Raw genomic sequence first — 72,089 nt, forward strand, 5'->3', positions numbered from 1 at the left:
TGCCTTGCTATGTGCTGTTCAGAAGTGATCCTCACCCCCTCGTACTCTTATGGATTTATGGACAGCACTGGAGGATTCATAGTGTCAGCTCGCTCCAGCGCTACTTTAGGCATTATTCGAGTCCATGCCACGTCGTGTTGCGGCACTTTTGCGTGTTCGCGGAGGCCCTACACGACATTAAAAATGGTTCAAATGGCTCTGAGCACTATGCGACCTAAGGACATCACACACATCCATGCCCGAGGTAGGATTCGAACCTGCGACCGTAGCGGTCGCTCGGCTCCAGACTGTAGCGCCTACACGACATTAGTCAGGTGTACCAGTTTCTTTGGCTGTACACTGTAGGTCTGTACGAGCGCCCCAGGGGCACATATTCGGACTTGTTTACGTCATTTCCTTTGAGTGTGACACTTGATTTTTTGCAAAGCTGCTATTTACTCATACTGAAACTTCTAAGGGTTCAAGGTTCCCATTTCTTAAGTAGTTTTTGTTATCTTGCGCAGCTCGAATGCAACTACGTTATGATTATACAGAATTATAAACTAAAATGTTCATTTTATGTGATGCTTGTACAAGCAAATGATTACCTATGCCTACGTTTGACAGCATTTGAGACATGGAGGACGCAATTATCTATACAACATTTGCCGTGGATATGACTTACTCGTGAGGAGAAAGGCAGACCTATGACGTAATGCTAGGATTACGAGTTGGGATCGACCCATAGTGCGACCGCGAAGATAAAACACGGCTTTTACAGGCCTCACTGGTCCCGGCCGGCACTGTTACTCTGACTCTTGTGGCCGTTCTCTCAACACCATCCTCCCTGGCTTTCCGAAATAATACAGAATATTCAATCAAATCAAACACATGCGCTACTCTCACCAGGTAATGTGATAGGTACACATATCTAAAGTAAAATAATATCCACATTTACGTAAAACGTATAAATTCAGAATTAAAATATGTCGACATACCTTTTCATGATACAGCGTGTCTAGGTGATCGTATAAAGGGTGTATCACTATTCGTAAAACGTATAAATTCAGAATTAAAATTTGTCGACATACTTTTTTATGATACAGCGTATCTAGATGATCGTGTAAAGGTTGTTTCACAATTCGTGTTACTTCTAGAGGTTCTAGAGGGGACTTGGCAGATCAAGTTTTATATAGGAACCCATGTCCGTAATCAGATCGTTTCCATGTTATAAGGAAAACAAGAGCTAATCAATATCGCGCTAGATAGTTCTTACGCAGTTCGTCGGTTATTGTAGGCTTCCCACAATCAAGAATGGTACGATGACGCGATGTCACGTGATTTCCTCTGAGTCCATCTGCCTTGCTTTCATTCCTCCTGCTGATGCGTCAGTTGAAATTATGGTGACTAGTACTGGAGTAGCAGGATGCCCGAGTACACGTTTTTAGAGTACACCGATATGTTGTTAATCTACTGTGTTTCCAAATCGCGTGACTCCATCTCACCCCATGTTCGCCATGGTAGAACAACGAGAAAGTGGGAAATTCACAAGCGATAGAGCAAACTGTGGTAGTCCAAGAAGGCGGCGCACTGTGGTATTGGAAGAGGAAGCGCTTCAAGCTGAAGTGAACCCATCGATGAGTACTCGAGTAACTGCACGTGACTTGCACGTGTCTCACTCGTCTGGCTGGCGTGTTCTGCACGAACAGTAACTCCACCCTGCATGAACAGCAACTCCAGCCGTATCACCCTCAGTCCTTCCGGCGGATTGTGTACCACGTGTCAATTTGTGTACTTGGTTTTTACACCGTTGTGTTGATTTTCCTCAGTTTACAAGACGAATTTCGTTCAACGACGAAGCGCATTTCAATAGGGAAGGTGTTTTGAACACTCGAAATAGCCGCATTTGGGATCAGCAAAACCCCAAAGCCACATGTACACGAAGCTCACCTTCAGCGTCAATGGGTACGAGGTACTGGATATTCCTGCAACAGGAGCTGGCGGAGTTTTTAAAAAATGTGCCATTGGACATTCATCACGAATTGTGGTCCCAGTATGATGGCGTGCAATACATTTTACATTTCGCAAACGAAAACCATCTGAACGTAGTCTACTGGGATAGGTGGATCGGTCGACGCTGTCGACATGCTTGGCCACAAAGACCCCCACATTTAATCGCTCTGGACTTTCCCTTGAAGAGCCAGATGAAGAGTCTGGTTTACGTGGCCCCTGTGTAGTCGGAAGGCGCTGGTCCCGGCGGAGGTTCGAGACCTCCCCCTCGGGCATGGGTGTCTGTTCGTCCTTAGGATAATTTAGGTTAAGTAGTGTGTAAGCTTAGGGACTGATGACCTTAGCCGTTAAGTCCCATAAGATTTCACACACACACACCCCTTTCCTTGCTGTATGCCTCCATAAGAATACTTTGTTTCTTTCCATTTCTGCAATAAGAAACTACCATTAATCACTGAAAAAATGTGTAGAATATCTCACACAGTAACCAGAGTGTCCTCGAGAGCTCCCGTATTTCTCACCTGCTGACCACACATGAAAACAATAACAAGCAGAAAGCCAGCTCGAAATGCTACGTCGTTCGCGTACACCTCTTCTATTGCGCATGCACGGTTCCACGGCAGGACAGAATGGCTCCTATTTCTCACCGGCAGCTAAGCCATTTGCTGAAATCGCAGGTTCACCCGTTCTGCCGCTAGATGGCAGGCCGTCTTCACCTGATAATTTGCATACGCTTGGTGAGTTGTATAATCAGATGGTTCAAATGGCTCTGAGCACTATGGGACTTAACATCTATGGTCATCAGTCTCCTAGAACTTAGAACTACTTAAACCTAACTAACCTAAGGACAGCACACAACACCCAGTCATCACGAGGCAGAGAAAATCCCTGACCCCGCCGGGAATCGAACCCGGGCGTGGGAAGCGAGAACGCTACCGCACAACCACGAGCTGCGGACAGTTGTATAATCCGGCTTTAGCTTAATGCCTCACTGTAGTATAGGTTCCTCGTCCTTGTCTTGGTCTGTAGTTTGTCCGCAGTCTCTATCATGTTTTGATCGCCTATAGTTAGTTTGGGGTAGTATTCTGCAGACGACTCTCCCTCCAGGCGGCTCCTTCCGTTTCTCCATTCCTTCTAGAGTTCGGTCGTGTACGCATATTTCCAGCTACGTATGTTTTGAAGACAAGCGCCCATTCCCTTAGTAAGCCAAGTCAGTGAGGCCCCAACTCCCGGCTGACAGACATCTACAGAGCGGCAAGTTCAGTGTTCATCTTTGCTTTTCTCGTAGTATAGTGCGTGTCTTTCTCTTTGAGGTGTAAGCTCGCATTTTTTAAGTGTAGTCTGTAGCGCAGTTTTCATTTTTTCTGAACAGCCTGCTACACAGCACATTGAGTCATCAGCGTCCATTGGTAACGCATCAGGACAGAAGAAGGTTGCACATGTAGGATTCTGTCTGCTTTTGTTGTTTACTTCTTCAGTTAGTCTTACTAGAATGATGGGGATACGTGCGTGTCGGCCTGTGTGGTGGAGCGGTTCTAGGGGCTTCAGTCTGGAACAGCGCGAGCTACGGTCGCAGGTTCGAATCCTGCCTCGGGCTTGGATGTGTGTGATGTCCTTAGGTTAGTTAGGTTTAAGTAGGTCTAAGTTCTAGGGGACTGATGACCTCAGAAGTTAATTCCCATAGTGCCTAGAGCCATTTGAACCATTTTTGATACGTGCATGCTGTGTGCGGACGCAGGAGGGGCTGACCGCAGTTTGCTAACAGTTGAATCGCTTTTGGCTACGGTGAGTCACTTTCAGGCTGCTGCCTCGGGGTGTAGCAGTGGCGGAGAATGTGGCACGTCACATGGCACCCCTCAGGCGTCGCTTGTTTGGCCCACAAGCTCCGCTGCCAAGACACCTCTTCGCGTACCCCACACGGTGGGTCTGCCCTCACAGCAGAGTGAGTGGCGGGTGATAACGTGTTCGCGTCGCTCGAGTCGGAGGGCCAATGTGGAGACTGTGTCTAGCCTCGCCCATTCAACCTGTCAGTGGACATGTGGCCTCTCCTTCAACAGGGTCCAAGCATGGACAAAGGGGGAGGGAGGGGTTAACTAGTTGCTGGGAGTTCCAGCATTAGGCAATTCATGGAGCCCCTTAGGCAGACAGCGTTCAGGGCTGAAAAGAAAACCAGTATGCACTCGGTATGTCTGGTGGGGGTCCTCATCCAAGATGTGGAGGTGGCCCTGCCAGTGGCTATCGAGCTTGCAGAGTGCAGTCATCTGCAAGATGAGGCTCACGTCGGCACCAATGACGCCTGTCGCATGGGTTCTGAGGCCATCCTCGGTACATAAGGGTGGATGGCGGAATTGCTGACGCATGCTGGCCTCGCGTGCTGAGTGCAAGCAGAGCTCGCAGTTTGCAGCACTGTTCCCAGAGTTGATCGGGATCCTTTGGTTTGGAGCCGAATGAATGGTCTGATCCAAGGGATTCGTCGGCTCTGTGACGGTCTTAGCTTCAGATTTCGAGGCTTGCGTTACCAGTTGGTGATTTATAGGACTCATCTTGATAGATCAGGGTTGCACTACACGAAGGAAGGAGCTACTCGGGTAGCAGAGTACTTGTGGAGCGCACATGAGGGTTTTTAGACTTGACGATAGTTTGAGGCACTCCGGTAAATACTCGCTAGTCGATGTGTAGCAAGGGAAGTCAGAAGGCGTCCAGAGTAAAGACACTTCGGCTGTTAAAATTTTATGAGGAAACTGTCGTAGTATTCGTAATAAAAGTTACCGAATGTACTGCTGTACTGCTCTTCAGGAAAGTTCTCGTACTCACATTATTCTCGGGACCGAGAGATAGCCGATACCAGAAGTGGAAAGCTCTGAGAAATTTAGCTAGTCGTGGAACGTACATCGGAAAGACAGATTAGAGGCCACGGGGGGGGGGGGGGGGGAGTGTTTATTGCAGTTGACAAAAATGTTCTCTCTTTGAGATCGAAGTTGAGTGTGACAGTGATGTTACCTGGTCGCGTGTGAACAGGTGTAGTTGAAACAAAGTGAATTATTTGATGTTTTTACTGGCCAACTGATTCTGCTGTGACAGTTCCAGAGTCATTCAAAGAAGGTCTACGGCCAGTGGCGCGTAAATATTCAGATCATGCAATACTAGTTGGAGGCAAATTTAACTTACCGAATACAGACTGGGATGTCTGTGGATTCACTGCGAGACGTTACAGACAGATTCTCATGCGAAATACTTTTGAACACATTTTCTGAAATCTGCCTTCAGCAGCTATCTCGGCAGCCCACACGCAACGGAAATATCTTGGACCTTGTAGCTACAAATAGGCAGAACCTTGTCGACAAAGTCCGTCTAGGAACGGGGATTAGCGATCATGATGTCATTGCAACAACTATGATTACGAGAGTTAATAAATCAGTTAAGAACGCTAGGGGAGTATTTCTGCTAGAAAGAGCACATAAACAGTTGGTAGCATCTCACTTTAGACAGTGAATTGACATCACTTTGTTCCAGTAGGATGGACGTAGAGGAATTATGGGCAAAATTAAAGCACATTGTAGTTAGTGGTGTGGAGAGTAATGTGCCTAGTAAGTGGATTAAGGACAGGAAAGACGCCGGCCGGTGTGGCCGAGCAGTTCTAGGCGCGTCAGTCTGGAACCGCGCGACCGCTACGATCGCAGGTTCGAATCCTGCCTCGGGCATGAATGTGTGTGATGTCCTTAGGTTAGTTAGGTTTAAGTAGTTCTGAGTTCTAGGGAGCTGATGACCTCAGATGTTGAGTCCCCCATAGTATCCAGAGCCATTTGAACCATTTGACAGGAAAGACCCTCCATGATAGACAAAAAGTCGGCAGTTGATGTTTGAAGTGATCGCTATCTCAAAGATCTACGGATACCAATCTTAGAGTGCGGGCTCCTATTTCGACTGGGCCAAAGATGGGAATCTTCTTATCGGTCAGGGGGCCGTAGAAGGCGTAATATATCGCCGAAACTGGTAGCCCAATAATATAACAATTTGGAAATTTAGACGGCTGAAAGGTGTTTGACATTGTGGGTTATTTAAGGATGGGGAAAGAAGTCGGCCATGCCCATTCACAGGAACCATCTCGGCATTTACATGAAGCGATTTAGGGAAATCACTGAAAACCTAAATCAGGATAGCCGGACGCGGGTTTGAATCGTCGCCTTCCCAAACGCGAGTGCAGTGTGCTAATCATTGCACCACCTTGCTGGATGGTGTTTGATTTGACCTTCTCAGTAACACACGTCTGCGCGACTTCGCCAGCGTTCTGATTACGGACGTGAACGTTGCGTGGATTCGTATAAACAGTTTGGCTTGCTGAGCTTGTTTGATATTTAACAGCTTTCTGAGTCGTTATAGCCTCTGATGATTTTTTCCAGCCTTGGAAGACGAAATGTTAGGCAGAGAATTATGCCATAGGCCACAGTCTAATGTCCATAAAGCGTAAATCACTATAAAAACGCAAATGTCAGCCGTGAAAGTTTGTATTCTACAATTAAAAGTATATTTCTTTTTTATTTTCGCATTGACCAACTAGTATTACTTAACTACTTCAGTTAGTCATATTTCCTTCTTGTTCCCTATTTTTAAGTACTCCTTCATCTTACCATGCTGTCTTTTCCTTTGTTCTGTAGATGATATTCTCGATTTCTTATTTCTTTTGCAGTGAAAGCCTTCTTAATTATTTTATTCTTAAAAACGTTCCTGTCATTTCCAATTGTTTCTTAATAGCTCTTTCCTTTTTTCTTTAATCCATGCCACTGTCGATTACTTCTTCCATAAATACAGGAATATTTGTTTCGTGAACCTGTGCGCATTTACTCTGTAGAGGTACCCAAAAAAGATTAATCTTCTTTTAATCATTTCCTCTAATATTTTCTCTATACTTTTGTAAATCTCGTCATTACTTCTCATTTTGTTCTGTGCAGCTGATAGTTCATCGTTAGGCATTCACATCCTTAGAAACAGTTTGGTCTTACCACTGTGGTATAGTGTTTTAGTTTTGTTTTTCTAAGTATGCATTTCTTGTTGTAAATGTTTTCTGTCAAACCATATACACTCTCAATTTTGTTAATTCTTGCATGTACTGCAAATTTTTCTAGTCGATTTTTTCTATGGTTTCTCCAAGATATTTAAATTCAGTTACTTGCTTTGTTTTACCTATTTGTGTTTCTAGAAATTTGGTGCGTTTTGTGCAGTTGTCATGAATTTTGATTTTTCAGCTGAAATTTTGAGCCCAGTTATATTTGCCATTTCTTCCAGAAGATCTATTGGAATAACTGCGTCTGTCAGATTTTCTGAAAGTATTGCAAAATCGAAATTTTTAAGGCTTTAGTGGTCACTTGTTGACAAAAACTGCATGTTAGCTACTGTCTCTGGTTCTCCGACCGACGATTGTTTGTGACTTTTCTAAAGTTTCACCAGCACGAGTGGCTGGCAAGTTAAAGCTGCACCCATCTTTGCTGGTGGTGGGCTGGAGTCAAGCTCGCAGCCACAGATTACCTGACGCGCCATGTCCAAGGGCCTTTCGTGGAGAAATTTCGGTACGGTTCTCTCCTTGATACCCGCAGCACGGGAATCCGGGAACCGTTCACCTTGGGGCTTTCTTTCTTGTTGAAGCTATTTTCATGATTGTTTGCTTCTATAGTTTGTCTGAACAAGTGGGTATGACAACTCTTGTCTACAGCAAGAACTTTCGTCTCGGCGAATTTTACGTTATGGTCGGTCTCTCATAGTGTGTGCTCCGCCACGAGCTATTTCTCCACCTGCCTCAACCTGTAATGCCGCTCACGTTCGGTGATCTGGTGTTGATTGATCGTCCAGTCATTCCAACATAGGCTTTTCGCACCTGTACTTGGTATGCGGTGTGTTCCTGTCATTGTGGGTCCCTTTTTTCGTTTTCCGATCTGAGACAATCTTTCATCTTTTTTGTCGGTTTATAAACAGTCTTTACGCTGTATTTGCGCAGTATACGGCCGTGTCTGTCCGTCACACAGGGAAGGTATGGCAGAAAGGCCGTACCCGATATTTCTTTTTCCACCAAGTCGTTTCGCCAAGTGTCTGATTCTGCAACACTTCCTATGTACGAGGTGGAGTACCCATTGCTCCTCAGAATGTTTTCCAGGTGTTGCATCTCGCCTCTCGCATATTCATCTTGTTCGCGTTACGAGCGTATTAATCATGCCTCTTTTCTGGCTCGGGTTGTGACTCGTCTGTGAAGGTATCGGTTCGTGTGAGTCGGTTTTCGACACACGCTGTGTCTCAGGTTTTCACCATCCCTTGTGACCAGCACATCTAAAAAGATAGGTGTTGGTCCTTTTCCAAAATGGTTCAAATGACTCTAAGCACTATGGGACTCAACAACTGAGGTCATCGGTTGCCTAGCCTTAGAACTACTTAAACCTAACTAACCTAAGGACATTACACACATCCTTTCCCGAGGCAGGATTTGAACCTGCGACCGTAGCAGCAGCGCGGTTCCGGACTGAAGCTCCTAGAACCGCTCGGCCACAGCAGCCGGCGGTCCTTTTCCACCTCCATGGTGAACTTTGTTGGCATGGAAGCCATTCAAGTGTGTCCTAAGTAACCGAGCTGTTCATCATAGCTGCACACAACGAAGGTATCGTTTGAAAAAGCCAGGCAGTTTACCTCAATTCCATTTATTTTTCTTCGTAGAATATCATTGGCTTTTCTTTTTGGCTTCAAATTCGAGATATTTTAATTTTTTTCTGGAACTCAGTTAAACAGTAAAGGTGATAAACGATCCGCCGCGGGTGTAATTGTAGTTTTTATTTGAAGTCGCTAGATACTTCTCCCATGAATTTAACTTTACATATCGTTCTTGTTAGAGTTTGATGAATTATGTTTTCAAATTTTGCTTTAACACCAAATTATCTCATGATTTTTATCTATTGTTTCTCTGTCTTCATGATAAATTATTATTACGATTAGTGTCTGCTTAACTAACCTGAATAAAGGCAATGAAAGGAATTGGCTGTGGCCTTCTTGAGTGTGTGGATTGTTCCAAGTTTAGTAAGTTTCAGAGAAACCTTAGGAGGCGCAATTCATAACTACCAGACGCGCTGCACTCTAATAAATCCCAGTATCTTCGTCAATTGCCTGTTACTCAAAGGAAAGGTGCCTCACGAGCGGTGTTTCTCCGTCTTCTGGAAAAAAAGATGACATCGTCAACGTCCCTGGCTGCACTGCGTCGAGAGCAACGGAAGAGCTACACAGTTGTTTACGAAGCCCCGCAGAGGAATGACAGCGGAGGCATTGTGAACAGAACCGGGCTGCGTGCTTTGGCCGAGGGGCTCAGCCGCCACGTGTTTGTCTACGGGGCTCTGGCCGGGCTCGATAACCGCTCGCTCGGGTATTCCGTAATGGCTTTATTGATTCCGAAAACATTTTCAATTTGCATACGGGCTTGATTGCGGAGCCCGGTCGGCGGCGTGCAGGCCCGCCTCAGCTGTGATTCATAATTACGGCGTCCACACTCCAGCTATTAGCCGCGGCGCAACGCCTGCCCGATCCCGCCTACCGGCTGCCTCGCTCACGCGACTGCCCCCTGCGGCCGAGTCCACAGTAGCTGCAGCGGTGAACGGCGGAGCCGAGCCATTGGAAGGCACGGTGACCATAACGTTAATTCTTCTCCTCCAGCATATCTGCCCAATTGACTCATTTCTGTGCCTCGGCCTCAGTCGTCCATTTGTTATGTTATCCAGCATTTCAAGTCGTCTTCCTCCGCCAGCACTGCCAATCTGTCCTCCTATGACGCTTGGTTGCAAGCAGTTTATTCACGATACACTCTGTGTCCGTTGTCACACTGTGGTTTGCTCGACCTAAATTTAAACATTGTAAATACTGTAATCAAATGGTGAGCTACTCTCGTTATGTTACATTGAATGAACGTAACAAGGCTAACTCCCCATCGCAACACTCTCAGATGTAGTGGTAAAGGGCCCACCGGATAGCCCATCAAAAATTGAACACAGATAAACCATGAAAACAGGAAGAAGGTGTACTGAACTGTAATAAAAAAAGCAAAATAGAAACTGTAAACGGTCCAAGCTTAACAAGAGCAAAGTCGAAGTGCAACAGCGTCGTTGTTAAGTGGTCACGATGTTGGACTGCTAAGTGGACGAGCCGTGTCCAAAACTACTACTACTATTATTATTATTATTATTATTATTATTATTATTATTATTATTATTATCATCACAGCATTATGAACTGTCCGTCCGGTCATTGAAATGCTTGTTTTCTTCCTGTAGTGTTGGAGGTAGTCATACTACATATCGGTTATAGAATGAGTCTTGTGGTTAGAATATCTCATACTCGCAAGTAAATGTCATGAATAGTGAGAGCAGGTGAGATACCACATACACGTCTCACAGAACAACAGGACTGCATCGCTTCAGTATTCTACCAATAAACCGCAGCAACAAATAAACGGGTGTGAACTATGTTACAATGAAGGAATTGACTGGGAAAATTACACGTTTATCACAGGAGGCAGAGGCAAAGAAAGATTCGTGTGAAGTTATTCTAGGAGCGCTCTTAACATACAACCTTGAGCAATTGGTTAGAAAACCAACTCGAGATGGGAACATATAAGATATCTTGGCGACAAACAGACCTGATCTTTTTGAGGAAGTTAATCTAGAAGAAGGTATTAGCGACCATAATGTCGTAGTGGCTTCTATGTCAGTGGAAGTTGCAAAGAAAACGAAAGGACCAGCGTAGAGTTTTCTTGTTTTGGAAAGCAAATAAAAGTGTCATTAATGAATATCTTCATAGTCAGCTCCAAGCATTCACAGCGGGACACAAAGGTATTGAGCATCTTTGGTCGGAATTTAAAGGTATTGTCCACCATGTGCTAGAGAAGTATGTGGCTACAAAAAGTATAGGGGAGGGGAAGGATCCACCGTGGTACAACAAACATATTAGGAAGTTGCCGAGAAAGCAGAGAATTTTGCACAGTCGTTTTAAACGTAGTCACTGCCCCGCTGACAAACAGAAATTATGTGAAATAGAAGCAGCTGTCAGAAGGACAGTGAGAGATTCTTTTAACGAATTTGAAAGTAAAATTTTATCTGCAGATTCTAAAAATAAACCCAAAAAAATTTTGGTCGTACGTAAAATCTATGAACACTAAAAGTAATTCAATACCTTCTGTTGATGACAGTACGGGTAATGTAACTGATGATAAACATAAGGCCGAAATTCTAAACCTAGCTTTCAAAAACTCGTTTACTGTAGAGGACTGCAGCACCATTCCCCCTTTCAATTATCGAACAAACGAAAGGACGGCTGGCATAGTGTTTAGTGTATCTGGGACTGTAAAACAGTTAAGATCCTTAGACGCCAGGAAGGCATCTGGCCCACACGGTATCCCCCTAAGATTTTATGTTGACTGTGCTACAAATATAGCACCGTTCTTATCCGTCATCTATCAGAGATCATTGGAACGGCGGAAAGTTCCACGGGACGGGAAGAAGGCCCAGGTCATAGCAGTCTATAAAAATGGTAGAAAATCGGATGCACATAATTACCGGCCAATTTCACTGACATCGATTTGTTGTAGAATCATGGAACATATTTGGTGTTCAGACATAATGACCTCTCTAGACTCTGAGAAGCTCATCTGCAGAAACCAATACGGTTTTAGGAAACAGCGGTCATGCGAGACACAGATGGCCCTCTTTGTGCATGACATACAACAGGCTCTAGATACCGGCTCCCAGGTTGGTGCCATATTTTTCAACTTTCGAAAGGCGGTCGATTCAGTTCCGGACTGTCGCTTGCTACAAAAAGTGCGCGCTTGCGGTCTATCCAATGACATATGCGGTTGGATAGAAAGTTTCCTAACAGACAGGGAGCAGCATGTCGTCCTGAACGGGGTGACTTCAACAGAAACAAGCGTAATAGGTCCTCTGCTTTTTACGATTTACATAAACGATCTGGTTGATGGTATTGACAGCGGCATTATACTGTTTGCCTATGATGTTGTAGACTACAGGAATGTAGTATCACACGAAAGTTGTGAACAAATCAATGAGGATTTGCAGAAAATAAATGCGTGGTGTAATGACTGGCAGTTATCTCTCAATATTAATAAGTGTAACCCACTGTGTATAACAAGGCGAAAATCCCAATAATGTACGAGAACAAAATAAATGCCCAGTCTTTGGAAGCGGTAACCTCCGTCAAATATCTGGGTGTGACATTCGAAATGATCTCAAATGGAATGATCAGATTACACAAGTAACGGGTAAGGCGAACTCTAGATTGCGGTTTATTGGTAGAATCCTGAAGCGATGGAGTCCTTCAGCATAGGAAATAGCTTGCAATACGTTAGTTCGTCCAGTCTTGGAGAATTGTTCGTATTTATGGGACCCTTACCAGTTGGGTATGATTCAATAGATTGAGTAGGTCCAAAGAAGAGCGGCAAGATTCGAGACTGGTACATTTAGCCATAGCGAGAACGTTACAAATCTCATAGAAAGTTTGAAGTGGGAGAGACTTGCAGATAGACGGCGCGCTAAACAGAAGGGGCTGCTCACTAAATTCCGAAATCCGATCTTTACCGAGGATGTAGAGCACATATTATTACCACCAACTTACAAATCGCGCAATGATCACGATTCAAAGATAAGGTAATTAAGAGCTCGTACTGAGGCGTTCAGACAGTCGTTTTACCCTCGCGCGATCCGCGAGTGGAACAGAGGGGGGAAGTATGACTTTGGCGCGGTTTGTGCACTCCGCCACACACCGCTTGGTGGCTAGCGGAGTATATATGTAGATGTAGAATTCAAGAGTCGAAACTTCCAAAATGGAATAGACTTCGAAAACGTTAAAAACATATGTTGTGGCAAGAGCACAGAGAAATTGAGTGATGGTGAAACTGTTGCGTTCATTTGTTGCAGCTTATGTGACAAACTATTATCTTTTCATCATTTCCATGGGAGTGATCACATTCACACGAACACCTAAATCGAGCAAGGAGGCATATCTCAGTCACTGAACAGACGTACAAATTAGGTGTGTCGGTAAGGGATGCGTATCATATGACACTGATGTACCAGACGTGTTTTTCTGTTTAGGATTCGGTTGACTTGTCATCAAACGTTTGCGGTTCCCATTCGAAAGCCACTTCCTTTCGGCTGTAGACGCTGTGGCAGTTTTTGTATGCTCATGTCATACCAGCTCGCCGCCATGCTGTTCAGAGTTTATCACTGGCGTGATTGTTGCTTGGTCTCAGGTGTAAAATGGTATGCCGAGGTTTCACGGCCCGTGACAATTGAGTCCAGAAAGTTGTCCTGTTCGGCTGCAAGGCGGTGAAGAAATGCGCGGGTTGCATCAACTCGTTGCCGCATGTGGTCCTCAGTCAGCATGCGTGGCACCCATCTTGCGCACACCTTCCGGTAGTTCAATGTTTCCGTTAAAATTCTGTGGGCGGTGCTTCGGGAAACCTCAGGAACCAACTTGCAGAGATCATCCAGGGTGATCCGCCGATCTTCACGCATGCCTTGCACAATCTTCAACACTGTCTCCTCAGAAATTGACGGTCCGACCAGCTGCAAACTCTCTACACCACTTACGAACATTTTTGACATCCATGCACGACTCACCATACACTTCCGTCAATTGGCGATGGATTTCAATCGGCGCAGTGCCCTTTGCGTTCAAAAACCGAATAACTGCGCGCAATTCGCACTTGGCAGTAACATTCAACGGGAGCTCAATTTTCAACGGCTGCTAAGCCAAGACAGCGCCTCAGCGCAGCGTGCGCATGTTTACACACAGCACGTGAAGCACTTTTCATAACAGTGTGACCAACTGCCAAACGAACAGAGTTCTGTGCTTATAAAAAAGTAGGAGACTTACTTTTGGAATTTCCCTCGTAGAACAAAAGCAAACTGGTGCTTTTCATTTATTATAATGTTGTTCTACCAAGAACCAACGGAAGATTCTGTTAACGGCTCGTCCGCTTGGCAGTCAATCACTATGACTATTTAACCAAGACGCCGTTGCTCCTTCAGGGTGCTCTATATTGCACTTAATCTCCTTAGACCTTTCACTGTTTCTATTTTGCTTTTTTTCACTGTTCAGTACACCACATTCCTGTTATCATGCTTTATCTGACAGTTTTTGACGGGCTGTCCACTGGGCCACTAAATCTGAGGGGAGGAGGGAGGGGGGGTGCGATGGGCAGTTTTCCTTATAAGTATGTCGTCCGCTTCAGCAGCTGCAGGGTCAGCGCAGCAGTCCGCCAACCAAAGGGGCCCGGGTTCGATTCCCAGTCGGGTCGGTGATTTTCACCTCTCGAGGACTCGATGTTGTGTTGTCCTGATGTTCGTGTCGTCATAACTGCTCGAAAACCGCCTGCGTGGCGTCACATTACAACTCTAAGCCTGTGTAACTTCCTACCAGGGAATAGCTTGACTCTATCGAGTGTTCTGAACTGTCGAAGCACACTGCTGTATCGTCTTTCCACTGTTGAGATGACTGTATAGGCACGTACCGAAAGCTAACGTATATTAGTTCACTGTTTAATTTCGTGTGTGGAATTCTGAGATGAAAAGAATGAAATTAAATTTACTGTGCAACTCGAGAGCAATAAAGCTGTACTCAAACACTCGCCCTGCACCTTTATTCAAATATGCAAAAAGCGGGCTCAGGAAAAATTGATTAAACATCATTCTCTGGAAATAAATAAAACTGCCACGAGTATATAGTACCAGATTTGTTGAGTAACAAGTATGCACGCACCTAGATATGCACTCACTTACTGAAAATAAACTGAGGCGCCCAACCCATGCAATTCGCTCAATATTGTATACAATTTACAGTGCCGCCAATGGATTACGGTTCTCTGCCTATCAGCACAAAGCACACGAATGACTGGTTCGCGCCCACACCTTATAATGACGGTTTGCAAATGTGCTCATTCTAGAAAAATATATATGTACTATGGGAGAAATCAGGATCATGGTTTATGCACTGAATGAATTAGAGCGTATGTGAGTTCCGTTCTATAAATGGTCATTATCATTGTAGGGAGGGAAGTGGAGCAAACACTTATATATATATATATATTCTCCTGATATCGGTATGGCATGAGGTACATCTTCAACCGCCAACTCATATTCTACAGGAACCTTCGGCCGCACACATGATTCCGCTGCTCTATCTTCACCTATGTATACCCTGCATTATTTTCTATCGATATTATCTGCTCACTGTTCTTAAAGTGTGTGAATTCCTAAGGGACCAAACTGCCGAGGTCATCGGTCCCTAGACTTACGCACTACTTAAAACAACTTAAACTAACTTACGCTAAGAACAACACACACACCCATGCCCGAGGGAGGACTCGAACCTCCGGCGGGAGTGGCCGCGCAATCCGTGACATAACTCCTCAAACCGCGCGGCCACTCTACGCGGCTCACTGTTCTCCGTAAGTCTTGTCACATGACAGCCATTGGTTGAACCGAGATTCTGCTATATTGCTCGTAAAACCCTGTTGGCCTATTAATTACGAGGGTAAAAAAGGACTAGTAACCACGCTGCTGATTCTCTTAGAAAACCCATTCATGATCAGGTTCAGCGGTAATGATGTTAGGAAGTTTGGGAAACCACTGCCCTACGACCTGTATGATTTTGACCCTGAGCGTTTGAAACACGAAACAAAGTAATATATTCGATACGGGAAGAGATATTTGTACATAGAGATTGTTGTCGAGCGGTTGAGTTTCCGCCGAGTTGATGGCTTGGAACCGTGGTCTCCCTACCAGTCCATAACGGCCCCGGCTCATCTGTTGTGACCGCTGCGAACGCGGGCACCCAGTGGCCTTATACGTACAGTAACAGAGGTCGCACAGGGAACCGGTTGGCCGCGCAGCTCGACTAGGCTCGGCTCGGCTTGCGTCATGGACCACTGTCACCTGTCCACTGGCGCGCTTTCCCGCCGCTAACACTTGCCATCCAGCGCGAACGAGATCCCAGCGAAGGTGAAAGGGTTACGGTCGCCCAGCACCTCGCAATGATGATAAACAAACAAACAAGCCAGACAACGTCTCTGTTAACAAACAAGAGTTGACCTTCCCCACCGGTGGGCACTCCCAGTCGTGAGCCCCATATCACACGGAACAAATTTCGCTGCAAGTTTCTTCGGTGGCGCGCATGACAGTTCTAAGGGATGTATTCTCTATGCTCCATGGAGAATCTAGCAAAACTTTTCACAATTTGAAGCATAATGTTAATAAGTATCATATTTCATCCCGATTTGATGCTCTAAGTAACTTAACAATGTCTCCATCACATCACCTTATTTAGTTAGTATAGAAGCTGTATAAGAAGCGATCAAAAAGTTTCCATTGGAAGGCTGTACAGTCCAGAGTCGCTATGCCAGTCAGTCAAAATCGCCTTGAGCGTTGAGGCAATCATCCCACCGTCGCACCAGGCTGAAGATCCCCGTTTGATAAAACACCGTGTCCGGGTGCGTGAACAAGTCCGTAACTGCCTGCTGCACATCCTCGTCCGACAGGAATCGTCAACCATTCAAGACCTTTCTTGCAGGGCCGGAGGCGCCATAATCGCGTGGGGAGAGATCGCGACTATACGGCGGGACCTCGAGTGTCTCCCGCGTCAGTTGACTGAACTTCAGCCGGCCGCGGTGGCCGAGCGGTTCTAGGTACTTCAGTCCGGAACCGCGTGACTGCTACGGTCGCAGGTTCAAATCCTGCCTCGGGCATGGATATGTGTGATGCCCTTAGGTTAGTTAGGTTTAAGTAGTTCAAGTCTAGGGACTGATAACCTCAGATGTTAAGTCCCATAGTGCTCAGAGCCATTTAAACCATTCGACGGAACATCTGAATTACGACATTTGCTATAAGCGTGCGTTACCATGAAGCAGCAACATCCCTTGTCTCAGTTTCGCCTTAATTGCACTGCGTAATTTCGTGCTCGTTAAGTGATTCAGTTACGTGGCAGCTGCAAATAGAGATTAATTATTATGCGTGTGGACGGCTGAACAAATGCTAGTGTGGGTGGCAGCAAACAACCTACGCCGTCTATGAATAGAACGCCGATTATTTGAAATGCCGAATGCACAAAAAATTCGTAGGACATGCTCTGAACTTAGGAAATCTAGGATCAGTAGAGAATTTGGTTACAGTAAGCAGGCTCAAATGCATGCAGGTTGCAATAGTTATGCAGAGATCAGGCTTGCGCAGGAATGTCTAGCATGGAGAGCTGCATATAACAAGGGAACATCCCCATCGCACCCCCCTCAGATTTAGTTATAAGTTGGCACAGTGGATAGGCCTTGAAAAACTGAACACAGGTCAATCGAGAAAACAGGAAGAAGTTGTGTGGAACTATGAAAAAATAAGCAAAATATACAAACTGGGTCGTCCATGCCTAAGATAGGCGATATTAAGGGCGATGTGAGCCGAGGAGAGCAGTGGTCCCGTGGTTAGCGTGAACAGCTGCGGAACGAGAGGTCTTTAGCTCGAATCTGCCCTCGGCTGAAAATTTTGCTTTCTTTATTTTCGCAAAGTTATGATCTGTCCGTTCGTTCATTGACGTCTCTGTTCACTGTAATAAGGTGTCTGTGTTTTGCGACAGCACCGCAAAACCGTGCGATTAGTTGACGAAAGGACGTGTCTCTCCAATGGGAACCGAAAACATTTGATCGCAAGGTCATAGGTCAACCGATTCCTCCACAGGAAAACACGCCTGATATATTCTATACGACACTGGTGACAGCATGTGCGTCACATGACAGGAATATGTTGTCGACCCACCTAACTAGTACACTTGGCGAATGGGTAAAAAGATTCTTCTACCTTGCCCGATTTAGGTTTTCTTGTGGATGTAATAATCACTCCAAAAAAAGTGATGAAAACATAAGGGTTTGTCACATAAACTGAAAATAAATAGTTAAAATTTTCGGTCGAGGGAAGATTTGAACCAAAGACCTCTAGTTCCGCAGCTGTTCACGCTGACCACGGGACCACGGCTCTCCTCGTTTCACACTGCCCTTAATATTGCCTATATTGCACATGGACGACCCAGTTTATATACTTTGCTTATTTTTTCATAGTTCCACACAACTTCTTCCTGTTTTCTCGATCGATCTGTGTTCAGTTTTTCAAGGCCTATCCACTGTGCCAACTTATAACTAAATCTGAGGGGGGTGCGATGGGGAGGTTCCCTTGTAAGCAATCTTCCGATGCAGAAATACATCAATAAGAAGGGTGGAAATGCTGTTACATTTTGGACTGAATTCTTGTTGCTAATGAGATTTTTACGTATCTAGAACTACGGTCACTCCAAAAGAAATGCACGGAATTTTTTCAGAAGTCCAGCTTTTGTTCCATACTTTTGCTATTCACGGAAGTTGTAGAAACATTCCTCCCGCTTGTTTTCAAATTTAATTCAACCCGTTTGCGCAAGTCTAGCTATCATAGCACTACGTCAAGATAGATGCTGCACTACTGTGTTCGTCTGAAGCAACGTGTTGGTATAGAGTTCCTGTGTTTTGAGAACGAGAGGAGAGTGAAGAAGGTGTATGGGTATGACTATGTTAACTGCAGCACAATTTGTCGTTGGGCAAGCAGATTATCTGTTGAAAGAGGGCACGCCAATACTCGGGACCTCTTGTGCACTGCCAGACGGAGCACTGCACAAACTCGACAACGTGCAGCGTATTCACAACCTGATCTTGGCTGAAAGACAGATAACAGTGAACGATCTGACATACCAAGAAGGTTGTAGAAGAAGCGAGTGTGTGTAGAATATTGAGACAATTGAAGTCGAAAAAGGTTTTGCTGCAGGTGTTTTCCGAGAATGTTGTCGTGTGCCCACAAAGAATCACGGAAGACGGTGTGCATCGAACTTTTGGAGCAGTACGAGAATTCTGAAGATGACTTCCTTGCAAGAATTGCGACAGGAGGTCAAACCTGGCTGCATCACTGTGACAGAATGGCGTCATGAAAACTCGCCGAAGAAGAATTAGTTCAAAACTGCGCCTTCAGCAGGAAAAGTGATGCCTACCGTGTTTTTTGATGCAGAAGGACTGTTCCTTGTGAACGTGCCACACGTAACCACTATCAGTTCTGAGGCGTGTGTCAACCTTAAAAAACTTCATGCTCTGATGTGTCGCGTTCGGCAACATCGGCAAACACACGATGTTTTGTTGTTGCATGTAACACCCGGCTACATGTCACTGAAAGAACCACCACCGAGATCACAAATTTTGGGTGGACGACACAGAAAAACGCACCCTACAGTCACGATCTGACGCCGTATTATTTTCTCGACCTCCTCGACAAACCGAAGAAATCGCTTTGTAGAACGAGATCTGAAAATGGAGACACTCTTATGAAGGCGCTAAACGACCTGGTCCTGACTTTCGCGGTAGTGTGAGGGAGTTAAAATGACGGAGGTTAAAAAAATGGAAAAATGACATTTTGTGTCCCAAGAATGTATCGACGTAATGTAAAAATGTCAGAGGTATGGCACATAGATTGGATGTTCGTTTGGAGTGACCCTCGTATTTGAGCAATATCGTGGTAAGGAAATAACAACCTTAAATACACTCTAAGACAAAGGAAAAAAAGACGCATCACGAAGGAATTATCCCGATGGGACGGAAACTTTTAGATGTGGTGTGCATGTACAAACAAACAAACAAACAATAACAATTTCAGAAAAATTGGGTGATTAAAGAGAAAGAGCTTCACAGATTGAGCAAGTAAATAATCTCTGGCCCTTACGCAAGCAGTTATTTGGCTTGGCATTGATTCATAAGAGGTTTTGGATTTCCTCCTGAGGGATATAGTATCAAATTCTGTCCAAATGGCGCGTTAGATCGTCAAAATCCCGAGAAGGTAGGAAAGGTAGGAGCCTCTCCCCCCCCCCCCCCTCTCCCCCAGCACCCTCCCCCCGTCCCATAGTACTACAAATGCTCTCAATCGTTGAGAGATCTGGCGACCTCCGTAGTCCAGATGCGATTTGGCAAGCGCGAAGACAGGCAGCAGAAACTCTCGCCGTGTGCGGGTGAGAATTATCTCGCTCAAATGTAAGCCCAGGATGGCTTGCTATGAAGGGCAACAGAATGGCTCATAGAATATCGTGGACGTACCGGCGTCCTGTAAGGGTGCCACCGATGATAACCAGAAGGGTTCTGCAATGAAATCAAATGGAATCCTTGACTATCACACCTTCTTGTGGGGCGGGCGATAGTGAGATTGATATTCCTCTGCTGCCTGAGGCGTCTCCAAACACGTCTTCGACCTGGAATCTCATTGACTGGAGTAGAATTGCCTTTACTGGTGACTGCTGTTACGAAACAGAGCCACGATGATCAATGAAGACTTGTCTTGAGACGTCCTGGACACTGCTTGTCTTCGCGCTTGCCAAACCGTATCATGGTCAGCAAGGCCGCTGGATCTCTTCCTAACTGAAGTTTTGGAGCATTACGGGCAGAACCGTCCAACCATCTCGGACTCTTGACGATCCAACGCACCATTTGGACAGAATTTGACACGATATCAGTCAGGAAGACGTCTAACAACACTATCAATCAATGCTAAGCAGAAGAACTGCTTGCATAATGGCCAGAAGTGGCCCAACGCGTTACTGACTTGCTCAGTTAGTGACGCTCTTTCTCTTGAATAAATCATCCAGTTTTTTCTGCAATACTGTTCATTTGTTTGTCAATGCATGTACATCACATCTACAAATTACACTACTGGCCATTACAATTGTTACACCAAGAAGATGACGTGCTATAGACGCGAAATTTAACCGACAAGAAGAAGATGCTGTGATATGCGAATGATTAGCTTTTCAGAGAATTCACACGAGGTTGGCGCCGGTGGCGACACCTGCAACGTGCTGACATGAGGAAAGTTTCCAACCGATTTCTCGTACACAAACAGCAGTTGGCCGGCGTTGCCTGGTGAAACGTTGTTGTGATGCCTCGTGTAAGGAGGAGAAACGCGTACCATCACGTTTCCGACTTTGATAAAGGTCGGATAGTAGCGATTGCGGTTTATCGTATCGCGACATTGCTGCTCTAGTTGGTCGAGATCCAATGACTGTTAGCAGAATATGGAATCGGTGGGTTCAGGAGGGTAATACGGAACGCCGTGCTGGATCCCAACGGCCTCGTATCATTAGCAGTCGAGATGACAGGCACCGTATCCTCATGGCTGTAACGGATCGTGCAGCCACGTCTCGATCCCTGAGTCAACAGATGGGGACGTTTGCAAGACAACAACCATCTGCACGAACATTTCGACGACGTTTGCAGCAGCATGGACTATCAGCTCGGTTACCACGGCTGCGGTTACGCTTGACGCTGCATCACAGACAGGAGTGCCTGCGATGGTGTACACAACGACGAACCTGGGTGCACGAATGGCAAAACGTCATTGTTTCGGATGAATCCAGGTTCTGTTTACAGCTTCATGATGGTCGCATCCGTGTTTGGCGACATCGCGGTGAACGCACATTGGAAGCCTGTATTCGTCATCGCCATACTGGCGTATCACCCGGCGTTATGGTATGGGGTGCCACTAGTTACACGTCTCGGTCACCTCTTGTTCGCATTGACGGCACTTTGAACAGTGGACGTTACATTTCAGATGCGTTATGACCCGTGGCTCTACCCTTCATTCGATCCCTGCGAAACCCTACGTTTCAGCAGGATAATGCATGTTGCAGGTCCTGTACGGGCCTTTCTGGATACAGAAAATGTTCGACTGCTGCCTGGGCAGCACATTCTCCAGATCTCTCACCAATTGAAAACATTTGGTCAACGGTGGCCGAGAAACTAGCTCGTCACAATACGCCAGTCACTACTCTTGATCAACTATGGTATCGTGTTGAAGCTGCATCGGCACCTGTACCTGTACACGCCATCCAAGCTCTGTTTGACTCAATGCCCAGGCGTATCAAGGCCGTTATTACGGCCGGAGGTGGTTGTTCTGAGAACTGATTTCTCAGGATCTATGCACCCAAATTTCGTAAAAATGTAATCACATGTCATTTCTAGTATAATGTGTTTGTTCAATGAATACCCGTTTATCATCTGCATTTATTCTTGGTGTAGCAATTTCAATGACCAGTAGTGTAACTTTCCCTTAAAGGCGGATTATACCTGTAACAAAAAACAAGGACCCATCCATCCGGTTGCCTCACTGTTCGAATGCCCTCACAGTGTGAGTAGTGGTCGGGTAGAGACGGCTGCGCAGGCTTCTACCGGAAAGCTGGGCGTCGCGCCATGGAGGCCACGGAGAGCGCTGTCCGGAACGCTTCTCACCGGAGCGGCTTTTGTCCACACGCGACTCGCGGAATCAAGACCCGGGGGCGGTGACCGTCTGTCCGGTATCACTTTGCATAGTCTGCGGCACGAGGCTGCACTGCGAAAACCGCAAGCATTCCGCGTTCAGTTGATAGTGCCGGCAGACGGTCCTCTCGTGGTACATATTGTCCTTTGCAACTTCGTGTGCGCACAAGGCGCATAGGGACAGGTTCACGAAGATGCGTGGGAACGCACGGAACTGCGCAAAGTCACGGATGCATCTAATTCGTGCGCACGAGTCCCTGTGCGAAGGCGCACGTTTCTCGTCGTTCCACTTGGTCACAATGCGAAGAAAACAGTTCTCAAAGATCTATTTTGCATAATATGTGAAGAATGTGACTCAATCTTCTCACTAAATTTAGCTACATGTGATGAGAACGATTCAAAGAGATTTACTCTGCGTATTTCTAACCATGAGTTTTGATTATTTAAACTCGAAAGAACCGTTTAAATTCCAACGTTAACTAAAGCACCACGTCATAATTTGTTGCCAAACTCCAAAAGAAGATAAAATACCAAGAATCCCGGAAATAATTAGGAAATGGCTGTAATTTTAGTCAGTTGTAACTGTGAAAGCCAAATAAATCTTAACTGTCATGAGTATGCGGTAATACGAATTCTACTGGACGTAAACTCAGTTGATGTAGCTGACACCTGTCACATCCAAAGTACTCTCCGATAGCGTTCCTTTCATCATTAGCGGACGAGCAATCTTGCTGTTTGATGGCGGACGACACCGTTTTAGGTGGGCTGGCACACACCAAAACAAAACAGATAATTGCGCCAGATAAAAGCACTGCACACTTCCCTCCAAGGGAATACGTTTAAACATATACAGTGACAGTTACAATCAAATAGAGAGATAGAAGTAGCAAATAGTAATGGCTATCGCTTATAGTGAAATCAACAATCTCAACAAGTATAGGAAACACACTTCACTGAAATTATATTTCTTTGCAGAGAAAGGAAATATTGAAAAAAATGGTTCAAATGGCTCTGAGCACTATGGGACTTAACGTCTGAGGTCATCAGTCCGCTAGAACTTAGAACTTCTTAAACCTAACTAACCTAAGGACATCAAACACATCCATGCCCAAGGCAGGATTCGAACCTGCGACCGTAGCGGTCGCGCGTTCGAAATATTGAAAAAAAAGTTTGCCAAAAAAGAGGAAGAAACTACACCTGATTCTTTATGAAGTACGGTAGTTGAAGTCACCACAGGGGGGAGAGCGTTTGGCATTACAGCTTACCTCTGCATATGGTCGTTGTGTTGTGACTTCATGCTCGTACATGGTGGCGGCGTAATTATTGTGCCTCTATTGCTCGTGAAATTGCCATGGGCGCATCCTTTTCCTTAGTATATGATTCACCTGGCGGAAATATTATCATCCGTGGCATTCCTTTTTTCATAAGCCGGTCGGACGGAATTGTGTAAATCGGGTTTCGCATCTGCGCGACCACAATGCCTCTTCCACGCACGGTTCCATTGTCGGTGTATCGTACCCACTTTTAAAACTGTATAAAATTCACCTTGACTCGCCGATCGCGAATCTACAGTCCATCTGATTTTAGCAATCACGATCGCGAATTCACTGTTCTGGTGAAATCAATGTGATACGTAACAAAAGGTATGAAAGCCTCCAGGACGACCGCCAATGTTTTAACGCTCGCGGCAGTTCATCTAGTTGCAAATAAAATAATAACTTTAAAGTAAATTTGTTTATGGAACTCAGTTATATGCAAACAGATCGGTTCTAGCAGTTACACTCACAGTCCATACGCATGTACATTGTCACTGCTGTTTTTATTTCTCCACGAACCTCACGGTATTCGTACGGACTAGCAGTTTGTTTCATAACGCCCACGTTGAAACGCAGTTGAAACCGTTAGTCAGAAATAAGAATGCGGCCATAGATTTCGTGTGTTTCTATCTAGCACGATTACACAACACACGGCGCCCACGCCCTCGCTAAATATATCGCTGTCGCATCGTAGTTCATATAACAGTGTTGCATATCACATTTACTTTTATACGGCACATTTCCCAATAGCATTACAAAGAATAACAAACATACACGCTAAGACAAAAAAGACAGTCCACGAAGGAATTATCCGAATGCGATGGAAATCTGTTGATGAGATGTACATGAACAGGCAATTATGATGTTTGGACAACGTGGTTATGGAGAAACAGCGACTGATATAAAATTAACTTAGTATTAAGAAAGTAGTCTTAATCGCGTTTTTATATTTATTTAGTGCCGACCAGTTTCAGACCATCGCATGGGGCCATCTTCAGGGCGAACATATGATCGAGTGCTGGTGGCGTCACGTCTGCCAAGGTGTCTCTCCTGCCACACTTTGGTAGGCGTGACGCCACCAGTACTCGACCATATGTTCGCCCTGAAGAAGGCCCCATGCGATGGGCTGAAACTGGTCGGCACTAAATAAATATAAAAACGCGATTAAGACTATTTTCTTAATACTAAGACAATTATGAATTGAGAAAAATAGGCTATTTTATTCAAGAGAAAGAGCTTCACAGATTGAGCAAGACAGTAACGTATTGCCCCATCTCTGGACCTTTTGTATTGTATTGTATTGTATTGTAACCGGGGACCTAGAAAGGACGGAGAGGCTCCGTCCCCGCCGCAGCCGCAGTGGTTCACAACCCCACGACGACTACCGCAGTCCACTTCACCCCTCCGCAGCCCGCAGCCCCACACCGAACCCAGGGTTATTGTGCGGTTCGGCCCCAAGTTGACTCCCAGGGAACGTCTCACACCAGACGAGTGTAACCCCTATGTTTATGTGGTAGAGTAATGGTGGTGTACGCGTACTTGTTTGGGCAGCAATCGCCGACATAGTGTAACTGAGGCAGAATAAGGGGAAACAGCCCGCATTGGTCGAGGCAGATGGAAAACCGCATAAAAACCATCCACAGACTGGCCGGTTCACCGGATCTCGACACATATCCGCCGGGCGGATTCTTGCCGGGGACTAGGCGCTCCTTCCCGCCCGGAAGGCCAACGCACGGCCAACCGGGCGTCTGTGGACCTTACTCAAGTAGTTATTCGGCTTATAATTGACTGATAGACTTGTGAAATGTCCTGCTGAGGGATGTCGTGCCAGATTTTGTCAAATTGGCGCATTAGATCGTCAAAATCCTGAGCTGATGGGCCCTGCCCATAATGCTCCAAACGTTCTCAATTGTGAAGAGATCCGGCGACCTTGACGGCCAGGGTAGGGTTTGGCAAGCACGAAGAAAACCGGCCAGCCGCTGTGACCGAACGGTTCTAGGTGTTTCAGTCTGGAACCGCGCGACTGCTACGGTCGGTCGCAGGTTCGAATCCTGCCTCGGGCTTGGATGTGTGTGATGTCCTTAGTTTAGTTAGGTTTAAGTAGTTCTAAATTATGGGGGACTGATGACCTCAGAAGTTACGTCCCATAGTGCTCAGAGCCATTTGAACCGACAACCAGGAGACTGGGGAAGCCATTTCTTTTCGTAGCGGGACCCCCTTTGGTGGTCATCCGTGGCACACTTACATCACAGCGGTATGTCGTAGATATTCTACGCCCCGCATACTTGCCCTTCGTGGCAAGGCGTCCTGGGCTTACATTTCAGTAAGATAACGCCCGCCCGCACACAGCGACAGTTTTTTGAGTGCTTGTCTTCGTGTTTGCCAAACACCGTCTTGGGCAGAAAGGTCGCCGTATGTGTCCGCAATTGAGAAACTTAGGACAATTATGAACAGGGCGCTCCAACTAGCTTTGGATTTTGACGATCTAGCGGACTGATTTGACAAAATTTGGCACGATATCCCTCAGGAAGACATTTCTCGAGTCTAACAGTGAATTCTAAGCCAAGTGACTGGTTCCAGAAGGAGCAAAGGTGGGCCAATGCTTTATTGAGTTACTCAGTTTGTGAAGCTCTTTCTCTTGAATAAATAATCCGGTTTTTCTAAATTTGTTTGTCTGTAAATGTAAAATTCCTTCGTGGTGCTTCGCTTTTTTTTTTTTTTTTTTTTAAATTACTGAATTAAGAGATTGATGTAACCATATTAACAAAGCAAGACAGTCACATTTACTAATACGGCAAAAAATAAAACAAAAAATATTCTGTACCATACAAGATATACGTACAGAGTTAAAGGAAACAAAAGAAATGAAAGAAGTAAAAATTATCTATCACCAGTAGGAATATCTTCACGAGATACGTGTAACTCTCGTCTGTCTGTCTTCTGTTTTATTCATTGGTTGCTTGTTTCACTACTGTATCACGAATTCAAATTTTCGTTCCCCTTTGTTGCTCCCGCCTCGTCCCTATTTGTGGGGGGTACTGGTGATCACTGGTACAACATTCCCCTCTTGAGAAAAAATCCTGCCGATGCAAAAATAATAACGGGAGACATATACATTTGTTTTATGAGATGAAGGAGGTGACTGTCACTGATAACATTAAAAATAAAACTTGTTTTTTTTTCAAATAATGGAAAATCCAGGATGGAATAATGACGATATTATGAAAAGGATAGACTGCTTCTCACCCTACACCGGATATGTTGAGTCACAAATAGGCGCAACTAAAAGACTGTCAAACAAGTAAGCTTTCGACCAAAAACGCCCTCATCCGAATTAGATAAAACACACACATACACACGTTGAGCCGCAGACAGCGCAACTAAAAGACTGTCAAACAAGTGAGCTTTCGGCACTCATCCGAAGTGGACAAAAAACGCACACACAAACACACACTCTTTTTGTGTTTCAGTAAGAGAGATGACGCAGAAAGCCGTGTTAGGACCGGGAGGTGACCGCCGAAAGTGACGGAGGAAACGGCTGTACAGTGGTCAGGGTGGAGTACCGTTTCCCTCTCCTGAGCGTGGGTTGATATTGCTGGTGGTGACTGGAAACGAGCGGCGGACTACTAGTAAGACATCCCTATATGTATCACTCTTAGGTACAGAGGTGTGGTCACCGCTGCAGTGGATGCCGTTGACCCCCGGGGTGACGTAGTGAGCGCACGAACCCAGCGAGCCGCCGCCAGCAATCCCGCATGGGCAGCGGCGTGCGTAGACGGCATCACCCGTTGACGTCAGCAGGACGGCGGCAACTGACAGGGACCGCGCGCCACTGCAGCTGAATGGCAGACACGTAAAGGCTGCTTATCCCCCCCCCCCCCCCCTCCCCCGGGCCGCGGGAGGGACTGTACTCAAACCCTAGGCCCGAGCAAGGTCGACATCGGGTACGTGTGGTGATCAGCGACGAAGTGGCCCACAGGAACCAGAGTGCAATGGCAGGGCAGCGAGGCAGCTAGCAGTCCGGACTCGAACATACGTCCCACCAGGGACCAGTAGGTGACTCGGCGTATGTAGACGCCAGAGCCCGCACACAATATTCTGCTCGGGCGGATGCCTGTAGCTTCTGGAGCCTGGCTGCACCACCTGCCGTTCTGTATTGTGTTCGTCGTAAGAATAAACCCGATGTAAACATTACACCATGTATTCTTCAGCGTTTGCTGAAATGCCGTTGGATTTCGTTTCACGTGGAGAAGAATCTACGCTGTCTCGAGTACAGACAACTACGATAATAAGGGTACGTTCTATGCAGTGCGTTAGGCGCACATTGACTGAGCGATAGTATGGGCCAACTGCTTTTAACATGGACATCACTGGCTAGTCAAGTGGTCAAACTAATCTGCAGTGATGTGAGCAGTTGCAGTTACGAGCTAAAGAGACGAGCATAGAAACAGTACAGCTTCGAATATCATTAAATTTTTAAAAATAATGAAATAATAGTCGGTAAAACTCTAGCAATAGCACACGCTTCCTAAGGGACCAGACGGAAAGCATAACATGCCCTCGTTCTTAGCAAACTCAGTATTGTAATAAGTGATGAAAATTCCTATATAAACACAGGGTAATTTTCCGGCGCGAGATATGTGTGATGCTAAGTGTACTGCAGCGATTTCAGTATTGTCAAATATTCAAGCAACGCAAGGTGTTACTTGCAGTCTGCCGTCTGGTAATATCTCACTTCCTTCCGTATCCACTAAAATACGTTTCAGTCCTGGGACTGTCATCTGGTACATCGATAACGAGTCGATCAACAATAGAGTCCACGAAGTCATCAAAAAGAGTCACATTTTCTCCTTCTTCTATGACGTGCTATTCTGCATCCCGATAGCGTTCGGCAGGGATGTGTGACAAAGCTTCCTGCATTAGTTTCACTACGTCTACCAGTTTAAACGTCTTATTTCTCGTGACAAATACCTTAACGTGTCTCCAGATCAGTTCTGTAGGGTTCATTTTGCAGTGAAACACTGGCAACTGTAAAAATGCAGCATTTGTGTGGTGTGCTCAATGCTGTGAAAATTGTTACTGTCCATGTTTACACGACGCTTATCTCTCTCGCTCTTGAGAGACCACAGCTGTGGTATAAAACAGTAGGCGTAGTCGAAATAAAATGTTTGACATTTCATTTTTGTTCAAAAGGATTTATGTTTTGTTAATTTAAACAAACTTTATTAATATCTCCTATAAAATATCTATGATTAAGAATTTATAGTTGCAGTGAAAACTGGAGTTTTGGGAACTACAGTATGTAATCAGAAACAAGAAGTGTTGCATTTGTATTAAAAATGATTAGATATGTGTCACTTGGAATAGATTCGATGAATTTTACATTTAAAAGATCTAGGTATTCAAAATTAAATGAAAAAATATAAGAACGCCTAAAGAGAAATTTGAACCTTCTGGATTATTATTCTACAATGTTGCCTATTCAGCAACTCTCTGACTTAATAAAAATAGTTTCTCGGAAAATTTCAAAGCTGATTTTCTCTGTAAAAGTGTGAAAATATTGAGAACAACATGTTTCTCGCCGCGTTTTAGGGGTGTTATCTAATACGTAAGTCTACCTATTTCCAAGAGCGCGACAACACCAATGTAGATATGCTACGGCTGTTGACCAATCATTTCGTTTGTGTTTGTTTACGTCAAGTTTATTCTTATGATGGACAAAGTATGGTATATTTATCTTTCCTAAAGCTAAACTGATCATCATCATCATGATCCCAAAAATGCGACCTAAAAGTGCACGAAAGTACGTAAACTACAAAAATAAAAATAGATCTGTGGAAGCTTCGCCTTAAAACTAAAGTGTTACCTCGATGGTTACAAATAAAAGTTGGTCAGTTTCCTACCTCATAGTGCCGTAACCTAAACGAACAAGATTTGGAACGGTTGGGCGTCAGTGTTTACCTGAAAATATACTACAGGCTGACATCGAGAGAGCCATTGCTAAAGTCAGTCGGAACAGTGTATGTAGGAATGCTTCTTGCTCTGTGACTGTAGTAATGAGCTGTACTAAATGGAATGAGAACCACTTAGCGCGACGCCAGCTTATACGTAATCAGTGGAAGTAGCAGAATGCAGACAATAGGCACTTGAAAAAGCTCGGTTTTTTTCCCAAAAAGTAATTTATTAATAGCAAATGTACAATCTTTCAACATAATAGACACATTTTGGATAAAAGAACTTTGCGCATTCAGTCGCGTCATTGTGAACTACTAAAACTACTAAATTGCTGTCGTTTCGACCGACTTTCTGCAGTCCTCTTGAGGGCGGTTCACTGCCACCACCCTGAAGACTACCGCAGCAAATCGGTGGAGACGTCGGTAATCCAGTAGTTCACAATGATGCGGCCCAATGCCCAAAATTATTCGATGCAAAATTTACCGGCCGTGGAAGACTACGAACTTCTAGGCATACCCACATCAAGTAACATACACAAATGTCTTTTGCTATCGGCACATTAAGTAAACTTTTCGTTTTATTATCATAGTAATTCTTTCTTTTAGAGTAGTGGTAGTCAACCTGGTCAATACCGGCTACTAATGGCCGTTCCAGCTCTCATGGTACACGGTAGGGGTTTTAAAAACATTTCCATTAGGTTCTCATAAAAAGATAACGTATTTAGTAAGTAACTATTATTATGCGCTTTAACTTGTTGTAACTGTGCATTATAATTGTTATAAAGTTACTTCCGTACCGTATAAGTTATCATTCCTATGGAGCCTGTGGCCGGATAGAAAATTTTACTAGCAACCGTGATACAAAAGTGGGTGGTACGTAAAAAACGTTTACTGCCCCTGTTTCAGAGGCTCGTTTGTGCAGTCGATGAGTTGATAAAGTCATGTTATCAAATGTGCAGCAGTTTTGTTTCCAGTTCTCATAAGTGTTCGTATGAGGTTTCTATTGTAATGTTGGGCTTTGTCTCATAAAACGATAACCTTTATTTGGTGCGGTTGCGTTTGTTGGTACCCCCTTTCAATAAACTTTCTCTGAAAATTTCTTTTTCGTAACGTGTGCCGCAAAGGCAACAATAGTGACGCATCTGCTAATCACGGAAATAGGTGAGGCTCCCCTACAAATGTTGTTTCGACATAATGAAAGAGCTTGTTCTATATTATCTCGTCAGATCGTTCTTCAGTATTTATCACAAAGGCCGATCGTTGGAAATTTATTTATTTGTTTATTTATTTCTCAAGTTAGACCTGCTGCCTATTACTATGTAGGAGGTCGTACATTGTGTGATTTTACATGTTATATCATAGAAATACAGTTTTATTACTTGTAATTCTTCTGTTGAAAATTTTACAAAAGGATAAATTAAAAATCCAGTTAAATGTTGTGTGGCATGGTTTATCCAAAAGTAATTAATGGATGTCAGAAATATCTGACGCGCCCCTCAGTAATGCTCCAAACCATCAACAGCAAGTGAAGTGCGGACTGAGAATTGAGGGTTCGGTGTTTAACTTAGAATTTTGAAGAATACTACAGGATTAGTAACTTGAATTCGAAGTGGTGGTACTTTGCAAAAACAGACAAAATGTCTAATGAGATAACCGCAATCAGTGGTTTTTTAATGTTACTTATAATCCGTCTTGATTGCAAAATGTTTATGCACATGACCGGTTTCGGTTCCTCTAGAACCATCCTCAGATCTTCACATGCCGTGGGCATGGATGTGTGTGATGTCCTTACGTTAGTTAGGTTTAAGTAGTTCTAAGTTCTAGGGGACTGATGACCTCGGATGTTAAGTCCCATAGTGCTCAGAGCCATTTGAACCATTTTTTTCACATGCCGTGTCACATCACAACACTGTGTGTGGACGGGTTCCTCCTGTAACCGAAATTGCAGATCTTCAGATGGTTCTAGAGGAACCGAAACCGATCATGTGAATAAACATTTTGCAATCAAGACGGATTTTATGTAACATTGGTGGTACTTTGTACTCAAAGCTATTAATATGTCTGTGTTCCTCACGGAATATTCCATAAATAGAAGAGGATATTTGTCTCGTGGAATTCCACTGAATGATCTCCTTACGTCGCTAACTAATGAGCATTTCAGATGCTGTGCATGAATTCGAGTGTCACTGAAAGGCGCTTCAAATGTTTGTCTGATTAGTTTTATTCATTACTTTTACTGGAGTCATTTCACAAAACATTTCATTGACTTTTTTTTTCAATTTTAATCGTAGTGCTGGAATGATAGAAAGTGTTTCAGAGTTGCGTTTTATAAGAAGTAATTGTAACTACATAGCCATGGTCCAAATAAAACAGTTGTAGTGAGCTCTATTTACATTTCTACAACTGGCGCATTAATCCCGTTATTAACTACACTACTGGCCATTAAAATTGCTACACAAAGAAGAAATGCACATAATAAACAGGTATTTATTGGACAAATATATTATACTACAACTGATTTGTGATAATATCTTCACGCAATTTGGGTGCATAGATCCTGAGAACAAAGTACGCTGAGCAACCACCTCTGGCCGTAATAACGGCCTTGATACGCCTGGGCATTGAGTCAATCAGGGCTTGGATGGCGTGTACAGGTACAGCTGCCCAACCAGCTTCAACAGTTCATCAAGAGTAGTGACTGGCATATTGTGACGAGCCTGTTGCTCGGCCACCTTTGACCAGAAAGTTTCAGTTGGTGAGAAATCTGGAGAATGCGCTGGCCAGGGCAGCAATCCAACATTTTGTGTATCCAGGAAGGCTCGTACAGGACGTGCAACATGCGGTCGTGCATTATCCTGCTGAAATGTAGCGTTTCCCAGTGATCGAATGAAGGGTAGAGCCACGGGTCGTAACACATCTGAAATGTAACGTCCACTGTTCAAAGTGCCATCAATGCGAACAAGAGGTGACCGAGACGTGCAACCAATGGCACCCCGTACCATCACGCCGGGTGATACGCCAGTATGGCGATGACGAATACACGCCTCCAATGGGCGTTCATCGCGATGTCGCCAAACACGGATGCGACCATCATGATGCTGTAAATAGAAGCTGGACTCATAAAAAAAAGACTTTTTTCCATTCGTGCAACCAGGTTCGTCGTTGAGTTCACCATCGCAGGCGCTCCTGTCTGTGATGCAGCGTCAAGGGTAACTGCAGCCATGGTTTCCGAGTTGATAGTCCATGCTGCTGCAAACGTCGTCGAACTGTTCGTGCAGATGGTTGCCGTCTTGCAAACGTCCCCATCTGTTGACTCAGGGATCGAGACGCTGCTGCACGATCCGTTACAGCCATGCGGATAAGATGCCTGTCATCTCAACTGCTAGTGATACGAGGCCGTTGGGATCCAGCACGGCGTTCCGTATTACCCACCGATTTCATATTCTGCTAAGAGTCATTGGATCTCGACCAACGCGAGCAGCAATGTCGCGATGCGATAAACCGCAATAGCGAGAGGCTACAATCCGACCTTTATCAAAGTCGGAAACGTGATGGTACGTATTTCTCCTCCTTACACGAAGCATCACATCAACGTTTCACCAGGCAACCCCGGTCAACTGCTGTTTGTGTACGAGAAATCGGTTGGAAACTTTCCTCGTGTCAGCACTTTGTAGGTGTCGCCACCGGCGCCAACCTTGTGTGAATGTTCTGAAAAGCTAATCATTTGCATATCACAGCATCTTCTTCCTGTCGATTAAATTTCGCGTCTGTAGCACGTCATTTTCGTGGTGTAGCAATTTTAATGGCCAGTAGTGTATTTACAGCAAATGCTTCGCTGAAGTGGAATTATTTTGTAGTTATTTACTGCAAGTGTCATTAATAACTTCGGCAGGCAGGGCTTTACCAAATCCGTCAGTACAGGCTACAGACGACTTCCCAAGGTAAAAATGGGGCCACTGCATCCGAAAAATCACAGTGAACACAAAGGAAACGCAAACGTTTGTGTGGATTCTACGGCGGCACTTGGCAGCTGGGTAATTGCACAGTAATGGTTATGCCCGCAAATAACGCATGGGTTGGCCGTGTCAAGGCGCCACGCAGCCCGGTATAGCCCAGCGGAAGCGGAGGCCGGCTGGCCGGCGCGCCCGGAGAGCGAGTAACGAGCTCTCTCGTTAATTGTTCAGCCGGAACACGACCGGCGAGCGGCACCAGCGGCGGCAGCGGCAAGTTTTAATAACTCGACACGGCCCGTCCCCAGCCGGCCGGCCCCGACAGGCTTAAAACTTCCAAATGAGGTCCGCCGCGCTCTTCTGAGGGAAACTTTCGCCCCCATTCTCTCTGACAACACGGCTCCGCTAAACAAGATTGCTGACACAAACGAGTCGCTAATACCGCGTTAATTAGAGGCGCTCCCGTCTCCAAACAAACTCGAGATGAAGAAGGAAGGCGGCTGTGGCGCCGCCGCCTCCTGCGATACTGGTGCGGACGGGTGCTGCCTCATTCGGCCGGCGCCGATCTCTTCCGCGGCACCGACGAAGGTCCTTCCCAAGTTTATTCCAGTCAACTCAGAGTTAAGAGCTGCAACTCTGCCGGCCACTCCAGCGGGCTTCTTACGAAATAAGTAAACAAACAAACACTGCTGTCCTAACGAGAAAACTTACCAATCAAAGTAGTAGCCAGTACGCCCCAACACAGTCTACAGACAAGAGTGAGAGTCTTTGCTCCGCATCGTAAACGCACTTCTAAAGACTTTGGAGGAATTAAATGCAATCTTGAAATGTTGATTTTTGAAACCACTGCTACCGTCGTATTGTGGTAGTGCACAATATCTGTAGACAACTTGATCCTTATTGGTCGATGAAGAGTACATTTTTCTGGCTGATACTGATCAACTTTGTACGCAATAAAATCATTTTTGTGAGCTCTCTTTTAACTGTGACGTAAGGTTAGCAGTCACGTCTCCCACACAACACATTTGAGATCTCTCTCTCTCTCTCTCTCTCTCTCTCTCTCTCTCTCTCTCTCTACACCTACACACAGGCACACGCCGTAAGCCAGGTACAGTGCGTTTCACAGGGTACTATTGCTAGTCATTCACTTTCTTGTTTCATGAAGCAAACGGTGCGAGGGAGAAGGAGAAATAATCACCTGAATTTATCTGTACGAGGGGTACTTATATATACTCTAAGACGAAAACGAACGAATTATCTGAATGGGACGGAAATCGGCAGATGTGATATACATGTACATACAAACAAATGATTAAAATTTCAGAAAAATTGGATGATTTATTCCAGAGAAACGGCTTCTTAAATTGAAGAAATCAGTAACTCGTACCGAGCGTGGTGGCGCGGTGGTTAGCACACTCAACTCGCATTCAGGAGCACGCAGGTTCAAACCCGCGTCCGGCCATCCTGATTTGGGTTTTCCGTGATTTCCCTAAATAGCTTCAGGCAAATTCCGGGATGGTTCCTTCGAAAGGGCACGGCCGATTTCCCACCCTAGTCCCATGCGACCGATTACCTCGCTATTTGGTCCCCTTCTCCATATCTACCAACCAACCAATAATGCATTGGCCCACCTTTAGCCATAGTGGAAGCAGTTATTCCTCTTGGCATTCATTGATAAGAGTTGTTCGATGCCCTCCAGAGATATTGTGATAAACTTCGCCCCACTGGAGCTTCAGATCGTCAAAATCCCGAGGTGATTGGAGGACCCTATCTGTAATGGTCCAACCGTTCTGAGTTGGAGAGAGATTCGGCGACTTTGCTGGGCAGGGCAGGGCTTGGAAAGCACGAAGACAAGCTGTAGAAAGTTTGGTCGTGTGCAGGCGGGAATTATGCTGGTGAAATGTAAGTCCAGGATGGGTTACCATGAATGCAACAAAACGGGGCGTAGAATATCGTCGACGTACTGCTGCGCTGTAAGGGTGGCGTGGGTTTGGTTACGAACTGGGGCCTGGATAAACTTGTTCAGACAAAGGGAGCATTAGGCAACGATTGACAAAAACAGCGGAAAGGAATACAGTAGAAGACAAATGGATTTCTTACAGAGGTGAAATAGTGAAGGCAGCGGAGGACCAAATCGGTAAAACGACAAGTCGTCGTAGAAATACTTTGATATCACAGGAGATCTTTCATTTAATTGATGAAAGGAGAAAAAATAAAAAAATGCGGTAGATGAAGCAGGCGAAAAGGAATACAAGCGTCTCAAAAATGAGATCGACAGGAAGTGCAAAATGACTAAGTGGGGGTGGCCAGAGGACAAATGTAAGGATGTAGAAGCATATATCACTAAGGGTAAGATACATACTACCTACAGGAAAATTAAAGAGACTTTTGGAGAAAAGAGAACCAGCTATATGAATATCAAGAGCTCAGATAGAAAACCAGTCCTAAGCAAAGAAGGGAAAGCTGAAAGGTGGAGGGGTATATAAGGGGGCCTATACAAGGGAGCTGAACTTGAAGGCATCATAGAAAGGGAAGATGTCGTAGATGAAGATGAGATGGGAGATCTAATATTGCGAGAACAATTCGACAGAGGAGTGAAAAGACGGAAGTCGAAACAAGGTCCTGGATTAGACGACGTCGTCAGAACTACTAACAGCCTTAGGAGAGCCAGCCATGACAAAACTCTTCTGGAGAGCAAGCTGTACGAGATAGGCGAAATACCGTCAGACTGCAAGAATATTTTAACAATTCCAGTTCCAAAGAAAGCAGGTGCTGACAGGTGTGAATATTACCAAACTATTACTTTAATAAGTCATGGTTCCAAAATATTAACACGAATTCTTTACAGAAGAATGGAAAAATTGGTAGAAGCCAACCTTGGGGAAAATGGGTTTGGATTCTGGAGAAATATAGGAACAAGCAAGGCAATAATAACCCTAAGACTTACCGTAGAATATGGGTTAAGCAAGACAAACCTACGTTTATAGCATTTGTAGGCTTAGAGAAAGCTTTTCACAATGTTCACTGGAATATTCTGGAACTATAAAAATAGCAGGGGTAAATTACAGGGGCCGAAAGGCTATCTACAACTTGTCAGAAACCAGACAGTTCTGAGATCGAGGGTTAGGAAAGGGAAACAGTTGTTGAGAAGGCAGTGAGACAGCTCGTAGTCTATCCCGATGTTATTCAATCTGTCTATTGAACAACCGGTAAAGGAAACAAAGAAAATTTTGGAGTAGGTATTAAAGTTTGGGGAGAAGACAGAAAAACTTTGTTTTCCCGATGACACTGTAATTCTGTCAGAGACAGCAGAGGACTTGGACGAGCGATTTAACGGAATGGACAGTGTCTTGAAGGGCGGGTATAAGATGATCACCAAAAACAAACCAATTACAATGGAATGTAGTCGAATTAAATCACATGGGCTGAGGGAAATAGATTAAAAAACGAGACACTTAGAGTAGTAGACGAGTTTTTCTATTTGAGCATCAAAATAACTGATAATGGCCGAAGTAGAGAGGATATAAAATGCAGACTGACAGTGGCAAGAAAAGTGTTTCTGAAGAAGAGAAATTTAATATCGAATGTAGATTTGTCAGGAAGGCTTTTGTAAAAGTATTTGTATGAAGTGCAGCCGTGTATGGAAGTGGAACATGGCCGATAAACATTTTAGACAAGGAGAGAATAGATGCTTTTTAAATGTGTTGCTACAGAAGAATGCGGAAGCTTAGTTGGGTTGATCACGTAACTAAGGAAGAGGTATTGAATAGAAATGGGGAGAAAAGAAATTTGTGGCACAACCTGACTAAAAGAAGGAATCGGTTGATAGGACGCATTCGGAGATATCAAGGGATCATCAATTAAGTATTGGGGGCAAGTGTTAGAGGTTGAAATCGTGGAGGGAGACCAAGAGATGAATACAGTAAGCAGATTCAGGAGGCTGTACGAGTACAGTAGTTATTCGGACGTGAAAAGACTTGCACAGGATAGAGTAACAGGGAGAGATTCATGAAACCACTCTTCGGAGTGATGACCACAGCAACAAGATGATTATTTTTAAGACTGCCATACCACAGTCTCCTAAATCTAGAGCAAAACCACACTTTATACACTGGCGTGCATTGTCATTTATTTTTTCTCTTGAGTATGTAACAGACTTGTGGGTAGAGACCTGGCCGCCCCCACCTCCAGACCCTGATCTCTCTTGAAGGAGACGGGCCGTGGCCGATGGACCGCAAAGGAATTCCCCCTCCTCTCCCACCCCCCTCACCGTTCCTCTTCCCAACCCTCTCACCCCCCACCCCTTACACCCGCCACTATCCTTCAGTGGCACGCCAGATTGTTTTTCTGTGCTCTTGAGAAGGGTGGAAGGGATGGAAAAACCTTTTACAACTGAAGATACGATGTGTGCAGTATGCCGGACAAGGGTACAAATGATTCCTCAACAGTAAGTACACTACTGGCCATTAAAATTGCTACACCATGAAGAAATGCAGGTGATAAACGGCTATTCATTGGACAAATATCTTGTACTAGAACTGACGTAATTACATTTTCACGCAATTTGGGTACGTAGATCCTGACAAATCAGTACCCACCTCTGGCCATAATAACGGCCTGGATACGCCCGGGCATTGAGTTAAACAGAGCTTCGATGGCGTGTACAGGTAAAGCTGCCCATGCAGCTTCAACACGATACCACAGTTCATCAAGAGTAGTGACTGGCGTATTGTGACGAGACAGTTGCTCGGCCACCATTGACCAAACATTTTCAATTCGTGAGAGATCTGGAGAATGTGCTGGCCAGGGCAGCAGTCGAACATTTTCTGTATCCAGAAAGGCTCGTACAGGACCTGCAACATCCAGTCGTGCATTATCCTGCTGAAATGTAGGGTTTCGCAAGGATCGAATAAAGGGTAGAGCCATGGATCGTAACACATCTGAAATGTAACGTCCACTGTTCAAAGTGCCGTGAATGCGAACAAGAGGTGACAGAGACGTGTAACCAGTGGCACCCCATACCATCACGCTGGGGGATACGCCAATATGGCGATGACGAATACACGCTTCCAATGAGCTTTCACCGCGATGTCGCCAAGCACGGATGCAACCATCACGATGCTGTAAACAGAACCTGGATTCATCCGAAAAAATAGGCGCTCCTGTCTGTGATGCAGTGCCAAGGGTAACCGCGGCCATGGTCTCCGAGCTGAAAGTCCATACTGCTGCAAACGTCGTCGAACTGTTCGTGCAGATGGTTGTTGTCTTGCGAACGTCCCCATCTGTTGACTCAGGGATCGAGGCGTGGCTGCACGATCCGTTACAGCCATGCGGATAAGATGCCTGTCATCTCGACTGCTAGTGACAAGAGGCCGTTGGGATCCAGCACGGCGTTCCGTATTATCCTCCTGAACCCACCGATTCCATATTCTGCTAAGTCATTGGATCTCGACCAACGCGAGCAGCAATGTCGCGATACGATAAACCGCAATCGCGACCGGCTACAATCCGACCTTTATCAAAGTCGGAAACGTGATGGTACGCATTTCTCCTCCTTACAGGAGGCATCATAACAACATTTCACCAGGAAACGCCGGTCAACTGCTGTTCGTGTATGAGAAATCGCTTGGAAACTTTCCTCATGTCAGCCAGTTGTAGGTGTCGCCACCGGCGCCAACCTTGTGTGAATGCTCCGAAATTGTAATCATTTGCATATCACAGCATCTTCTTCCTGTCGGTTAAATTTCGCGTCTGTAGCACGTCACCTTTGTGGTGTAGCAGTTTTAATGGCCAGTAGTGTAATACACTAATGCGAAATGCCGATATCACGTTTGCTAAGGGAAAGAAAGCTTTCTGGGAACGTCTTTTAGCGTCTGTGTGAGCTTTGTTGTCGAGAGCAGTTTGTGGAAATTACGCAACTTAAGTGGAAGGAGATTTTAGCTAAGGAGGAGGTGTTGGCAAATGGTCGGGTCGCTGGCAGCACGGGGGGCTGCGTATGGTTCTGCCCTACCGTGAGCACTTGGAAATTGTGTGCAATGAAAAAATGTCTAACAACGATATTGAACAGTAAAAAAATGGAAATGTCGTGTGGCTAGGGCCTCCCGTCGGGTAGACCGTTCGCCTGGTGCAGGTCTTTCGATTTGACGCCACTTCGGCGACCTGCGTGTCGATGGGGATGAAATGATGATGATTAGGACAACACAACACCCAGTCCCTGAGCGGAGAAAATTTCCGACCCAGCCGGGAATCGAACCCGGGCCCTTAGGATTGACAGTCTGTCACGCTGACCACTCAGCTACTGGGGCGGACATTGAACAGTAATGTAGTTTGTAGAAGAAAAAAATGACTGTATGGGCACGCACAGGAACATGGCTCTGATGGACGCGGATAAATCGCCTTGGAGGGACACTTGTGATACAGCCGGAATAGAAGAAGACGACACATGGTACCACTCTACTGGTCGATGTCGGAGACAAAATCTTGCTGCATCAATAACCTCCCGGTCATCGACGTACTGCTTCCCGCGGAGTACATCTTTCATTGGGCCAAACTCTTTGCTCATTGTGATCTCCTGCTAGCCGCCTTTGAGTATCCCCACTGGTGGAAGTGTGTGTCAGCACGACCAACAGACGCGCCCATTTGTGCAGCGAGGTGTTTGTGATCCGTCGATCACCTCTAATGAGTTTTTCCGTACGTTCCAACACTGCCAGGGGTCACAGCTGTGTGCGGACGGCTGCGACGAGGGAGATCTGACAGGTTCGCGACGACGAGAGACGCCTCGTCCGACGACTCACCGTGTTCCAGGTCTCGGTAGACATTCTGCAAGCGCCTAGGAATATCTGCGACGCTCTGGTTTTTTGCCAAAAGAAACTCTGCTTGGAACGCACCTCCGTTCGGACGTCAGTTTGGAGGGTAGGTATAGCGCCGTCACCTATCGCACCTTCACAGAACTATAGGGGCTGCAGCGAGAATATTCCACGATTTCCCGCAGTAAATTCCGTATTTTTTCAACCGAAATTGGCGGAGGAAAAAATGTGTTGCATTACTTATAGAACGCCCTTCATATGTATTCTAAATGTGTTAAATTTTCGACCACTACAAGTAGCACATAAAACATCCTTTTGTGACAGTAGTTTTCTTCTCGGATGGGAGTACGTGCAATGTGTACTGCCGGAATTCTCATATTGGTGGTACTCGTCGATGCCCGCCTGCGAGAAAAGTATTCAGGTAGCTTTGCACACTCCAGCAGTTCATGTAAACGTTTCTCATCATTTACTACATTCTTCACAATGTTGGTTGTTTACTGAGATCAGCTACTCCGTGATCCACATAGACAGTACTTCGTTTTAGTATACAGGGTGTCCCAGCTATCTTGTCCACCCAAAATATCTCTGGAACAATAACAGCTATTGGAAAACGACTTTCACCGATAACAATGTAGGGCTGGGGCCCATGAATGTACATATTTGGAAACATTCTAAAACGAAAGCATATGTGTTTTTTAACACAAACTTATGTTTTTTTTTTAAATGGACCACCTATATTTTTTCTTCAGCAATCCATAGCATGACAAAGCACATACACAATGGCGTTGATTGAATCTCAATATTCCCATTACATCCTGAGATATTGAGACGCGAAGTTGACGCTTGAAACATCCGACATGAGCTGCTAGCGCACGTCCTGACGCTCAGGCGTGAACCCCATGCTGCCCGTAATCGCGATGTGATTGACATGTGTAACCACACCTCCATACTTATCAAGAGGTCCGAAACGAATAATACGGTCATCGCGAGTACGGGCAGCATGGGGTTCACGCCTGAGCTTCAGGACGTGCGCTAGCAGCACATGTCGGGTGTTTCAAACGTCAACTTCGCGTCTTAATATCTCGGGATGTAATGGGAATATTGCGATGCAATCAACGCCATTGTGTATGTGCTTTGTCATGCTATGGATTGCTTAAGAGAAAATATAGGAGGTCCATATAAAAAACATAAGTTTGTGTTAAAAAAACACATATGCTTTCGTTTTAGAATGTTTCCAAATATGTACATTCATGGGCCCCAGCCCTACATTGATACCGGTGAAAGTCGTTTTGCAATAGCTGTTATTGTTCCAGAGATATTTTCGGTGGACAAGATAGCTGGGACACCCTGTATATCTAAGAACCTTAGCCGCGTGGAGTGGCCGCACTGTTTGAGGCGCCCTGGCAGCGATTGCGCCGGAGACTAGAGTCCTCCCTCGGGCTTTATGCGTGTGTGTGTGTGTGTGTGTGTGTGTGTGTGTGTGTGTGTGTGTGTGTGTGTGTTAGCATAAGTTAGGTTAAGTTAGGTTAAGTTAGTTTAAGTAGTGTGTGAGTCTAGGGACCGATGACCTCAGCAGTTGGTCCCTTAGAAATTCACACACATTTGAACATTTTTTAAGAACCATTTGCTAGGTAGAATCTGAACTCCGTGCATTCGTATAGCGAAGCACGCATTTGCGAGTTCAGTTCGTCATACGATTTAAGTGTTAGAGCAGAGCAGCTTCATCTGACTACCGCCTCTCGTTTTATGCCATTGGCTTAATAGCTCTGTCTGGTGAGAGTGTAACTTAGACCTGAAACGTATTCCTTCATTCAGTAACAGTTCCCAGGGGTGGATTGCAGAGCCGTTCCTTTACACTAACAGTGCCACCGCGATATGTAAATTTTGCATCCCGTTTTGAGTGTTTCTTGATGCAATAATTTTCCAACAGCCGTATGTATTGTAGAAATTTATTTTATGAACTTCTTACGTGTACCAGTTTCGGCATTACATTGATGATATCTTCAGGCCCCACACGTCATAGTTGTAAAAACGCTATACACGGTAGTCGTCAGTTGTTGTCAACAGTGAATAAAAGACAGAAATCCCATTATTTGTGGGAACATTGGTCTTTACGAGATGACATTAACAAAATTTCACGTTACGATATGTCTGACCAAACTTTGTTTCAAAACTTCTGTTTGTAACGTGATAGAAGATCCGGAGCGAATGAGTGAAATAATTAGTTTATCAGGTCACAAACTAAGTCCTGTTTCTGGCTTACGGACATAGTTGCTTGTAGCTAACCGAGAGCGGAACTTGCAGGCGAAATGCCGCCTGTTCGAATTGATTTAGTGGTATCTTTTGTTGCGTTATATTAAATTCCGACTTTATTATCAAATGGAAATGTTAATTCGCAAATATTGAATAACAGTATTTAAATAAAATGTCGTTTTTTATTAACAAGAACATGGAACGAAATTTATTTCATGCGCAGGCGAAATGCTTTATCAGTAAATAAAAAGTTATATACATCAATAATACGGTTCAGTCGCTAGAAATTAAAAAGTATTTGTTTGTATTTGATATTTCGCGTTTTTGTACAAATTCTAAATATGAACACTTGCATTTTATGCGATTAATAAGTAAAAAAGTAAAAAAGCAAAAAAATATTTTCATTTGAAAAAAACTAAGAGCCACTACCTGTTAAGTAACATTAGAAGTAGTTAGTAAATACAGAAGTTATATAAACGTTTTAATAAAAGTTGCTTCTTGCTAGATTAGAACCAGCGTCTTTTCGTTTACAGGACTTTAATGCTAAGTACTCAGGTACTGGCGACTATTTTAGTAACTTGGAAATGTTTTATGCTCAAAAGCGCTCGGAAATTTTCAAGTTCTCGAAGGTCTTTTTTTCGTCAAGAATTCCGTCTTTCTGCTTTAAGAAAATGACATCCGGGCAGAGAGCTTGAAATCTAGTAATTATGAAGAAAGTCGAAGAGGTCTTGATCATAAGGTCCTCTTGTCGAATTAACACTTATTGTTACTTGGCGTTTGTCGCGTGGCGTTACAGCACTGCCACTTCAGCTGTCAGTTTCGCATTTCCTTGTTGAGTGCCGCAATTGGAAGAACGAAGGTCCAAGGTGCTAAATGTCACATCCAATACAAACAGGACATTAGCACTGGGCTCTCTCTTAAATGTTTGCTTTATCCTTGTGTATCAACTGACGATAAAGAGAATCGTAAAGTTGTCGCCGTCACACGGCGTTTAATAATGTGGAGGACGTTAGTAAAACGATTGTGAATAAAGGAATAAATTGAGTGTACACAGCGATACGTTTGCCGCACGCACGAGCGAGCTTGGGTTCGCCGTACGCCTTCGAACTAGGCAAACAGGCGGACTCCTGTGCTGTACCTGTAGCGTAAATCTCAACGAGTGTTCAGGACTGCTGATTAAAGAGGTTTTGCAGCTTTTGATGTTCCTCTGGTCCTTCAAAGACTAAGGGAGCTGCTCATTAACGTTCTAAAACTTAGTGCATTCTTTTCGAGCACATCTGTCAGTCAAGGTTCGAAATGTCTGCTGTATATTTTTTTCTTCAAGTGCTGTAATATCAAGTACTACTCGGACTTCGCACATTTCGTAATGTATGTTGAGATACTTTTCAGCGGGAAAAGTTATGGAGCGAAGAACGAAGACGTGGGAAATGAATTTCTTTTTGCAGTTAAGATCTTTGCAGTTGAGTCATTTTTAAATATAAACACACAATAAAATTTTGTAACCATTTCAGAATATGTGGCGGTTATTCAGACCATGATAGCCAAGTTTAAACCTAAACTTAGACAAGTTCTTTCTTCAGTAATGCGCATGCTCGCCAAATTCTTTGATGTCCACCCAAGCAGTATGTCACAAATCATAGTTGCGTTGTGTGAAAGAAAGAAATTGCGGAACCTCCAGTTAATGGTCAGTACCGGGACTATGCCTACTGTGCAGTTTAAGAACTTGTACTTGTTCATTTATTCCTTATTGTCCCTATTTCAGTGTAGATTCGTAATAGTTTATTACATGTTTTATTTCACTTCACCATTTACTACGTCCCCTCCGATTTCGTATTTCAACATGGTCACCACCATCGGTAGCACACCGTTACAATTGGTGTCGAACGCTCCTGACACCCCTTTGCAACATATCCTTTCGAACGCACGCCTCCTCCTCCATAACCACTGCTTCCAAAGTATCCATATCACGCAGCTCCAAGGCCTTCTTTTCTCTTCAGAAAACAATCGAGAAAGAAATGCAGTGGGATCAAGTCTGGAATCCTCGGTGACCATTTAACATTGGTTCATATGGCTCTGAGCACTATGGGACTTAACATCTGAGGTCATCAGTCTCCTAGAACTTGGAACTACTTAAACCTAACTAACCTAAGGACATCACACACATCCATGTCCGAGGCAGGATTCGAACCTGCGACCGTCGTGGTCGCGCGGTTCCAGACTGAAGGGCCTAAACCGCTCGGCCACATCGGCCGGCCATTCAACTTTCCGCACCGTCCAGTAACACGGCCTGTAAAAGCATTGCGAAGCCGTTCTCGTGAAGAGGGGGAGGTGTGCAATCCTGCATGAAGCAACATTGTCTATCATATTAACAAGAAACGACAGTAAAGAATATATAAACCCACCCGGCTAGCCGCGCGGTCTGACGCGCTCCTTCCCCAGCGAGAAGGCGTGCCGGTCCCCAGCACGAATCGGCCCGGCGGATTAGTGTCGAGGTCCGGTGTGCCGGCCAGCATGTGGATGGTTTTAAGGCGGTTTCCCATCTGCCTTGGCGAATGCACGCTGGTTCCCCTTATTCCGCCTCAGTTACACTACGTCGGCGATTGCTGCACAAAACACTGTCCCCACGTATGTGTACACCATAATTACTCTATCACCACAAACGTAGATCTGGTATGAGACGTTCTCGGGTGGGTGGGAGGGGGGGCGGGGCGCACTGCGGGCCGAACCGTACAATAACGCTGGGTTCGGTGTGTGGCGGCGGTGGGGTGGGAGGACTGTTGTTGCCTGTTGTGGGGTTGAGAGACCAATGTCAGAATACCCAGACTATTGAATAGGGGTCGACAAGAGGTTCGTGAACTTACACCACTTACTGCCCGTTTCTGAGCCAAAAACATCCTTTCAGAATAAGAAGAGTTGCCCCAGAATATAATACCATACGACATAAGCGAATGAAAATCAGCAAAGTAGACTACTTTTCGTGCCGAACGATGACTTACTTCAGATACCTTTCCATTAGTAAAGATGGCAACATTAAGTCTTCGAATAAGATTCTGCTTTCCATGACAGTTTACTATCTATCTGAACACCTAGAAATTTGAACTGCTCAATTTCACTTATCATATGCCCATTTTGTGAAATTACAACGTCGGATTTTGTTGAATTGTGTTAGAAATTGTAAAAACTGAGCCTTGCTGTGATTTAGCGTTAGTTTATTTTCTTCGAGCCGTGAACTTATATCATGAAGTGCATTATTTGAAAGAGCCAACGGTGCGCACAGCATTCTTTACTACCAAGCAAGTTTCATCAGCAAACAGAAATATTTTTGCAATCACTTTTAACACTATGGGGCATATCACTTATATAAATAAGGAACAGGAATGGAATGTACGAGCCTACAAGAGTGTCATCACCAATACCATACCACACTGTCAACAATGGACGTGACTACCATTTTACAATTTTAGTTTCAGCATTATCCTACTAGGGGCCTAATAATGGTAATTGCGGCAATTTATGAAACTACCCACATGGAAAACGGCTTCGTCTGACCACAGAACTTTACTAGGGTTCCTGTTCCATTCATTTTAACCTGGATTCAACAAACTAACATCAGAGTTCTCCGGTGACAAAGCGTGCAGAAAACGTGGCTTTCATTGCCTGTAGACGATCTCCTTAGTTATCTGTTGGACCGCATCGTATGATAAACTGGATTTTCTGTGATATTGTCTGAAGAACTTTTTGAGACTTTGTGTAAACGCCGCAGCAGCGTTAACTTCAGCTTCTACATCTACATCTACATCGATACTCCGCAAGCCACCCAACGGTGTGTGGCGGAGGGCACTTTACGTGCCACTGTCATTACCTCCCTTTCCTGTTCCAATCGCGTATGGTTCGCGGGAAGAACGACTGTCTGAAAGCCTCCGTGCGCGCTCTAATCTCTCTAATTTTACATTCGTGATCTCCTCGGGAGGTATAAGTAGGGGGAAGCAATATATTCCATACCTCATCCAGAAACGCACCCTCTCGAAACCTGGCGAGCAAGCTACACCGCGATGCAGAGCGCCTCTCTTGCAGAGTTTGCCACTTGAGTTTATTAAACATCTCCGTAACGCTATCACGGTTACGTTTCGGCGATAAATGTCTTTGGAGACCCGTGCTCTTCTGGCGATTAACCGAATCCGTACACAATTATTTCGCATGCAGTGTCTTTATTGTTTTCACGTCCAAAGTCCTGTGTCTCTCCTTCTCCCGTCTCCTCCATCTCTGGACCACTGTAGACGATTGTCATGCCTGCAGTCTACCTGCAATTCGAGCACTGTGAGAGGAGTTTTAGCGTATGCGCCCTACACACTTATTCGTGATTACACCTGTAAGGGACAAGAGTTGTACAACTGTTAGGTAATAATGACGTAATGGCATACAATGCATGAGGCGCGTAATGGGGCCCCTCAGGGAAATGGCAGCAAGAGAGGGGAAGAAAACCAATGTGCACTCCGTGTGCATACCGGGGGGAGTCATTCCAGATGTGGAAAGGGTCCTTCCGGATGCCATGAAGGGTACAGGGTGCACCCATCTGCAGGTGGTCACTCATGTCGGCACCAATGATGTGTGTCGCTATGGATCGGAGGAAATCCTCTCTGGCTTCCGGCGGCTATCTGATTTGGTGAAGACTGCCAGTCTCGCTAGCGGGATGAAAGCAGAGCTCACCATCTGCAGCATCGTCGACAGGACTGACTGCGGACCTTTGGTACAGAGCCGAGTGGAGGGTCTGAATCAGAGGCTGAGACGGTTCTGCGACCGTGTGGGCTGCAGATTCCTCGACTTGCGCCATAGGGTGGTGGGGTTTCGGGTTCCGCTGGATAGGTCAGGAGTCCACTACACGCAACAAGCGGCTACACGGGTAGCAGGGGTTGTGTGGCGTGGTCTGGGCGGTTTTTTAGGTTAGATGGCCTTGGGCAAGTACAGAAAGGGCAACAGCCTCAACGGGTGCGGGGCAATGTCAGGACATGCGGGGACCAAGCAGCAATCGGTATTGTAATTGTCAACTGTCGAAGCTGCGTTGGCAAAGTACCGGAACTTCAAGCGCTGATAGAAAGCACCGAAGCTGAAATCGTTATAGGTACAGAAAGCTGGCTTAAGCCAGAGATAAATTCTGCCGAAATTTTTACAAAGGTACAGACGGTGTTTAGAAAGGATAGATTGCATGCAACCGGTGGTGGAGTGTTCGTCGCTGTTAGTAGTAGTTTATCCTGTAGTGAAGTAGAAGTGGATAGTTCCTGTGAATTATTATGGGTGGAGGTTACACTAAACAACCGAACTAGGTTAATAGTTGGCTCCTTTTACCGACCTCCCGACTCAGCAGCATTAGTGGCAGAACAACTGAGAGAAAATTTGGAATACATTTCACATAAATTTTCTCAGCATGTTATAGTCTTAGGTGGAGATTTCAATTTACCAGATATAGACTGGGACACTCAGATGTTTAGGACGGGTGGTAGGGACAGAGCATCGAGTGACATTATACTGAGTGCACTATCCGAAAATTACCTCGAGCAATTAAACAGAGAACCGACTCGTGGAGATAACATATTGGACCTACTGATAACAAACAGACCCGAACTTTTCGAATCTGTATGTACAGAACAGGGAATCAGTGATCATAAGGCCGTTGCAGCATCCCTGAATATGGAAGTTAATAGGAATATAAAAAAAGGGAGGAAGGTTTATCTGTTTAGCAAGAGTAATAGAAGGCAGATTTCAGACTACCTAACAGATCAAAACGAAAATTTCTGTTCCGACACTGACAATGTTGAGTGTTTATGGAAAAAGTTCAAGGCAATCGTAAAATGCGTTTTAGACAGGTACGTGCCAAGTAAAACTGTGAGGGACGGGAAAAACCCACCGTGGTACAACAACAAAGTTAGGAAACTACTGCGAAAGCAAAGAGAGCTCCACTCCAAGTTTAAACGCAGCCAAAACCTCTCAGACAAACAGAAGCTAAACGATGTCAAAGTTAGCGTAAGGAGGGCTATGCGTGAAGCGTTCATTGAATTCGAAAGTAAAATTCTATGTACCGACTTGACAGAAAATCCTAGGAAGTTCTGGTCTTACGTTAAATCAGTAAGTGGCTCGAAACAGCATATCCAGACACTACGGGATGATGATGGCATTGAAACAGAGGATGACACGCGTAAAGCTGAAATACTAAACACCTTTTTCCAAAGCTGTTTCACAGAGGAAGACCGCACTGCAGTTCCTTCTCTAAATCCTCGCACAAACGAAAAAATGGCTGACATCGAAATAAGTGTCCAAGGAATAGAAAAGCAACTGGAATCACTCAATAGAGGAAAGTCCACTGGACCTGACGGGATACCAATTCGATTCTACACAGAGTACGCGAAAGAACTTGCCCCCCTTCTAACAGCCGTGTACCGCAAGTCTCTAGAGGAACGGAGGGTTCCAAATGATTGGAAAAGAGCACAGATAGTCCCAGTCTTCAAGAAGGGTCGTCGAGCAGATGCGCAAAACTATAGACCTATATCTCTTACGTCGATCTCTTGTAGAATTTTAGAACATGTTTTTTGCTCGCGTATCATGTCATTTCTGGAAACCCAGAATCTACTATGTAGGAATCAACATGGATTCCGGAAACAGCGATCGTGTGAGACCCAACTCGCCTTATTTGTTCATGAGACCCAGAAAATATTAGATACAGGCTCCCAGGTAGATGCTATTTTTCTTGACTTCCGGAAGGCGTTCGATACAGTTCCGCACTGTCGCCTGATAAGCAAAGTAAGAGCCTACGGAATATCAGACCAGCTGTGTGGCTGGATTGAGGAGTTTTTGGCAAACAGAACACAGCATGTTGTTATCAATGGAGAGACGTCTACAGACGTTAAAGTAACCTCTGGCGTGCCACAGGGGAGTGTTATGGGACCATTGCTTTTCACAATATATATAAATGACTTAGTAGATAGTGTCGGAAGTTCCATGCGGCTTTTCGCGGATGATGCTGTAGTATACAGAGAAGTTGCTGCATTAGAAAATTGTAGCGAAATACAGGAAGATCTGCAGCGGATAGGCACTTGGTGCAGGGAGTGGCAACTGACCCTTAACATAGACAAATGTAATGTATTGCGAATACATAGAAAGAAGGATCCTTTATTGTATGATTATATGATAGCGGAACAAACACTGGTAGCAGTTACTTCTGTAAAATATCTGGGAGTATGCGTACGGAACGATTTGAAGTGGAATGATCATATAAAACTAATTGTTGGTAAGGCGGGTACCAGGTTGAGATTCATTGGGAGAGTGCTTAGAAAATGTAGTCCATCAACAAAGGAGGTGGCTTACAAAACACTCGTTCGACCTATACTTGAGTATTGCTCATCAGTGTGGGATCCGTACCAGGTCGGGTTGACGGAGGAGATAGAGAAGATCCAAAGAAGAGCGGCGCGTTTCGTCACTGGGTTATTTGGTAACCGTGATAGCGTTACGGAGATGTTTAATAAACTCAAGTGGCAGACTCTGCAAGAGAGGCGCTCTGCATCGCGGTGTAGCTTGCTTGCCAGGTTTCGAGAGGATGCGTTTCTGGATGAGGTATCGAATATATTGCTTCCCCCTACTTATACTTCCCGAGGAGATCACGAATGTAAAATTAGAGAGATTAGAGCGCGCACGGAGGCTTTCAGACAGTCGTTCTTCCCGCGAACCATACGCGACTGGAACAGGAAAGGGAGGTAATGACAGTGGCACGTAAGGTGCCCTCCGCCATACACCGTTGGGTGGCTTGCGGAGTATCAATGTAGATGTAGATGTAGATGTAGATAACGCAACACTGAAATTATTATTATATCGTTTTCCAGAATAGCAGGAAAACAAAGATAGGGACATGTTAGTGGATCGCCCTGTATTTTACGCCGTGCTGGATTGTGTGCCGCCTGCGAACCATTTACCGATTTGTGTTCGCCGTGCTCAGTCGACTGAACATCGCTTCTTCGCTCATCAGTTCCTGGGACCAATGGTGTGTCATCTATGTTAGACGTGACACTACTTTGTCACGAAAGAACCGAGACTGTTCCGACTGCTAACAAATTACTCGTACAAGCGCGCAACTTTATTTCGTTCTGGAATCGCGTTCATACGCTGCAAAATAAAAAAAATTCAGTGAGCATGCAGTTTACTACTTTTGTTTCAGACTTAAAGTTCTGATAGAGGTAGGCAACCATGACGAATATGATAAAAATGACTATAAATGCTTGTGATGTCGTCAAGGCAAAATATTCAGGACATATCTCCTAAATGACTCGAAGTCTCTAAATGCGTTTTTCGCAAATTATGATGCACAAAGAAGAGTATTTTATGTCGGTTAATAGGAGAACTTTATTTACCGCAATACATTAGTAACTACAGATTTTTTTCAATAGGATAAAGCAATATTTTTAAGAGCGATTGAAAGCTGGTGAAATGAGAATTGGTGTGATCTTGTAACAGCAAGTAAAGAAATTACGTATTTATTTTTATACTGAGCATGAGCTTTTCACGACACGTCGACCTGGCTTGTTCTCAATTCTTTGTTTCGTAACACAGTTTCAGAATTATGTTGCAATTCCAACTGCATTAACATGTTAGTGACGTTAAGTTGTGTAAAGTCTGCTGTGTTTTGGCAGAAGTAATTTTAACATGCCAACGACGGAAATGTAGGCATTGCTCAAAAGTCGCCGCTGGTGACACTTCTATGAAAGAGAAGAAAAAAGAAAAAGAACAGATTTAAAAGTCATGCGAAAATCAAGCGCTTCTTCTCTTGCATTTTCAGCGTAACCCTGTAACCCATTGTGTTTTTAATAACAGTTTACTTGTCGAATTATTTTGCCGTAATCGCATAACATGTTAATACGAGCGTTTGCAGACTCGCTAGCTGTAGTCCACAGCTCTCGATCTAGTGGTTACTGTTGCTGCCTCTGGATCATGGGGTCCCGCGTTCGATTCCCGGCCGGGTCGAGGATTTTCTCCGCCCAGGGACTGGGTGTTTGTGTTGCTCTCATCACTCAGCAATATGGCGAGACTGGTCTGTGAAAAAATTGGGACTTCGTTCGGGCGCCGACAACCATGCCGTTGACCGCCCCATAAACCAAACTCATCATATCATCGTTAGTTGCAGCTTTATAAGTACAGCTTGTGTGTCTAGCCATCAGCCGTTGAACTGCACCTACCCTTCCGCACGGTTGCCGGTATCAATGGAACCTCAGGCACTAACGTAGTCTCGTCCTCTACCACGCCCTCTGTGCAAATATAGTCAAAGATACTTTGTGTGCATTATACCAATGGTTCTCTCACTGTGTATGTGGGAGTAGCAGCACTGTGGATGGAAGGCGATAGAGGACCATGGCTTACCATGTCAATGAAATGACTGAGGCCGGCCGGGCGGTTCTACGCGCTACAGTCTGGAACCGCGCGACCGCTAAAGTCGCAGGTTCGAACCCTGCCTCGGACATGGATGTGTGTGATGTCCTTAGGTTAGTTAGGTTTAAGTAGTTCTAAGTTCTAGGGGACTGATGACCTCAGATGTTAAGTCCCATAGTGCTCAGAGCCATTGAACCATTTTTGAAATGACTGACATTGTTACAGCGCACCCACTTCCGATTCCATTATTATGAGGTGGTCCGAAGCTGTGTGTAAGTCACCGCTTGGGTTCTCCAATACTACGGATACTATACAGGAACATTGTTTATTACTTAATGCCTTCCATCCAGGCTGTAGCTCTCGGCTGACATACATCTACACAGCGGCAAGTTAAATCTTTACCTTTTTCTGTCTTTTCCTCGTGATATATTTATTAAATTCATGCGTGATGTCCAGTTTAAGAGGTTTACTCTCAGGTTTTTGTCAGAATAAAATCATTCTGTCCTTAGCGCAGTCGTTGTTCATTGAACATCCAGCTACATAGCAGATTAACGTATCCGCGTCCATTGGGGACTCATCAGGAGGGTAGCAAGTTGCGTATCTGGGATACTGTCTACTTTTATGGTTTACTGCTACAGTTATTCTTGCCAGGATGATTAGGATGTGTACATGCTCCATGCAGATGCAGTAGGAGCAGGCTACAGTTCGCGAACAGCTGAATGCCTTATTGGTTACGGTCAATGACCTTCAGGCTGCTGCCTCGGATGGGGTGCAGTGATGGCGGACGATCTAGCGCGTCGCATGGGACACCTCAGATTTCGCTTAAACATTACTTTATGGAAGGCAAAACGCCTCAGGCTACTAAAGAGAAGCGTGATAAACATTACGGTGACTCTGCATCTTCGGTTAAAACAGTTTATAAGTGGTTTCAAAATTTTCGGAGTGGCCATATGGGCACTAGCGATGCTGAACGTTCTGGACGCCCTGTGGAGGTTACTACTTCAGAAATCCATGATATGGTGATGAATGACAGAACAGATAAGGTGCGTGAGATTGTTAGTGCTGTGGGCATCTCGAATGAACGGATACGTAATATTTTGCATAAACATTTCGACATGAGAAAGCTATCCGCAAGATGGGTTCCGCGATTGTTCATGCTTGACCAAAAACGGAATCGTGTGAAGTGTTGCAAGGATGGTTTGCAGCTGTTCAGGAAGAATCTGCAGGACTTTAAGCATCGTTTCGTCACTCTGGATGAAAGATGGATACATTACTATACTTCTGAGACCAAACAACAATCTAAACAATGGGTTACCAAGGGAGAATCTGCACCAAAAAAAGCGAAGACCAATCCTTCGGCCGGAAAGGTTATGGCGATTGCCTGTCGGTATTCGCAAGGGATAATCCTCATCGACTATCTGGAAGAGTGTAACACTATTACAGGTGAATGTTATTCATCGGTATTGGACCGTTTGAAAACCGAGCTGCAAGAAAAACACCGGCGATTGGACCGCAAAAAAGACCTTTTCCATTACGACAATGCACCAGCACACACCTCAGCAGTTGTGGTCGCAAAATTAATGGAAATAGGATTCCAACTCGTTTCATATTCCTCCTATCCTCCACACTTGGCGCCCTCGGACTACTATTCGTTCCCCAATTTGAAGAAATGGCTGGCGGGACTAAGATTTTGTTCAAACGAGGAGGTGAGTGGAGCAACGAATAGCTATTTTGCAGACTTGGACAATTCCTATTATTCGGAAGGGATCAACAAATTAGAACCGCATTGGACGAAGTCTAAAAGGAGACTTTGTCGGAAAATAAAAAAGGTTCACCCCAAACGCGTAAGTAGTTTCTATTTTTGCACGGACTTTTCAAACGGCCCTCATATCTGCCCTCACACCTCACAGCAGGGTGACTGCAGGGCCAATGTGGAGGCTGGGTGCTTGCCCTCGCCCATTCATGCTGTGAATGGACAGGTGGCCACTCCTTCAGCAGAGGCCGAGCAGGCACACGGGGGAAGGGTTTACTAGTTAGGCGTATTACGCATCCTTCTAAGCAGATAGCGTTCAGGGCGGGAAAGAAAGCCAAAGTGGACTCAGTATGTCTGCCGGGGAGCCTCGTCCGAGATGTTGAGGCGGCCTTGCCTGCGGCTATCGAGCATGCAGGGTGCAGTCCTCTGAAAGTTGTGGCTCACTTCGGCACCAACGACGTCTGCCGCATGGTTTCCGAGGCTTTCCTCAGTTCATACAAGCGGCTGGCGAGGTGGTGAGAAGTGCTGGCCTCTCGCGCGCGTGCAAGCAGAGCTTGCACTTCGCTGCATTGTTCCCATAGTTGAGTGGGGCTCTTGGGTTTGGAGCCGAGTGGAGGATCGACTCTGTGACGTTCTTGCCTGCAGATTTCTAGAATTGCGTTATCGGGTGGGGATTAGTAGGATTCTCCTCGATGCGGCAGGGGTGCGCCTATGCGAAGGAAGCAGCTACTCGGGTAGCAGAGTTATTGTGGAAAGCATGTCAGGGTTTTTTTTTTAGGCTAGATGGTAGTTGGAGGTACTCTGATGAACACTTGCTAGTCGATATGCAGCGAGGGAAGTCACACTGCGTTCAGATTAAAGACACTTCGGCTGTCAAAATTTTATCAGTAAACTGTCGAAGTATTCGTTATATAGTTCTCTAATTTGCTGCCCTTCAGGAAAGTTCTCGCGCTCAAATTATTCTTGGGGCCGAGAGCTGGATGAAACCCGAAGTGGGAAGTTCTGAGATATTTTGCGAGTCGTGGAACATATATCGAAAAGACAGATTAGGGACCATAGGAGGGGGAGTGTGCATTGCAGTTGATAAGAATATTGTCTCTACTGACGTCGAAGTTGAGTGTGACAGTGAAGCTACCTGGTCGCGAATGACCGGTGTAAGTGAAACCAAGTTAGTTGTTCAACTCTTTTTACCGGGCAACAAGACTCTGTTGGGACAATTTTAGAGCCGTACAAAGTGAGTCTACCGTCAATAGCGCGTTAAATACCCATATCATGCAATACTAGTCAGAGGCGACTTCAAGCTGCCAAGTATAGACTGGGATGTCTATGGATTCATTGCGGGGTATAGAGACAGTCATGTGCAATACTTTTGAATATGTTTTCTGAAGATTGTTTTGAGCAGCTAGTTCGACAATCGACACGCAATGGAAATGCTTTAGACCTTGTAGCTAAAATAAGGCGGACCTCATCGACAAAGTCAGTGTAGAAGCGTAGATTAGCGATCATGATGTCATTATAGCAACGATGACTACGGAAGTTAATAAATCAGTCAAGAAGACTAGAAGTGTTTCTCTAGGAAGAACACTTCGAGAGTGAATTGATGTCACTTACTCCCAGTAAGATGCACGTAGAGGAATTATGAGCAAAGTTCAAGAGTACTGTAAATCGTGGTGTGTAGAGTTATGTACCTTGTGTCCGCCTCCGTAGAGTAGTGGTAGCGTTTCCACCTACCACGCAAGGGGCCCGGGTTCGATTTCCAGGACGGGACTGGGTGTTGTGTGTCCTTCATCATTTTCATCTTCATTGACCCGCAAGTCGCCGAAGTGGCGTCCACTAAAAAGGACTTGCAATAAGGCGGCCGAACCCGCCCCGCATGGGGCCTCCTGGCCAACAATGCCATACGATCATTTCATTTTTTTCATGCGCCTTGTAAGTGGACAAAGGATGGAAAAGAGCCACCATGGTTTAGTAACGAAATTCGGAACATGCTGGGGAAGCAGAGGCTGTTGCACTCTGGTTGCAAAAGAGAACGTTCAAGTGATATCAAGCAAAAGTTAGAGATTCTTGCGTCTGTAAAAAAGATCTGACAGAGAACCCGAGAAAATTGAGGTGCTGTGTAAAATCGTTAAGTGGGTCTAAGGCTTCCATTCAGTTCCTTGTTGACCAGTGTGGTGTGGCAGTTGAGGACAGCAAAACGAAAGCTCAAGTTTCAAATTTCATGTTCAAGAAATCTTTCACGCAGAAGACTCGTACAAACATACCGTCATTTGACCATCAGAAAGACTCCCGTATGGACGACATAGTAATAAGCATCCATGGCGTGGACAAAAAGTTGAAAGATTTGAAAGCAAATACGTCACCAGGTCCGGATGGAATCCCAGTCCGGTTTTACAAAGAGTACTCTACAGCATTGGCCTTTTACCTAGCGTGCATTTATCGTGAATCTCTCGCCCATTCGCGGACACAGGTCGCATGTTAATACGACCTTTTTTCCTCATTTCCAGTCAGGAATACGTCCCTGCTGTTTGTCAGGTTTATTAATGTTCGCCCTATATATGCAAAGCAATAAGAGACGAAGAGCAATGGGCATAACTAAATGCATTAACAAACAGTATTTGAAAAAAAAACATACGAAGAGTACCAGTGGACACGAAATAACAAACATACGTGTTTGCAACGTTACAACAATCTCCAGAGGGTGTACAGCGACACCCAAGTGACACTAAAGAGGATCAGGAAGATGAGATGTAACGATAAATAAGACACCTAAAATTATGAATCAGACAATCTGCCGAAACGCACTGACAAAATGTACATATCGGTCAAATAATAGATAGCGATTAGTAGAGTGCTGTGTACGGTGCTAGCAATCTGGCGAAGAAAGCACCCAATGTTGAACATGAATAAGTACCTAATGTTAATGCATATGATTAGCAACACCATTTCTCTACTACTAACTAAACCTTTTTTTGAAACTTCCTGGCAGATTAAAACTGTTTGCCGGACCGAGACTCGAACTCCCGGACCTTTGCCTTTGGTAGAGCACTTGCCCGCAAAAGGCAAAGGTCCCGAGTTCGACACTCGGTCCGGCGCACAGTTTTAATCTGCCGGGAAGTTTCATATCAGCGCAAACTCCGCTGCAGAGTGAAAATCTCATTCCGTAAACCTTTTTTGCTGCGACTGGCGGTCAACAGCTGGAAGAAACCATTCCGAGGTATCTACCGCCAGTTACAGTGGGTGATGGCCCTAACAAATGTGTCGTCTATCTCATGATGTTTTTGCATTCTTCTTAAAACAACGAAATTTATATTTCAACCTCAGATTATTGTCATTTTAAAGAAGCATTATTCTTTGACAAATGCTGAAGGAAAAAAAACTGTGCCACTACTGACCTCGTCATCGATGGCACATCAAACTGTATATTCCTTTTTTTTCACATTGATCCGTTCATTAAATTTTCAGTGCATTTAATTCGTCTCGAACAGAAAGACGCATAGGAGCCATGATAACTGTTGGTAAACAGGAGTGACACTGTCGTATTAGCATACGTCACGTATGTATCATACACAAGCATTCATCACCCGTGTGAGCTTTTTTTACAAAAGCCCTTGGTGAATAGCATCACCATAGTCAAGTATGAGTAGTCCTAGTGACTCTAAGAGCTTGAGATTATTTTTAAGCTTGAAAGGGAATACTTTTTTATATTTCTGTAGTGAATGAAGTGACGCTTACACCTTCTTACAGAGAAATGTGTGTTCAAACCAGTCTAAATGACAGTCCAGAATTATTCCCAAGTTATTTGCAGAAGAAGATGTTATTTGTTTGCCATTTAAGATTTAAGGGTGGAATAGTGTCTCTGAAGTGGGTGGTTAAAAGTCTTGTGAGCAACTAAGATCGTTTGTGTTTTATATGGCTACAGTTCCAAATCTGTGCTCTGTGTGCACTCTGATATGGCAATTAAATCAGCTTTTACATGCTAAATGGCTGTGCACAGGTTTGTTGGACTTGCACATAGATATAACTGGAGGTTGTCAACATTTACGTAATATTTGCAGTGGGGAAGAATAGTTGACATCATTAACATACATAGCACGAACAGCTTATGGAAGGTGGTCCCACAAATTCTCGATTGGGCTTAAATCCAGTGCATTTGGTGGCTAGGGGTGGGGGGCATGTTCACTGCGAGCTGTGACATGCTGCATTGTCCTACTTGTTGGTGCCATTGTGCCGAGGAAAAATGAACTGCCTGCAGGGATGAACATTGTCCCCAAGGATAGATGCTTACTTATGTTGATCCATTGTGCCTTTCAGAATTTCACCAACACCCAGGGAATGCCACAAAAACATTCAACGTGATTCATTTGAAAGGGCCAACTGTTGCCACGCACTGGACATCCACTTGCAGTATCGGCATGCAAATTCCAGCCTTTGTCACCAGTGAACAGCAGTCAGATAGGGTGCATGAACTAGGTGCCTGCTGTGGACGCCCACTTACAGCAAAGTTCACTGAATGATAGATGAAGAGAGACATTAGGTGCTTGATACATCTGTTTGCCTGTCTACATCTCCGCAGCTCCATAAAGTTTTAATCCGCTCTTAATAAGCTGAATTTGGTGCGCACTTGTCGCCTGAGTGAAGGTATTTCATTCTGCATTTGAACCAGGCCACGCGAAGCAGAACAATAACGTATAAATTTGAACACTGTGGAGTCGATCTGTTAGGTGGGAGGGAGGGGTGTATATTGTATATTCCGCAGAGAATAGTAATGCGCCGTGTTCAATGTCCTCCTCTCCCCCGCGCCCACCCCCTCTCGCGTGGCGGAATGTGGAGCGGCGCATCCATTGACAGTGGCAATGGTACGGCGGAACAAATAACGCGAAATTAGCCCGGCGGCGTGGGGGGCCGGGCGAACAGCGGCCCGGCTATTGGAAACCGATAGCCGGCGCTGGCCTGTTGCGTGCCGCAGTGTCGCCGCCATTAATTACGTCTTCCCCGTGTTCGGCACTGTGGAGGCCGCGGGCGCGAGGAGCAACGTCGATAAAAAGCGGAGGGCCGGCCGGCGAAAACGATAAAAGAAAGGAGGCGGTGGCGGGCCCGCAGCTGAGTGAAATTAATGGCGGAAGGGGGGGGGGGGGGAGAAGAGGTAGGCGTAGCGGCGCCTCTGGCGGCGTCGCTATAGGCGAGGTGGAGGTGGAGGTGTGGGTGGGGGTGAGGCAGAGGACACAGGACGGGGGCTGGAAGGGGCGCCACGCCGGCCCTAGTACTCTCTGTGGGACCGCGTCGGGCTGCGGACAATTAGCAGCGCGAACCGCCGGATTAAAGCGACACTTGCTGCAGTTCCTGTCCTCTCGCTGGCTTCTGCTTTCCTTTCCAGTTTTTTTTTTTTTTTTTTTTTTTTTTTTTTGTGGTCGCCTCAGCGTCACAATTATCGCGACGAAAGAACCACCGCCCACATCGCTGCATCTGAAAGAGACGTCCGCGAGGCTTACTCCCCTTTCCTGTCTGGATCTGGGATAAGCCGCGTTTACAGATATGCAGGCGCTATCTGTGTCTGTCGTCAGCAATTCAAGCGGCGACAGGCGTGAAAACTCCTACAGGTGTCTTCTCCAACCATCAGTTTAGTACTTTAGTAAGCCGTCGTTCTAAAATGCTGACGCGAATTGCCTAAAGTGGGACGGAACGACTGACAGAAACCGACCAGCGGGAAGACGAGCTTGAATTCTAGAGATGCGTAGGAACACGTGAGGCAGTACTGACGCTTCAACTTATCTTATAAAGTAAGTTTCACATGGGTGAAACCTCTATTTTTCAGAATGAGATTTTCACTCTGCAGCGGAGTGTGCGCTGATATGAAACTTCCCGGCAGATTAAAACTGTGTGTCGGACCGAGACTCGAACTCGGGACCTCTGCCTTTCGCGGGCAAAGCTGTGAGGACGTGGCGTGAGTCGTCCTTGGGTAGCTCTTTTTTTTTTTTCATTTTCAAAATTTTGTTGACGCAGGACCACCGAGTTTAATATTTCATGAAGCATATGTTATTAAATCTGTCAGTTGCAGTACATGTGGTCGGCGACTAGTTTCTAAGCAGCTGGTTCATTCTTAAGCCTGTTATACTGAGACGGCACTGAAACTGCCTGATCTCAATAACAAACATCAAAATGGTAGTACATGCGTTATAAAATGTTCGCAGGTGACTGTTACAATAAGCATATGCCTACTCAGCAACTCAGAATCATGAGTTTGATTCCTACTTGCTAAGTAGGCACATGTTGACTGTAACACTCATTTGCGAACATTTTGATGTTTGTTATTAAGATCAGAAACTTCCAGTGCACCCTCTGCGGGCCAGGTTTGAGAATCAACCATTTCATTTCAAACTTGTCGGCAAACACATGTAATGCAACTGTGACAGATTTAATAATAAACGCTTCATGGGAAAAAAAAACACATTTCTAGCGATTGTCGATTTAGATGTAGCTTAACATGTGTTTAGGGGCATAACTCGATAAAACTAGGAAACTATCAGAGGTAAAATGTGGGCAGCAGAAAGTTATGTACCAGTTCTAGAGAAACCAGACGATAGTTATCAGAGTCGAAGAATATCAAAGGGAATCAGTAGTTGACAAGCTAGAGAGATGGTGGTGTAGTCTATCCACAGTATTATTCAATATGTACATAGAGCAAGCAGAAAACGAAATCAAGGAGATATTTGGAGAGGGAATTATGACTCAGAGCGAAGAAATAAAAATACTCACGATAATGGCAAAAGCGGAATAAATGAATTAAAATTCGTGCAGTAGTGGTGATTTAAGAACGAGAAAATATGCAGAAGACATGAATTGAAGTTTGGTTAGGGAGGGCGTTGGACAAATGTAGTCTATGCAGCTGTGTTACCTATAGTGCGGTGGTGGTGTAATGCTAGCAGGGACATCTAGATTCAAGTCCAGGCTGTGCTACACATTTTAATTCATTTCTGCAACTTCTGTTATTATGGTAGATAAAGTTGAGATTCAAATGTCTCAAAGAAAATTTAATTATGTCAAAAATATTGACGTTTACTGCTGATATTGTAATTCTTTCAGGGATACCAAAGAATTCCAAAGTCTCTTGAAAAAACGTTATAAGACGATTAAATGGAGGGTAAGTCTAATTCATCAGAGAATTAGGTTAGAATATAGGACGCCAAAGGTAGCAGATGAGTTTTGTTATTTAGCAGCAAAATAACTGACGACGACAGAACTAGAGAGAATATAGGAATAAATTGCAGACAGACAGTAGCAAGAAAAATACATCTGGAAAAGAGTACTGTGTCAACCGAATATAAATCTAAACAATAGTCTTTTCAGATGGTACTTATCTGAGGTATGGTCTTGTGCGAAAGTAAAGAGTGGACGATGAACAGTTCAGACAAGAAAAGTATAGAGCCTTTTGAAATGTAGTGCTTAAATAAAACTATGGCACAACATGATTAAAATAAGGAATCTGTTAGCAGGACGTACTCTGACATCAAGAAATTATTAATTTGGTGAGGGGAAAATGTGTAAGTTGTAAATACCGTAGAGGGAGACCAATGCACGAATAGAGTCAGTAGGCTGAAGTGGTTGTAAGCTAAAGTACTCAGGCAGAGATGAAGACTTCACATAACCAAGCATCAAGAAATGTCGAAACCAGTTTTCAGACTGAAGATCAGCATCAGCACCGACAAAAAGGACAACTCTGGCATCACTCAGCCTTGCATAGCTATACATATGCAGGATGTCTCCAACATTTAGGTGAAACAGTCTCTAGAAGATAGAGAATACTGAACGGAGTACTTTGAACTTTCATTCATTAGTTCCATATCGCTGTTTGACACGAACACCTTAAGCTCACACACTGGACTCGCATTCGGAAGGACGACGGTTCAATCCCGCGTCCGGCCATCCTGATTTAGGTTTTCCGTGATTTCCCTAAATCACTCCAGGCAAATGCCGGGATGGTTCCTCTGAAAGGGCACGGCCGACTTCCTTCCCCATCCTTCCCTAATCCGATGAGACCGATGACCACGCTGTCTGGTCTCCTTCCCCAAACCAACCAACCAACCAACCTTAAGCTCATAACAGTTGTTCAAAATGGCTACCGACAGTCTCTGTGGCACAAAACATTCTAAATCCACATCATTATTCCATAAGCCAACATATGGTGTGTGGCGGAGGGCGCTTCTGATATTAGTACCAAGTAGTACCTGGTCTGTTACAATCACGAATAATTTATGGATGATTTCATGAAATATATTTGAAACTGATGGTGGGGTGGGCGGAGGGGGGATAGGTGGGGAGGGGTGACACGTAGCACGATGTATGCATTTTTGGAGCGTAGGCTCTCAAAATTTTAGTAGTGAACCTCTGATTAATGTTTTGAATTTTTGTTTAATAGTGCTGTCAGTGTCACAAAACGTCTTTTCTAACTCGTACGTGATTTAGATTTCGGTTAGTGCCATTATCATCTCCTGTAATTAAGGTTGAAAATAAGGTAAAGAAGGGATACATTGCACGGGGGCTTATTTAAAAAGAAAACACTAATATTAATGAATAAATGCAATAATTTTACTGGCTGTGACCGGTTACAAAGTCTCGTAACCGGTTGGCCCTGACTGTATTAGCACGCAATCTTACTGCATAAAATAAAAATAAAAAATGACAAGGAATTTCCATTAACACAATTGATTAATTGAGCTACGAAACTACAAAGCACAAGTGTAACTGTTCTGTGTGTGGTAGGGTGACTCAACGTACATGTATCTGGCTCGGATTTTCTCAATACGACAAAATATTTTAAACACCATTTACAATGAACTAATTGAAAAACCAGAAATACTATAATTGCACATAGAAACCAGAATTACAAGTCTAATAAATGAACACGAGCAAGATGCTTTGTTGACTGTACCTGTGAGCAAGAGGGATTGTTATTAAAGAAAACTGTAATACCTTTTTTACCTCATTATATATTGACGAAAATATTCCACTACACCAGCATCATAAATCAAAAGCCCCTCTCCTTTCTCAAATATATTTTGACAATTGCATCTTCTTCCATCTGTACATTACACCAACCGAACAGTACATTTCAGTCAATACTCAGATAGTCTACTCTCTCGCCCAGTAGAACAACTGCTCTCGACATCCTCTGAACTGCTACTGCGCCAGTGGAGGCGGCGGAATAGTAATCTTTGGCGCAATCTCTGGAGCTGTGACTCAAAAATGTTCAAATGTGTGTGAAATCATATGGGACTTAGCTGCTAAGGTCTCAGCTTACACACTACTTAACCTAAATCATCCTAAGGACAAACACACACACACACACACACACACACACACACACACACACACACACACACACACACACACACACACACACGCGCCCGAGGGACGACTCGAACCTCCGCCGGGACCAGCCGCAAGGTCAGTGCTGCAGTGCCTAAGACCGCTCGGCTAATCCCGCGCGCCGCTGTGACCCATTGTAGCCACCTTTCAACATTACTAGTCAACAAATGTAAAACATCATCCACCAAAATGAAGACCATGTGAAACAAAAGTTCAGTGTCAGTGACAATAAAACGTATGCCGAAGCGGGGCTTTTAACTGTCAACTCCGCTAGAAATGCGTACTGCCTCCCTCATAGTGTGTACCAATGGAGTTTGATGAGCGTATCCGTAAAGCTCTCGAGCTTCCTATACGAAACCGTGACGAAACAGGCCGCTCATATTTGGATCTCATTATTTCCTCTATTAAACTTTCTTAATAAGAGCTTAAGACTGACGAACAGTGCTCAAGAATATCTGTCATCTAAGTAACTTCTTTCGTAAATGAATTATACTCGTATTTCCTTGGGATTCTTTCAATGAATCTGACGTCCGCGTGTGCTAAACTTTTTTACGTTATTTTTCCACTGTAGGCGTCCCGATATGTACTCATTTCCACCCCCGTTACTGTTGTTACTGTTCCTACTGATGTATCGCCGATGCTGTAAACGAACATTATATGTCTTTCCCCTATTTATCCGCAGTCCAGTATATTTATTTATGTTGTCCAGGCTTCGCAAGAGGCGTCGACGCTCTGCAGATCTTCCTGGATTTGGTGAACTTTGTGGCTTTTCGAAAATGGCTCTGAGCACTATGGGACTTAACTGCTGTGGTCATCAGTCCCCTAGAACTTAGAACTACTTAAACCTAACTAACCTAAGGACATCACACACATCCATGTCCGAGGCAGGATTCGAACCTGCGACCGTAGCAGTCTCGCGGTTCCAGACTGTAGCGCCTAGAACCGCTCGGCCACAGTGGCCGGCTGTGGCTTTTCGACTTTCCTGTTCACATCCTCCGCAAACTGCGCCATAGATTAAAACAGTGTGACGATTCGAAACAGGAACCTTTCATTTCCCGGCGATGTTCTCGCCGCAGGAAGGAAGGAAGGTACGGAGGAAATACATCGACGACGAAATCAGCAGTGACGAGGCACACGCTGTGATTATCAATATGCTGGGAAGAAGAAGACCGCCTCCTTTTCAAGGAACCATGCGGCCGTTTGCCTTAGGGGGCATAGGAAAACCACGGCAACTATGTCTGGATGACCAGAGAGGAGTTGAGACGCTGCCCTCTCGAATGAGTGTCCGATGCCACCTCTCTGGACCGTGCCAACCAAATACAGACTCAGAATCGCTGCCCCAAAAACATGCATTTGAGACATCAGCTATGGAGGCAGGTATCTATGACATGAAAACTGTTGCCGATGTGTGGGCACAATCTCGATAAACGTGACTGCGCAGCGAATCCTACGTGATACAGAAGCAGGATCTGTAGGATTTATTTTAAGGAAACGTTCCTTTGGTGTCAGTGAATCGTCTTATTTATTCATTTTAGTCTGAATAGCTGCTATCTATGCTGCACGCCTAACTGTTGTCAAGGCTGGTTCGAAAACATTTTCCCCACAAGCGACATACCATTTGGCGCCGCCCCCCCCCCCCCACCCCTAGCCCCCATCCCTCCTCTATTCCTCCCCTTCTCTCTCTCTTACACTTTCTCCAGCGTCAATTTTCGCTACTAATTGTTATGATACGCAGTGCATGCAAATTTTGCGCTTGTCGCTCAAGCCGCTACTAACTGTGGTGCATCTTGTATAGAAATCATCGTTGTGGCACGTCTCGCGCCCCTGAAACCTTGGCGCCCAAAGCGGCGGCTTGTGTCGCTTGGGCCTTAAACCGGCCATGACTGTTGTTTATGTAGGTCGAATAAAATCATTTTGTAGCTGACAGATTGCAGCGGAAAGGGGTAGTTGACAGATTGCAGTGGAAAGGGGTCAGTGTTGTCATGCTTCGCAACACTCGGCATATCCTGCAAAGCAGGTGGCGCAGCAATCAATGTGTGCCAAAGTTTTTTAATCGCTGTACAGTTTATACAAGAGTTGTAGCTTAATTTATCGCCCCAAATCATGAAGAAACGTAATTGTCTCTATGCTTGTTTGTAGGTATGTGTCTGCAATCCTCGTACGCGCGGAAGGAAGGAAGGAAGATTAGTTTTTAAAGTCCCGCCGACAGCGAGGTCATTAGAGACACAGCAGAAGCTCGGATTACGAAAGGATCAGGAAGGAAATCGGCCGTGCCCTTCGAAAGGAACTATCCCAGCATTTACCTGTAACGCTGTAGGGAAATCGCAGAAAACCTTAATCAGGATGGCCGGGACGGGGAATTGAACTGTCGTCCTTCCGAATGCGAGTCCAGTGTGCTAATCACTGCGCCACCTCGCTCGGTGGTACACACTGGAAATCTCCGTCCTTCAGTACCGTGGCATGTCGCTAGAGGAGCCAAAACAATAGAGCGCAGCCCATTGAAGAAGAAGAAGAAGAAGAAGAAGATGAAGAAGAAGAAGAGTTCCGTGCGGTTATTAGCTTTCTACATTTGAAGGGGAACAGCACTGGAACAATCCATGCTGTGTGTGTGGTAACGTATGGAAACAATGTACCGCCATATGACTCAGTAGTAAGATGTTACAGATGCTTCCAGTGTGGTGAAACAAGTCTGAATTTTGAAGAACGATGTGGTAGATCATGCACCTTTGAAATTGCAAGAGAAGAGGACGTGTTCGAAGATTGGCTTGATACAATAGAGGCGATAGCGGAAAAAGTGAAATCAGTCATGGATCACTTTTGTACAGCAGGCACGATATTTTTAACATGGCAAGAGTCGCAGAACGAAGGATTCCGCAAGTATGCTCACACTTTCAAAAGGGCTGCAAAACCAAGATAGCAGTGGAAATTGCAGGTGTATCAGGCAGCTCCGGATGGTGCCATTAGCCGCCTAATGACCGCGGACAAATGCTGGGTGTATTCCCATGACGATAAGCCAAAGGAACAAAGCAGACACCGGACGCGTATAGATTCACTTCTGCCTAAAAAGGCGAAGGGTAGGCAAGTCGGAGTGTTTTTGTTTGGAGAAGCCAACAAATTACGCTTGTAGGGGCAGTCAGTCAGAGGAACGTACTACCGAAAACTTCTGACGAGGCTGCGGGAGGGTTGCAAGGCAAAAGTCGCGGGAAGCTGTACAAGTGGATACTTTTTCTCCAAAACACACAAGCTCATTCTGCACAGGATATAAGCACACATGCTGTTTCTTTGGCCTATCAAATTTTGCCCCAAACGCCGTCTTCTCCTTCCATGACACGCAGTGATTTTCTCCTCTTTCCACGTATGAAGAAACCATAGCGTGGCAGGCGTTTCCAGGATGACTAGATGATTTTCGAGGTGGAACATGCCCCGAACAGTCAAAATGCAGACTTATAAAAGCAAGATGTCTGCCATGTCATACATCACTGGAAAAATGTTTCGCTTTGAGAGTGAATATGTACAGGAGGACTAACACCATCATAAGTTTTCTGATTGCAGCTCTATTTTTTTTTTAAATTTCAGAATTAAAACTTTGATTTTCCCACTGTAATTGGTGATAATAGTGTGAGTCGACTAAGTGTCTTACAAGGCTATTGCCAGGATTCGTGAACGTGATTTACTGCCTTCTAGTTACAGATGTGCGAATGAAAAATTACGAACTAGGTTTGGGCAACAGGGGCGAGTAGAAACACATTACATAGCATTAACAGTACGTTAGGTATTACGATGTAAGAAAACACATGTGACTATTTAGTTGATGTGACACACAGCAGATAGGGCACGGCCGGGGTATCGATAACAAGCAGCCTTGATTTGCCCGCACTGTTATCGCGGATCGATGACGCTTTATCACTCGATCGCGGTCATGCCTAGCACACGCATTCCCCATCCAAGGTCTGCTTCTCCGCGTTCGAAGACCCCATTTTTTAATTTTTTTTATTTTAAAAAAAAGCTCTACCGTGCATCGTCGGCGATAGCCTCGAAGTTTGCGGACCGCGCTGTGACGTCTGGGAGCGATTATTCAAATTCCGGGCTGCGGTTCTCCGGGCCTCTCGGAAGTCATCCGTCTAGACGCGGCGACAGCTGGTCGGCCATTACGGCGCTGCAGGCCGCAATCTTGTTTCGATTTGCCCGCCCTCTGCCGTGCGTGCGCCACCCTCACCGCGGTCAAGGTAGCAAGTTTCGGCTTTAGTAGATATCACTTTGCCTTGGCGCTGACAACACAGCCATTATTCTTGAAGAGTCGCAACAGAGACGCCACACTACGCTCCACGCACGCTGATGTATCGGAAGTTACTACAGAACATGTTTCAAACTACGAAGCAAACCCAATTGGGCCAAGTAGTTAATAAATTAAAAAATTTTACGTGATTACTTCTTTGCTTCTCTGGATGTTCTGGAAAACTACTGGAGATACACGCCTGGGACATGTTTTATTAGATTCACCTGACCAATAACAACAACATAAAATGAAATCATGGTTTACTTTAACCTCCTACAGTTTTGCGATGGCTTCATATTAGCAAAGTTGCTAAATATCAGGCAAAGTCTTTTATTAGGCGTAACTCCGTAACTAAACATTTTGCGGACCTATGTTTGTACGAATTTTTTTCTTTAGTTTTACGTGTAGAAAAACATTAAAATATTAGCATATTTTAGTGAATCATCCTGTACACGACTTTCATTAGACCAGTTTCTGTGTAAGCTGCGCCTGTCTGGGCAACCAAACAAAAGTAGCTACAAGGCCTAGCAAACATACAGGAAACAACGCCATATACGAAACAGCCAATACAGGAACTTTAAGCCGCGCGGAGCGGCCGCGCGGTTTGAGGCGCCCTGTCACGGATTACGCGGCCCCTCCCGCTGTAGGTTCCAATCCTCCCTCGGGCGTGTGTGTGTGTGTGTGTGTGTGTGTGTGTGTGTGTGTGTGTGTATGTGTGTGGTGTTCTTAGCATAGGTTAGTTTAAGTAGTGTGTAAGTCTAGGGACCTATGACCTCAACAGTTTGGTCCCTTAGGAATTCACACACGTTTGAACTTTTTTTTAACTTTAAAATTCCGAAAAAATCGAGCTTGCTCGTTAAATTCGGCTGCGCAGATTAAGTATAAATACACTGACGTCGGAACTACACAAGAATAAGATCATTATTTTTCAGATTTCCAAGATATCGATACAGTTATCGACCACGTATAAGAGTCGATTACGTAAGGTGAAAAATACAACTAAATTGACGACCAGCAGGCAGTAACAGCTATCTGTTGTAAGAAAGCTAAGAAAGACAAACTAGGAAATAACTACCGAATCTACTGTCTAATAATTCCAGCTGAGGTTTTAGAGGGCTTTCGCTTGCTCCTAACGTGGCTGCGGATGTTAAAATTTATACTCTCAAAACAAAACCAGAAGAAAATTAGGAAAAGGAAAACAAAAAATTACAAATTCAAAATTCTCCTCCCTACCCATCTAAAGTAGATGGTGCCAAACAGAAGAAAGTAAACCTGTGGCTGATTCTGGAGTGAGAATATAAGCTGGTTCTTAATTGACATTCCATCTACAGTCTTGATTCCTCTCCTTCAGGCCAACGTCAATGACACAGCTAAACAAAATGCAGTTAACAGTCCAACTGTTTAGGAAACAGTTGTTTCAGTGCGATTGCTCCGTGAAATATATTTCATTGTTTTATTTTCTCTAATTGAAAGAAATATCTCTCTGCGTTTGGTTCTTTTGATATAAAATTCCGCGCAGCACTTTTCAATTAGCTATTCCAGTTTTCCATTGCAGTTAATTTGCTACGTCACTGGAACAATTCGCGCGTGTGTTTGTGTGTGTGTGTGGGGGGGGGGGGGGGCAATGTTGTTATGAATATCAAGTACCACGGATGGAAACAGTCAAGCATAATAATTAAAGAAAGAAATGTTATTTAACAACACAAACGCGGTAGGAATGAATGTCGAAAGGTCACGTTACCCCGCACCCCACACACTCCTTTGACTAAAGTCCATTTTGCGTAGACTGAAAGACACTTTTCTTACAGCAGCGGTCGGTAGTGCCAGTTACCTGATACTCTTTCATTCGTGCTCCAGGAAAATTGCGTAGCTTTTAGTTTTCGTTCAGACAGCGTTGTATTCCTCTGGTTGTTGCTTTTTTGATAGGCAGCTCCTGCTGTATAGATGAATATCTTAACAGGGATTGTTAGACCAGCTGCAGTTAATATGTCTGATACATTTCAGTTTTGACAGCACTTGGTCACAACAGACATGGCTAGGTATTTGTGTATGATAAATTTATTAAAAGTGCATTACTATGTTTCATTCTGACAGTGTATTAATTCTGTAAATATTAGCAGGTCCAATTTAGTGTGATGTATTCACCTATTCTGACAGTCTCCTGACATTTGATCAGCGTAGTGAGTATTATATTCAACTGTTTTATGTTTTTTACGTTATACTTTGACTTATTCCACACCCACGAGAGTCATCTCATTTTTGGTTCTATGGAATGAAAACCTAATCTAATCTCTTGCATGCTGTGTTATATGACTGGTAGGTCGGTAATTTATGATGTCCGACAATCAGTACTTCAGAATGTTGTAAAAGACGCTTTAGAATTCTTTTCTTCATAATAGATGGTCTATTTCCTCCGTTTTGAAATACTTGCTGTCTGAGTTCATATTGTTTATTTCGCGGATAACACATAATGGAAACCACGATTCTGCCACACGGAAGATCAGTAGAAATAAGTATTAGTGCAAATGTAGTCAGTGTAAAATCGGTAAGCACGCTCACCTTTTCGCTTTAGTAGCCGAATGCGACTTTCAGTAAAACTAGCCATAGTCGTAAAACGTTCGTTAATACCATTTGTGCGTGGGAGGTTGACATTTTGAAATAAAACATAGTCAAATTAAGATTGACTGTATTCTAGCTTCATTAATGTACTCTTACTCTCAAATAATAATTGCAGTAAAAAACAGAACTGTGCGTGGCGTTCTTATTGAGCCAGTTCTTGATGACATCAGAACAATGTGACTCTGTAAGTGTGGTACTTTAAATCCAAATGTCGGGGTTAATATTTCAGTCGATTCCAAGTTTTTTCCTGTAATACATCTGTTTGCATGGCCATCTTTCACAGCAACAGGTGTTAAAACCAATTATTATTGGTTTCCGCCTTGAGCTTACTGCGATTTAATTGAAGAAATTACACCAGACGCATTTCACTTTTATTCATAAAGCTTCTTCCGTGGTTATTCTGGAAATTAGATACATATGTTTGTATACCATTCGTTGTTTTACATTAAAAACAGCGTTTTGTTTATCAAGTGGGAGTGCAAGTTACTTGCAGTGTTTCGTTACATATTCTCCAAACCACTGCTGCTTTCTTCCCTTACTAGCAGCGGTTGTCATCGAGACTTCGTTTCACACATGCACTTGGCAATATTTGCCATTCTGCAGTATTTAGTGCGCTCCATGCGGGTTATTTTCACTTCTCTTTGTAAACTGAACTGAAGTTTGTGTTTCTCACTCCGCATAGTATTACGGTGTTTATGTCTGTTCGTTTGTTTTCGTGCAGGTTGTGAGCGTTGCCAACCTGTGGAACTACGCGCTTCTCTCTCTTTCTCTCTCTCTCTCTGTTTGTATGTGTGTGTGCGGGGGGGGGGGGGGGGGGGGGCGCATCATTCTAAATAAGTGAAAATGTCATTTGTTTGGCAGAGATGAGAGAGGAGATTGGGGGGGGGGGATTTGCAGGTGTTCTTTTTTGGGAGGGGGGGGGGGAGCTGGATAGTGATTCCAGGACAGAATATATGAGGAAATGGTAGTGGTAAATGGAGTCTGTGATTATATGCGTATATTTAATATTATATTAAGTCATCAATAAGTTTAAAGAGTGTGTAGTTTCCCAGGTTAGTCAGATCATTTATGACTGCGAATCTGGAAGTGTAGGACAAATCACTCAACTTTTGCTCAATACTTACAGAAACACCAACATAAAAATTACCACGCGAGACACGGACATAGAAATTATAAGGATAAATAAGAACAACAAACACCACCTCACCGTAGAAGAGAAGTACCATATTCGAACAACTCACAAATGATCAGACTAACCTGGCAAAGCACACAGTCTAAACTGATTGATCACTTGCTTGCAAACGTAGGCTTCTGCGGCCGTTGTCAGTGTCAATAAAATACACCCTGATGAAAGCATCTTGCAATAGTCGCCGAAACGTCGGAATTTTGTACTTGACAATGCGATCCCAAACCGAGAAGAATTTTATAGACTGATTGATCACTTAGTACAACATTAAATAAACAGATAGACCCACAGAATCAGTTTACCATTACCAACTCTTCCCAGTCTGTCCTATAATCACCATCCAGCACCCAACCCCTCCCAAGAAGAAAAAAAAACCTTGAAACACCCCCCAAATTTCCTCACACATCTCTGCCAAGCACGAGATATTTTCACTAGTTTAACTCAGACATACACACACATTTACCCTCTACCCTCCCACACCTTCTAATAAATATACACACACACACACACACACACACACACACACACACACACACACACACACACACACACACACACACGCGCACACACGCGCGCGCGCAAAAAAAAGTAGTTTCACAGGTTGACAACGCTCACAACGTGCACGAAAACAAACGTACAGACATTAACACTGTAATACTGTGCAAAGTGAGAAAGGCACACTCCATTTTATAAAGATGGAAGTGTAAGTAACCCAGATGCAGAGCAAGAAATACTGCAGAAAGGCAAAAACTACCAAATGCGTTTGTGAACGGAAGTCTTCCGTTGACAACCTCTGCTAACAGGGCGGGAATGACTTGAAGTCACAGATAGTA

Source organism: Schistocerca serialis, chromosome 4 (genome assembly GCF_023864345.2).
Source record: "Schistocerca serialis cubense isolate TAMUIC-IGC-003099 chromosome 4, iqSchSeri2.2, whole genome shotgun sequence".
In the NCBI taxonomy this organism is placed as follows: domain Eukaryota; kingdom Metazoa; phylum Arthropoda; class Insecta; order Orthoptera; family Acrididae; genus Schistocerca; species Schistocerca serialis.